This window comes from Lithobates pipiens, unplaced genomic scaffold (genome assembly GCF_037356315.1).
Source record: "Lithobates pipiens isolate NorthernLeopardFrog02 unplaced genomic scaffold, aLitPip1_a1.2 Scaffold_13, whole genome shotgun sequence".
Classification (NCBI taxonomy): Eukaryota; Metazoa; Chordata; class Amphibia; order Anura; family Ranidae; genus Lithobates; species Lithobates pipiens.
This window is the reverse complement of record NW_027507718.1, coordinates 528,138,098-528,210,186: the sequence shown is the minus strand read 5'-3', so window position 1 is coordinate 528,210,186 and position 72,089 is coordinate 528,138,098. Positions and strand designations below refer to the sequence as shown.

The 72,089-nt window shown below is 45.1% G+C and overlaps 3 protein-coding genes and 1 long non-coding RNA gene across 4 annotated transcripts; 3 read left to right on the top strand and 1 right to left on the bottom strand.

The window, feature by feature from the left end:
* Positions 1–40,079: 40,079 nt before the first annotated feature.
* Positions 40,080–44,385, top strand: LOC143975657 (gamma-crystallin-3-like). The gene is made up of 3 exons (XM_077478151.1): positions 40,080–40,217; positions 42,859–43,101; positions 44,058–44,385. The coding sequence occupies exons 1-3, from the start codon at positions 40,209–40,211 to the stop codon at positions 44,331–44,333; spliced, it is 528 nt and encodes a 175-aa protein (XP_077334277.1). The 5' UTR covers positions 40,080–40,208; the 3' UTR covers positions 44,334–44,385.
* A 388-nt stretch (positions 44,386–44,773) lies between these two features.
* Positions 44,774–45,632, bottom strand: LOC143975660 (uncharacterized). Its single transcript, XR_013272406.1, has 2 exons — positions 45,239–45,632; positions 44,774–44,957 (listed from the first exon to the last, which is right to left on the bottom strand). It is a non-coding gene; the product is annotated as an uncharacterized LOC143975660 (long non-coding RNA).
* A 9,999-nt stretch (positions 45,633–55,631) lies between these two features.
* LOC143975659 (gamma-crystallin-3-like) lies at positions 55,632–60,157 on the top strand. Its single transcript, XM_077478154.1, has 3 exons — positions 55,632–55,672; positions 58,622–58,864; positions 59,830–60,157. The coding sequence occupies exons 1-3, from the start codon at positions 55,664–55,666 to the stop codon at positions 60,103–60,105; spliced, it is 528 nt and encodes a 175-aa protein (XP_077334280.1). The 5' UTR covers positions 55,632–55,663; the 3' UTR covers positions 60,106–60,157.
* A 6,646-nt stretch (positions 60,158–66,803) lies between these two features.
* Positions 66,804–71,109, top strand: LOC143975658 (gamma-crystallin-3-like). The gene is made up of 3 exons (XM_077478152.1): positions 66,804–66,939; positions 69,489–69,731; positions 70,782–71,109. Exons 1-3 carry the CDS (start codon positions 66,931–66,933, stop codon positions 71,055–71,057), a joined length of 528 nt encoding a protein of 175 aa, XP_077334278.1. The 5' UTR covers positions 66,804–66,930; the 3' UTR covers positions 71,058–71,109.
* The last annotated feature ends 980 nt before the right edge of the window (positions 71,110–72,089 follow it).

Sequence of the window (72,089 nt, the reverse complement as noted above, 5' to 3'; positions counted from 1 at the left end):
ATCGACAACTATAAGCATTCTTTTTTTATATGGGAAATTGTTGTGACAATTCAGGACTGTGGAGCGCATGAAGGCAATGGAGGAGACGGAGGGTCAGGGACCAGGGTAGGCAAAGAAGAGGGTGCAGGAGATGATCACCAGCAGCGTGACATACAGCAATGACACCTGCACCGTGATAGAGTCATCTGACAGCAGCACCGTGATAGAGAGCACTGACATCAGCAGCGTGACATAAAGCACTCACACCAGCACCGTGATATACAGCACTGACAGCAGCACCGTGATAGAGAGTATTGACATCAGCACCGTGATATACATCACTGACACCTGCACCGTAAGCAGCCCCAGGAGGAAGTCAGCATAGCACAGGGATGGTGGGAGCCCCTCATAAGGAGCATAGCACAGGGATGGTTGGAGCCCCTCATAATGAGCATTGCACAGGGATGGTGGGAGCCCCTCATAATGAGCATAGCACAGGGATGGTGGGAGCCCCTCATAATGAGCATAGCACAGGGATGGTGTGAGGTTCTCATAATAAGCAGCCCCAGGAGGATGTCAGCACAGCACAGGGATGGTGGGAGCCCCTCATAATAAGCAGCCCCAGGAGGATGTCAGCATAGCACAGGGATGGTGTGAGCCCCTCATAATAAGCAGCCCCAATGACCCTGTGACAAAACTCTCAGTCCCTATACCGATGAAGGACTGCTGCAGTATAGGGCAGCGGTCAGCAGTAGTGCACCTCAACCCTATGTATTGTGGACCGATACCAGTCCTTATAGAATAGCAGACTGTACCTCACTCAACCCTATGTACTGTAGCACCCTAGACGGACCAAGTTACCAGTCCTGATAAAGAGCTTTGTGGAACAAGTGAGTTGTGAATGATTAGCAGACTGCAGCAGAAGGGCAGCAGTCAAGTATAATATTCTTTCTATATTTGGAAGAAAGAATATTATACGTCTACAAGCCTATTACCATACCACTGATACCAGTCCTGAAAAGAACCTTTGTGGAACTAATAGTAACAGCTACTGATTAAACTGACCCTCACTGCCTGACACACTGCTTCCTGCCTGTCCCTATATAAACTGGCAAAACAGAGGCTACTGGAACAATAACTAGTTACTGGAATAGCACTTTTGTGGACCTGATAGTAACAGCTAATGATTAAACTCACTCTCCCTGCAGCACACAGCGTCCTGTCCCTTTCTCTAAACTGACAAAAGACACTCAGACTGCTGCAACAATCACTAGCACAGCACTACCTATCCTGAACTACACCTAACACCTATACCAGTCCTGAAAAGAACTTTTGTGTACCAAATAGCTAGCGATTTGGGTTACTGTAATCTCTCCCTGCTCCACACAGCAACCTCTCCCTATAGTGACAGAAGAAAGAATGTAAAATGGCCGCCGGATCGGGTCTATTTATAAGTTAGGGGGAATGTCCAAGTGTCCATGTGCTGTAATGTCTCAATTGGCTGTCCTGTACCCCATGATGGATGTGTCATCAGGTCAAAGTTCTTTTACACAGTAAAAACACGGAAGTCCGCCGGGCGAACAGCGCCAATAGTCCGCCGAACGGGCGGACCGCGAACAGCCGAAATTCGCCACGAAACGACCGCCGGGCGAACTGTTCGGCCATCACTAGAAGGCAATGTCCATGCCTCATTGGACAAGGTGGTCAGCGGTAAGGTGCATATTACCTCTGACTCATGGTCCAGCAGGCATGGACAGGGACGTTAGCTATGTTTTATGGCGCATTGGGTGATGCAGGACAAGGTGCAGTAGTGTTGGAGGTTGTTCTGCCACCCGCCTCCAAAATGCTACTACTGGTTGTGACACACCTCTCTCCTCCCCCCTCCTCTTCCTTTTCCTCCATGGCCTCTTCTTGTGCTTTGTCCTCGTAACCAGCGGTGCTCCATAGGCGTTCAAGGGGCTATGCAAGTACGCAGGCAAAAAGATGCCATGCCGTGCTTGCGCTGGTGTTCTTGGGGGACAGGAGCCACACTGGGGTAGATATTCTGTCAGATCTGCAGGGGCAGGCTGAGAGGTGGTTGACGCCATGCCAGCTTAAGCCAGGAATGGTGGTTTGTGACAATGGCACCAACCTCCTCTCCACTCTCCGACAGGGACAACTGACCCATGTGCCCTGTGCGGCTCACATCCTTAACTTGGTGGTGTAGCGGTTCTTGGGCAAGTACCCGGGCTTACAGGATGTCCTGAGGCAGGCCAAGAAAGTCTGTGTGCATTTCTGCCGGCCATATAATACCAGTGCTCGGCTTGCTGAGCTCCAAAAGAAGTTGAACCTGTCCAAGAACCGCCTAATCTGCGACATACCCACCAGGTGGAACTCAACATTGGCTATGCTGCAGCGGCTGCACACACAGCAGAGGGCCATTAATGAGTACCTGTGTAACTACTGCACCTGGACAGGGTCAGGGGAACTTGTTTTTTTCCCCCATGCCAATGGGCCATGATCAGGGATGCATGCACAGTCCTGTCACCATTTTAGGAGGCCACGAGGATGGTGAGCAGTGACAGTGCATGCATCAGGGACACTGTACCTCTTGTCCACCTGCTGGAGCACACGCTGCATGGAATAATGGACAGGGCACTTGAGGCAGAACAGAGGCAGGAAGAGAAGGACTTCCTTGCCTCTCAAGGCCCCCTATATCCAGACAGTGTTCCTGCTGTCCTGCCGATCACACAGGAAGAGGAGGAGGAGGATTGTGTCAGCATGGAGGTGGAGCCAGGCACTCAGCATCAGCAGCAGCAGTCTTTTAGGGATGATTTAGAGTCCCAAGAAACCCGTGGACTTGTACATGGCTGGGAGGAGGTGGCTGCAGATCATGTCGTCCTTAGTGACCCAGAGGACTCCTGACCGAATGCCTCAGCTAACCTACGCCGCATGGCCTCCCTGATCCTGCAAAGCCTGCAGAAGGATCCTCGTATTCTTCGGATCAAGGAGAGGGATCATTACTGGCTGGCCACTCTCCTTGATCCACGGTACAAGGGTAAGGCTGCAGACCTTATCTTGCCATCGCAGAGGGAGCAGAGGATGAGACATCTCCAGGAGGCCTTGCAGAAAGGTCTGTGCAACGTGTTCCCAGAGACTGGGAGGTTACAAATTCCTTATCCTGGACAACGTATTGCTGAGGCTTCGGTCAGTCACAGAAGGAGCGGTGGAGAAGGTGGCCGTCTGACCGATGCGTTCAGACAATTTTTTAGTCCGCAGCCCCAAGGTATGATTGGTTCCAGCAACCATCGCCAGCGTCTGATTTACATGGTGCAGGAATGCCTAGGGGCAAGGTCAGACTTGAACACCTTTCCCACCGAGAATCCTCTGGGTTACTGGGTATTGAGGATGGATCACTGGCCAGAGCTTGCACAGTATGCAATTGAGCTACTGGCCTGTCCTGCATCCAGCGTTCTTTCGGAACGCACCTTCAGTGCTGCTGGAGGCTTTGTAACTGATCACAGGGTATGCCTATCCACCGACTCGGTTGATCGACTGATCTTCATAAAGATGAATCAGTCTTGGATCACCACCAGCTACTAAGCACCTGAAGCTGATGTAACCGAATAACTTTTTTTTTAAAATGTCACATACCTTCAAGACTGCTTATGCTGATGCTGAGTGACTGTCCTGTTATGTTGACTGACTATCCTCTTCCTCCTCAATGATCCTGTTGATAGCTTGGAAGAACATTTTTGGTTTTGGGCGCCGCCACCAGTGGCTAATAGGGGTGCAACGGAACAAAAAACTCACGGATCGGATTGTTCCTCGGATCAGAGTCACGGATCGGATAATTTTTCGGATCAGAGTCACGGATCGGATCCTTTTTCGGATCAGCCAATAATATTTGAATTTGCAAAAACCTGTGAAAATTTCACCACCATATAGTCCCATTTATAAGGAGGAGAGAAACAACAATAAAGGCGCAGCAGATGTAACAATCTCCTCACTCAGCGCAATGGTGCATATAAATTCTGAATAGAAAAACACTCATATACAAAATAATAAAAACAATGGTTCAGGTCACCCTGTAGCAGCAGCTTAATCTAATACACAATATTCTCTCTATGACAAATGCAAAGTACTGATATAAAAATCATCCAATAGCTTTTATCATTAGCGGCGCTCCTGTCAATATAAATGACCGGACTAAAAAATATATTTAAATCATAAAACAACCAAAATAATCATCCCTTAATAACGAAATCAGATGGTGTTTTTAAGAGAAAAAGGAGAGTCCAGACACAGATGGTGATATCAATAGTTGTCTGTCGGATGTGCACCCTTCCAACAGATTACTCCACCTGGGGGTCACACACCCCTCTGGGGTTCAAACTCACCACAATTCCAGATTAAATGGGCCTTAAGTAATTCCACCAGAGCTCTACTTCTTTATGCCTCCTTCTTGATGTCAGGTGGCCATTGTACCCTTAGACAAACTGAATGTGAGGATCCACCTTCTCCCTATATACATACATACCATATAGCCCCCACTGTAATATACATCTCCCCCACTGTAATATTGGCTGAGCATGGCTGGGTACGGCTGGGTATCGCTGAGTATGGCTGGGTACGGCTGGGTATCGCCAAGTATGGCTGGGTATTACCGAGTATTGCAGGGTATGGCTGGGTATGGCTAGAGTATTGGAAGAGTATTGGCAGTGTATTGGCAGGATATTGCAAAGTATTGGCAGGGTATTGCAGAGTATGGGCAGAGTATGGCAGAATACTGGCAGGGTATGGCAGAGTATTGGCAGGGTATTGCAGAGTATTGGCAGGGTATGGCAGACTATTGGCAGGGTATGGCAGAGTATTGGCAGAGTATTGGCAGGGTATTGGCGAGTATTGGCAGGGTATTGGCGAGTATTGGCAGGGTATCGCAGAGTATCACAGAGTATTGCAGAGTATTGGTAGGGTATCGAAGAGTATTGGCAGGGTATTGCAGAGTATTGCAGAGTATGACAGGGTATTGGCAAGGTATTGCAGAGTATTGGCAGCTCTACAGATGCAGCCCACAGAGCTGCTGCCATCCAATCTCTCCCCTCCACTGTACAGATCAGTACACAGAGGGGAGACAGGAACTGGCGTCATCATGACGCCGGTTTGTTTACAAGTGATCGCTCTGTCATTTGACGGACCAATCACATTGTAAATGGCGCCGGGTGCACCAAGATGGACGCCGCTTTGGAACTAGGCCGAAGCCGCGGCCTTTCCTAAGGCCAAGACTACGGAGCGCTCCACGGATCGTGGCGTGTGCCGATCCGAACGGGGTGCACCATTCAGATCACGGATAGGTGACGATCCATTGCACCCCTAATGGCCACCATAGTGCAAGCAGACAGACCACAGGCGGAGCGGTTACCAGACAGATACTCGCTAAACAGTGTTGGTCAGCATGAGGGAGCAAATACACTTAACACATCCGGGTCATCAACAGTCTCCCAAAGGGATAAGTCCGCACATCCAGCAGGGGGAGCTCTAAGTCCTTGTACACACGGTCGGAGATTCCAAGGGAATGTTTCCTATCGGAGCGTTTTGTCGGATATTCCGACTGTGTGTGGTCTGCATCGGACTGTTTCCGTCGGAATATCCAACGGACCAACTTTTCCAACTTTCCGGTAAAATTTGCCAACCAAATGCTCCGATCGGACATACTCCGATCATGTGTAGCCTACTCCGTCAGGACAAAGTGCCACGCATGCTCACAATCAAATTCCGACACGGAAGCGCTCGCTCAGGTAAAACTGATCGATATAGCACATTCGTCACGCTGCAATGTTAAAAATTCTTTCATGAAGCGCATTCTCTTGTTCTTTACAATGCTGCAAGAATGAACTTCTTTTGATGCTCATAGTCACACACACTTCTCCCGAACGCATTTCCTGACTCTTTTTTACTCACTTCAGCAATACAATTTTTTAATTCGTCACATCTAGTGATGGACGAACGGTTCGCCCGGCGGTCGTTTCGCGGCGAATTTTGGACGTTCGCGGTCCGCTCTTTCGCTCGCCTTTTTCCCGTCGTTCGCCCCGGCGGACTTCCGTGTTTAATGTGTAAAAGAACTTTGACCTTTGATGACACGTCTATCATGGGGTACAGGACAGCCAATTGAGACATGACAGCACATGGACATTTGGACATTCCCCCTAACCTATAAATACACCCGATCCGGTGGCCATTTTACATTCTTTCTTCTGTCACTATAGGGAAAGGTTGCTGTGTGGAGTAGGGACAGATAAAACGCTAGCTATTTGGTACACAAAAGTTCTTTTCAGGACTGGTATAGGTGTTAGGTGTATATAGGTTTGCTGTGCTACTGATTCTTGCAGCAGCCTGAGTGTCTTTTGTCAGTTTAGAGAAAGGGAAAGGACAGTGTGTGCTACAGGGACAGCCAGATTAGTCGTCATCATCATCATCATCATCATCATCATCATTAGCTGTTACTATCAGGTCCACAAAAGAGCTGTTCCAGTAACCACTAATCGTCCCACTCTTTTTTGCCACTTTGTATAGGGACAGGAAGGAAGCAGTGTTGTCAGGCAGTGAGGGTCAGTTTAAAGACTTGCTGTTACTATTAGTTCCACAAAGGTTCTTTTCAGGACTGGTATCAGTGGTACGGTAATAGGCTTGTACACGTATAATATTCTTTCTTCCAAATATAGAAAGAATATTATACTTGACTGCTGCCCTTCTGCTGCAGTCTGCTAAACATTCACAACTCACTTGTTCCACAAAGCTCTTTATCAGGACTGGTAACTTGGTCTGTCTAGGGTGCTATGGTACATAGGGTTGAGTGCGGTACAGTCTGCTGTTCTGTAAGGACCGCTATCGGTCCACAATAGATGGGGTTGAGGTGCACTACTGCTGACTGCTGCCCTATACTGCAGCAGTCCTTCATTGGCATAGGGACTGACGTACAGTCTGCTAAACACTAACACACAACCTGCTTGGTCCACAAAAGTTCTTATAAGGACTGGTAACTTGGTTTAGGGTGCTACGGTACATAGGGTTGAGTGCGGTACAGTCTGCTGTTCTGTAAGGACCGGTATCGGTCCACAATAGATAGGGTTGAGGTGCACCACTGCTGACCGCTGCCCTATACTGCAGCAGTCCTTCATTGGCATAGGGACTGACGTACAGTCTGCTAAACACTAACACACAACCTGCTTGGTCCACAAAAGTTCTTATAAGGACTGGTAACTTGGTTTAGGGTGCTACGGTACATAGGGTTGAGTGCGGTACAGTCTGCTGTTCTGTAAGGGCCGCTATCGGTCCACAATAGATAGGGTTGAGGTGCACCACTGCTGACCGCTGCCCTATACTGCAGCAGTCCTTCAGCGGTATAGGGACTAAGAGTTTTGTCACAGGGTGATTTAAAAAATGACAGGCAGAGGAAGAGGCAGGCCCTTCCGCAGGGGTGGTAGGGGTAGGGCAGGAGCAACAGCCTTGAGCCAAAGTGGGAAGTTGCAGAAGGTGCGTTCAATTACTTTAAAGGACGCACCAGACTTGGTTGAGTGGCTCACTCAGCCTTACTCTTCTGCACCCTCCTCATCCTCTCGATCTGCACCCTCTTCTTCACTCTCTGCTATGTGCACCCCCAAAGACACTACCACCAACAACACCACCACCACCACCACATACCTTCCGCTTGAGTCACAGGAATTATTTTCCGATCCATATCAAGAGGACATTTCTGATGCGCAGCCACTCTTGGTATTGGATCAGGAAGAGGCGGTAGCAACAACCGCTACTCAGCAGTCTGACGACAGTACCCAGATCAGCCCAAGGAGGAGGTTAGTCCCCGGTGTTGCTGCCTACTCCGAGATCTCTACTTATAGCGGTGGGGAAGGTGACGTTGATGATGACGTGTCTAGTGATGTCACGTGGGTGCCCACAAGAGAGGAAGAGGAGGGGAGTTCAGAGGGAGATATGGACCAGCAGATAGGGAGGAGAAGCAGCAATAACTTACATTGCACAGCAGGGACAAAGCAGACTGCAAATGTATCAGGAGCAAGTCATCGACCATGTACGGTCAGATCTGGCGCTCCCAGGGCACGGCACATGGCTCCGCAGTGTGGGCTTTTTTTAACGTGTCCGCTGCTGACAATAGCGTTGCCATCTGCAATCTTTGCAGTCAACGCGTTAGTTGCGGTAAGCCCAACACTCACCTAGGGACGACCGCCTTAAGAAGGCACATGAGCAGCCATCACCGAGCCCAGTGGGAGCAACGTAACACACAAAGCCACACTGCAGGCTCTCACCGTCCAGCCTCGTCTTCTACTTCTCCTTCTCCTCTCTCCTCACAATTGTCCTCCACTCCACCTTCCATCACGCCAAGCTCACGTTTTTCTGCAAAAAGGCAGGCTTCCGTGGGCCTAATGTTCGAGCGTAAAAAAATGATGACGCCGGATAACCCTCTTGCCCAACGGTTGACGGCTGGCTTGTCAGAACTGATAGCCCGCCAACTACTGCCATATAAACTGGTGGACTCGGAGGCCTTTCGCAAATTTGTGGCCATTGGAACACCACAATGGAAGGTCCCAGGAAGGAAGTATTTCTCAGAGAAGGGCATCCCAGAGCTATATGGCCATGTTCAGCGGCAAGTGAATGTATCTCTGGCACACAGTGTCGGTGCCAAGATACATCTGACCACAGACACGTGGTCTAGCAAACACGGGCAGGGAAGGTATATCAGTTTTACTGCCCACTGGGTGAACCTTCTGACCGCCGTCAAGCATGTAACCCGTGGCACCCGTGTAGATTTGGTTTTACCGCCACGGATTGCATGCAGGCCTGACTCTTCTCCTCCTCCTCTTACTCCATCCTCCTCCCTCTCCTCCTCAGCTGCCTCCTCCTTTTCCGCTGCTAGCGTCTCTTCCGCTGCACCGCCCAAGCTCCCCAGAACCTATTCCGCATGCCAGGTGAGACGTTGCCATGCCGTGCTGCGTCTGTTGTGCCTGGAAGCCAAGAGCCACACTGGCCCGACACTCCTTTCAGCTTTGCGTTCACAGGCAGAACAGTGGCTAACAGCGCTCAATTTGACAGTTGGTAAAGTGGTGTGTGACAACGGTGCCAATCTGCTTAGCGCATTGAAACAGGGCAAAATCACGCACGTGCCGTGCATGGCACACGTCTTAAACTTGGTCGTGCAGCGATTCCTTGTCAAATACCCTGGGGTCCAGGACATCTTGCGGCAGGCAACGAAAATCTCGGCCCATTTCAGAAGATCTTACACGGCCATGGCTCGCCTTGCTGACATTCAGCGGCAACACCATCTGCCGGTCAGACGTCTTATTTGCGATTGCCCGACGCGATGGAACTCAACCTTCTATATGCTTGATAGGCTGCTCCAGCAGAAACGTGCAGTTAACGTCTACCTGTATGAACTCTGCGAAAGAAACGGTTCTGGGGAGCTGGGGTTTTTTTCACCGCGCCAGTGGCTGCTCATGCGCGACGCATGCAGACTTCTGCGGCCATTTGAGGAGATCACCAAACTGGTCAGTCGCAGCCATGGCGCCATCAGTGACATGGTACCTTATGCCTTCTTTATGGAGCGTGCATTGCGTCGTGTCATTGATCAGGCTGTGGAGGAGCAGGAGCGGGAAGATGAGGAAGTCGCAATGCTGGATGAATTCCCAGGGGGGGGCTACTCTATCTGAGACAAGTCAACAACAGGAGTCTGATGAGGAGTCAGAGGAGGATGGTGCCGGGGCGGATGAGCAGGAGCAAGAAGAGCATGCTTTAAAGCTGTCAGAATGGAACACTTCCAGGCCTTGCTTCGAGTAATGTTGCATTCTGCTTTTGCGTGCGCTGGCAGAGGAGCAATTCCCACTCCCAGAGAAGGAGTTGCGGGTACCAATCCAACAGCGCCTGCAAGAAGAGGCCGGTTTGAAGATGTGTTGGTGACTTCGGATATGAGGTCATTCTTTCAGCCGACCCATCGACAGGTGTCATCCCGATCCAGCATCACGGAACGCCTAGACCGTCAGGTGTCCGACTACATGGGGTTAACGGCCAATGTGGACGCTCTGAGGAGTGATGAACCCCTGGACTACTGGGTGGGCAGGCTTGACCTCTGGCCAGAGCTTTCCCAATTTGCAATCGAACTGTTGGCTTGCCCCTCATCCAGTGTCCTGTCCGAAAGGACGTTCAGCGCAGCAGGGGGGATCGTGACCGATAAGCGTACTCGCCTAGCTCACGACAGTGTTAACTACCTCACATTTCTAAAAATGAATGAGGCATGGATCTCGGGGGAATTCAGCACATGTGACCAGTAGACCATGTATATGTCTATAAACTATTTTTTTAATAAAGCACACAGACCTTCTTTCTTCATTTGGCTCACTTCCTTGTCCCAAAAAAGCACACCGTACTATATGCCCCTACCCTCCTCTTTGAAGAGGTTGAGCGGTGTCATATTTCTACTGGGGCTGCTTATGATATCCCTGTGCTGTGCTGACTTCCTCCTGGGGGTTCTTATTATGAGGGGATCACACCATCCCTGTGCTGTGCTGACTTACTCCTGGGGCTGCTTACGGTGCTGCTGTCAGTGCTGTATATCACGGTGCTGGTGTGAGTGCTCTCTATCACGGTGCTGCTGTCAGTGCTGTATATCATGGTGCTGATGTCAGTGCTGTATGTCACGCTTCTGATGTCAGTACTCTCTATCACTGTGCTGCTGTCAGTGCTGTATATCACGGTGCTGGTGTGAGTGCTCTCTATCACGGTGCTGCTGTCAGTGCTGTATATCACGGTGCTGATGTCAGTGCTGTATGTCACGCTTCTGATGTCAGTACTCTCTATCACGGTGCTGCTGTCAGTGCTGTATATCACGGTGCTGATGTCAGTGCTTAATGTCACGCTTCTGATGTCAGTACTCTCTATCACGGTGCTGCTGTCAGTGCTGTATATCACGGTGCTGATGTCAGTGCTGTATGTCACGCTTCTGATGTCAGTGCCCTCTATCACGGTGCTGCTGTCAGTGCTGTATATCACGGTGCTGATGTCAGTGCTGTATGTCACGCTTCTGATGTCAGTGCCCTCTATCACAGTGCTGCTGTCAGTGCTGTATATCACGGTGCTGATGTCAGTGCTTAATGTCACGCTTCTGATGTCAGTACTCTCTATCACGGTGCTGCTGTCAGTGCTGTATATCACGGTGCTGATGTCAGTGTTGTATGTCATGCTTCTGATGTCAGTGCCCTCTATCACGGTGCTGCTGTCAGTGCTGTATATCACAGTGCTGATGTCAGTGCTGTATGTCACGCTTCTGATGTCAGTGCCCTCTATCACGGTGCTGCTGTCAGTGCAGAGAGGCACGGAACTAAGCCAGAGGCTGGGTGGAGGGCCGGACATGACAAAGGCTGAGGGGAAGAGCGGAAGGGGTTAATGTGAGGAGGGGAGGTAAGGAGGTGGCGTATAGAGAGGAAGAATGGAAGGGGGGCGGAGCATTATATAAAGGAAGGGGAGGAGCGGACAAGGCAGCGTGTCTCAGAAGAAAAAAGAGTTGCCAGCATGAGGACCTGCTCCGTGCGCTTTGTATTGGCGGTAGGCGCGGTGTGGACGGGGGGGTTGTGTACACGTGGCTGGACTGTTCGGGATTCGGTGGGGGGGATCCGGAACGGAGGGTGGGTTTTTTCTGGCGAGGCCTCGGCGAGGATTTTTTGATGGAGGGCCTGGACGCTTTGTTTGACCGGCTGCGGGCCGCGGCAGCGTCACGAGGGACGGACTGGCTGCAGAGTCAGGTGGCGGCCATTACGGATGCGGCGGAGGGGGGGGGGGCGGTAACGGGGGGGAGACTACTCCACGCGCTCGGCGGTCTTGGCCGCCGGAACGTTTTTCCCCTGGCCCCTCCACCAGAGCCCAGCGCCACCCTAGGAGCCCGGTGACGGACCCGCCGGCCCCCCTGGCAAAACGTTTGGGCACCTCAGTGCTAGGGGGGTCCGGGCGGAATCCTCCTCATTGGCGGGGCTCGAGGAGTGGGGCTGGAGGTTCGGAAGTGGCCAGCTCCCCGCCGGCGAGGGCAGTACAGGAGGGGATGGCGGTCTCCCAGGGAAGCGTGGCGTCTTCGCCGCATGGGGGGACTCGGCATAGGAGGAGCAGTGTCACGCCTGTGCGCCAGCTACCAGACGCTGCGGGCAGGTCCGGACGGTCGGCTGGGAGAAGAGTGGTGGCTGAAGAGAGGGGGAGAGCTGGAGGACCGGTGAGGAGACCGATGGCGGCGGCGGCGGCCACGCGGAGCGGAGCCAGGGGGAGGGCCGACGACGGCGAGCGGGCTACTACGAGCAGTGGTCGATCTGCGGCCGCCAGGGTGGAGCCGCCCGGTGGGCTGACTGTGCCTCTGCTACCTACGGCAGGTGAGCGGTCGGAAGGTGAGCTGTCAGGCTCGGAGGAGGAGTTCCGGGACGGCGTCGAGGCGGCTGGAGCATCCAGGGCGGCGGCTGACGGGAGCAGACCCAGGCAGCCAGGTAAGGTTTTCAATCTCTCTCCTATTACTGTTAATGCTGATTTGTGTGGGATTGCTGGGGGGGATGTGTGGGCTTCTGGGGGTGGTGTTGGGCTGGATACAGTGGGCCCGTTGGGGGCGGGCTGTAGGCCCGCCGCCGGCGGGTCACAGGATCCGCTACAATCCTTATTGGGGGGGCTACAGGTGCTGCTTCACCGGTTTGCGGCCGGGGCCGCGGGGGTCCACCCGGGGGCGGCTCCGTGGGTTGGGGGCCCGGGGGGCACCTGGGGCTGGGGTCCCTGACGCCGGGGGGCGGTTTTGGTAGTCCCGGGCTGCTTGGGGTGCTGGGGACTCCAGGGGTACTGGAGGCATCGGTGGGGGCGAGTGCGCGATAAGAGGCGCCGCAAACGGTGGGGACTCCGCTGGAGGAGGGCTCTACGCCTGTTGCAACGGCTCTGCCGGTGGTAGTGCCGGTGGCGCTTTCGACGACGGGGGACGCTGCGGTGAGTACTGCGGGGGGGGGGGAAAGAAGGGGGGGCGGCAGCGGCGCCCAGGGTTGATGTGGTCAGGATAGCGGACGCTGCGAAGTGCGAGGTGTATGTGTGCTATGAAGGGCCACTGGGCGCGCATCTGAAGCAGGAAGTGCGGGATAAGATCGCCAAGGGTGAGTATGTGGAGATATTTTCCTTGCTGCCCCTCGAAAAATTTAATCTGGATAGGGTCAAGCCGGATGACTCTAAGAAGGACAACGAGGAGAAGAGGCGGTATAGGCTTATACCGCGGACGTTCGCGAACTGGCTGCAGGCGTTCACCATCATGGCCAGCGTGATAGGGGAGAAATCTCCGGAACACTGCTCGGCTCTCTTTTGCTATATGGACGCCATTGGGGAGGCACATAGGGTCTATGGGGGCTCGGCGTGGCTGCGGTACGACGAGCAATTTAGGCAGAGGAGGGCGGTTCGGCCGGATATCAGGTGGGATCACAAGGATATCAGCCTGTGGATGCGGTTGATGTCGTCGGTGCGGGCTCCGTCGCAGTTTTTTCAGGGGGGGGGGCGGGCGAACCCCCGCCTCGGTACTGCAAGCCGGTAAGAAGTTCGGGGTGTGCTGGCAATTTAACGAAGGGTCTTGCAAATTTGGCGGGTCCTGTCGTTTCCGGCATGAGTGTTCCGGCTGTGGGGGGAGCCACGCCCTGTCCCGTTGCTTTAAACGGGGTAAGCGCGGCGCTGACGCTGCGTTTAAGAGGGACAACGCCGGTGAGGGTGGAAAGGATGCAACCTTTCCTAAATAGGTACCCGAATAGGGAGGCGGCGAGAGTGTTGGGGGAGGGTTTTTCTGGGGGTTTCAAAATTCCGTGTTCCATGGCTGGGGTGCCGCCGATGGCTCGGAACTTGCGTTCCGCGCTGTTGCATCCGGGGGTGGTTTCCGAAAAATTGGCCAAGGAGGTTGCGCTGGGGAGGATGAGTGGCCCTTTCTCGGATCGACCGTTGGCGGATCTGGTGGTGTCCCCGTTGGGGGTGGTGCCTTAGAAGGAACCCAACAAGTTTCGGCTTATTCACCACCTTTCATTCCCAAGAGGCGGCTCCGTGAATGACGCAATTGACCCGGAGGCTTGCACGGTGTCTTATACTTCTTTTGATGCGGCGGTGGGTTGGGTGCGTCATTTTGGGAGGGGGGCACTCATGGCCAAATCGGACGTTGAGTCAACCTTTCGGTTGCTGCCGGTGCTTGCCAATGGGCTGCTCCATTTCCTGCGCCCTGTTTGAGCTTTTTAGCTCTTTCCTGGAATGGGTAGTGCGCGATTTATCCGGCTGGGGTTCAGTTATCCATTATTTGGATGACTTCCTGGTGGTGGGTCCTCCGGCTTCCAATGTGTGTGCGATCCTTTTGGCCACGTTGCAGCACGTTGCGGAGAAGTTTGGGGTCCCTCTAGCGCCGGACAAGACGGAAGGGCCGGTGACTGTGTTGAGTTTTTTGGGCATCGAGCTGGATACGGTCGCCATGGAGTGCCGGCTACCGAGAGCCAAGGTGGAGGGACTCCGACTGGAGATTAGAGAGCTGCTGGGGATGCGGAAGGTGCAGCTCCGGAGGCTGCGGTCGGTTTTGGGTAAGCTCAACTTTGCTTGCCGCATCATCCCCATGGGGAGGTTTTTTTGCCGACGGCTGTCGGCGGCCACGGCGGGAGTCTCAGTTCCGACTCATTTTGTGCGGTTGACGGGGGAACATAGGGAAGATTTGCGGGTCTGGCACACGTTTTTGGAGGACTACAATGGACGTTCCGTGTGGATGGATGGGCCGGTGAGTAATTTCGACCTGGAGCTGGTGACGGATGCGGCGGGGTCGACGGGCTATGGGGCGTATTTTCAGGGTCAGTGGAGTGCTGCGGCCTGGCCACAGACTTGGGTTGAGGACGGGTTGACTAAGAACCTGGTGCTGCTGGAACTGTTTCCGGTGGTAGTGGCATTGGAATTGTGGGGTGCGTCCTGCCGGGATCTTAAGATTAGGTTGAGTTGCGATAATATGGGAGTGGTGCAGGTGGTTAACCGGATGTCGGGTTCTTCTCTTTCGGTGACTAGGCTGCTGCGCCATCTGGGGCTGCGGTGCCTGCAGATGAACATATTTTTGTATGCCGTACACGTTCCTGGAGTGGACAATAACCTGGCCGATGCCTTGTCTCGCTTTCAGTGGCAGAGCTTTCGGGACTTAGCGCCGGGGGCGGCGGAAGAGGGGGTCCCCTGCCCGGAGCGGCTTTGGACCATTGCTTTGGGATTGCCGCGGGATGGATCCGGAGGTCGGTGAGCGAGTCGACTTGGTCAGCATATAGTCGAGTTTGGGGTGAGTGGCTGGAATTTTTACGGCTGGCGGATGCCGAGCTGGGGGACATGAGGGCGGACAGTGGTTTGTTGGTTTTGTACTTTGTGGTCAGGCAGATGGAAGGGTTGGGGTCGGTTTCTGGGATCGAACGGAAGCTGGCGGCTCTGGCTTTCTGGTTTAAGTTGCGGGGCGAAATGGATGCGACGAAAGGTTTTTGGGTGCGTCAGGCGCTGAAGGGGTACCGGAAGGATAATCAGAAGAAGGACGGGAGGCGGCCGGTGACTTTTGCGATTTTGGGTGTGATTAGCCGGCAGTTGGGGGGTCTGTGTACGTCAGGTTATGAAGCGCACCTGTTTCGTACGGCTTTTTCCTTGGCCTTTTTCGGGGCCTTCCCGGTGGGTGAGTTAGTCAGTCTGGCAAAGACCGTTGGGGGGGGTTTGTTGGGACAGGATGTTACATTGGGGGATGGTTACGTGTGTTTGAAACTGCGCAGGTCTAAAACGGACCAGACGGGTAAGGGGGTGGACGTTGGGTTATATGCATTGCCGGGTTCGGAGATCTGTCCAGTGAAGGCGGTGACGGAGTTCGTGAAACTGCGACCGCGGGGGGAGGGCCCGCTGCTGGTGCATCGGGATGGGAGTTTCCTGTCCAAATTTCAATTTATTACAGTGTTTCGAAGATGTTTGAAGGCGGGGGGGTTTGACGGGGCGCAGTTTGCTTCGCACTCCTTCCGCATCGGGGCAGCCACGGAGGCTGCCAGATGCGGGTTGGACGAGGCTGTGGTAAAACGGATAGGGCGATGGGAGTACAGACGTTTTAGGTCCTATGTGCAGCCGCACTTGGTGTAGGCTGTTTCTTCTGGGTCGGGGGGTGCTTCGGGCTGGTGTGATGGGGTGTTGATTTTTGTCTGTGTCTTTTCAGATGGAGGTTTACCACGCCTCGTCTGGATTCTCGGACACTCATATGTTTTTTGGGGGGCCCGGCGCGCAGATGTCAGACCGGAAGGAAGACAGCTGGGGATCCCACGTAGAGAGGCTTGCATCAGGTGGTTGAGTATCCCGGGGATGAAGTGGGGTAGGGTCATTCCTGAAGTTCATCGGTACGCCAGACTTGGTAGGCCCCCGGATGTCCTGGTACTCCATGTTTGGGGGGAATGATTTGGGTCTTAGGTCTACTCGGGATATCATTGCGGATGTAAAATGCGATTTTTTGACGCTTCGGAGGGATTTCCCAGATATGGTCATAGTCTGGTCGGACATTGTAGCACGTACGGCATGGCGGATGGCACGGTCTGTAGTCAGACTCAATAAAGCCAGAATTAAAGTTAACAAGGTTTTGGGGAGGTTTGTAAAGCGGAATGGGGGTTTAGTGGCGCGCCACATGGAGTTGGAGATTAACGTTGGTATGTACCTTCGTGGGGATGGGGTCCATTTGACGGCAGTGGGCATTGACCTATGGGCGTTGGGATTGCAAGATGGGATTGAACGGGCCCTGCGGGTGTGGAGGTGCCCTTAAGGATAAGGGGGGTCATCCTTGCGGGCTGTGGCGGTGTCTTTTGGTCTTTGATGGGGCAAAAGGAAACAGATGATGGAAATGTGGGGGGGAGCTCATAGGGATATGGGCCCTCCCCTTTTTGGTGTATCCCAGCGGAAGGGTAGGCTGGATACGGGATTTGGTGGCATTGCAGGAAGGTGGTTGTCTCCAGGCTTATAAACGGCCGGAGGCCTGGTATGGTAAAAGGTGGTCCCGCAGTGTAATGGTAAAAAAGGTTATGTTTAAAAGGTGGAACGTGGTACCGTCAAAGACCAAATGACTGGGAGTTCGTTAAAATTGCCGTTACCAAAAAGTTGTTATATATATATTTAATAAAGTTATTTAAGTTATTGGTTTGAAGAGTGTTAATAAAAGGCTGCTATGGCCAGTTATACTCCAAACTCCTGTGTGGCATGTTTATTGGGTTGAAGGGTTAAAATGTATAGAATAACGGTATTAGGATTATATAAAAGTAAAAGAAGGGTAATTACCAGGGGTAGAAAGTATGGAGAGGTATGTCCCTAATGCATTGGTCATGTATATCACGGTGCTGATGTCAGTGCTGTATGTCACGCTTCTGATGTCAGTGCCCTCTATCATGGTGCTGCTGTCAGTGCTGTATATCACGGTGCTGATGTCAGTGCTTAATGTCACGCTTCTGATGTCAGTGCTCTCTATCACGGTGTTGCTGTGAATGCTGTATGTCACGGTGCTGGTGTTAATGCTTTATGTCATGCTACTGATGTCAGTGCTCTCTATCACGGTGCTGTTGTCAGATGCCTCTATCACGGTGCAGGTGTCATTGCTGTATGTCACGCTGCTGGTGATCATCTCCTGCACCCTCTTCTTTGCCTACCCTGGTCCCTGACCTTCCGTCTCCTCCATTGCCTTCATGCGCTCCACAGCCCTGAATTGTCAGAACAATTTCCCAAATAAAAAAAGAATGCTTGTAGTTATCAATCCCAAATTCACCTCATACATGTATTATGTCATTGGCCATGTGGTGGGACTATGTTTGCCCAGCTAATAATTATCTCGTGGCTGCAAATTCGACATGAAGGTTTGAAACGTTCGCCTCCCATTGAAGTCAATGGGGCCCGCGGCGAACGTTCGGTTTCGCGAACGGTTGGCCCCGTTCGCGTTTCGCGTTCGTGCAACGTCCCGTCGGAAGTTCGTCCATCACTAGTCACATCTACACAATTTTATTTTTGGTTTATTGTTTTTTTCGGTGAATTTTGTGTTTGTTTTTTTTTCATAAACATCTCATTTTTTGACAGTTTGCGCATCTTTCCATTTTTTGGGGTGCGTTTTGTGTGTAAACTTACCACAACAACATTATTATATTTTTTCTATTTTGTTTTTCTTTTTTAATCTACAGGAGGTTGTTTAGTGTTGGTACCCCTTGTTATTCATTTCATTTTTTATTTTTGAAATGTACCTGCCTGCTCACAAATAAACTGGCCTTTTTGAAACACGTCAAACACATACGCAAGTATTTCTTCAAACAAAAAAAAACTTTATTTAGGTGTCAGTAACAGATAAAGAGGGAGGCAGCAATGGAGAAACTGGGGAGATTAGCGAAGCCTTTGGCCCCCAGGGCACACATCAACTATTTAAACGCAAAACTTGGTGGCCTGAGGAGTACATATGTGAGGGAGAGAAGTCTGGTCCTGAAGTCCAAGAAACCCAGAACAGCAGCAGATGACATCTATGTTCCCAGGCTGTGGTCCTACAAGAGGCTGCATCTTCTGTCAGACCAGACTGAACCCAGGTCATCACTCTCTGGTCTTCCTTCCACGCTTCCTTCCAGGCTGTGGCTGTGGTGCTGGAGGTGTGGCAGAAGGAGGAGGAGGAGGAGGAGGAGGGGCATGGGCCAAATCACACAAGTGTGTTGTTTGTGTCATTTGGCCCAACAGACCCTTGTTGAGGGTGTGTATAATTACCTCCTCACACAAGAGCTGTTGCCCCTCCTCCATTTTCTCCAGTTTGCATGCAGCCAAGGCGACAAAGGCCTCTTGGTAGGTGGGTTTGACTTGGAGGGCCGCTGATGCCTCCCTAATCAGCCTCAGAGCCGACTCCTCCACATTCCCCCCCTTTCTCGCCCTTTTGCGTGGAAGGCGGAGGGGAGGGACCTGGCATTCTGTCAGGCTCCTTTGCCCGCCCACCGCCTGGCTGCCGCTTACCCCCGCCTCCTTCTGGCTGCCACTTTCCACAGCCACCTCCTGGCTGCTGCGTTCCACACCCTCCTGTTCCTGGCTGAGGTCTTCCTGTGTATGAAAAATGGACATAGTTTTAGTTTTTGGTTCAACAAACACGCACAATTTTTACATCAAGACTGTTGCAAATTGTTAACCAATAGAAAAGACTATCATTCTGAGCCCAGCATTTTTCTTTCTTGTCCCAAAGTTTTGGTCACTACTGTCTATTGATATGTGAAACACTTTCTAAAATCAGCAATTAGTGAGCAAAAATCAAGTTAACATCATTCATTTATACTCCCAAAACATATGTACAACAATACTATACCTGTCTCAAGCTGGGCTCCCCCAGTTCTTCCTGAGTGGAAGGCCCTGGTTGGGTGTCGGAAGACTCAGTAGGTGTGGAATGGAGCATAGGACGCGTGGAAGGAAGAGTAGAGAGGGATTCTCTGACCTCAGCCTTGTCTGACAGAAACTGCATCCTGTTATAATACCACAGCATGGGGACATAAACGTCATCTGCTGAAGCTCCAGATTGCATGGAATTCAGCACCTTCTTCCTCCTCTTCAGATAAGTACTCCTCAGGCCACCGATTTTCACTTTTAAATAGTTGACGTCTGCCTTGGGGACCACCGGCTTCACAATCTCAACCAGTTTCTCCATTGCTGCCTGCCTCTTTTGTCTGTTACTATACTGGGGGTGTGTCACTTGCCACAGGCAGGGCATCTCCCTGTATTTATCGATGAACAGAGGGAGGAAGCTATGATCATTGAACCCGTCCATAATGTCTGCAAGACACAACACAAGACAAACCCTAATGTCAGGCTAAACTCCACTAATGCAGGCCCAAAATCTAGAAGCAGTATAGCCTAGTGACGTACCAAGTTCAAAATTTTACCTTTGTTTGCACGATCATCGCGTCAGCTTCTCCATCTGTTCACAGATCGTACGGACGACACACACGTGTTGCGTTTCATATACAGTGCGCATGCGTGAAACTCCACCAGCCCCTGATGTTCTTTCTAGACTATTCCCCGCCCCTTTGCTTTCGGCGCAGTGGGGAGAGCACATGGCGGAGAGAACGCAGGTGCGCAATCAGAGTTCCACTAACGAGGAGGAGGGTGAGGAAAGGCCGGAGCCTGAAATGTCCCGATCCAGGAAGAGAATATTTAAGGCCTCAAATATGTCTTTTGTAGAGATGTTGGAGATGGTGGACATATTTAACAGGACCGACTATGATAGGAAGTATGGACCTTACCCAAACCCAAATATCAGAAAGGCCAAGATCATGAATAAAGTTGTGAAGATTCTTGAGAAGAATTTTGGGGTACGCCGATCCATGGATCAACTGAGAAAACGCTGGTCAGACCTGAAACTGAGGGAGCACGAGCAGTACAGAAGGATCAAGCGTGTTCTTGAAAAAAGTAAGTAGTTGTGTGTTCATATGCTTATTCTTGCTTGCATACATGCTCCATGTGCTTTGATTTCATGCTGTGCATTTTAAAATTGCCACTTTCAAGTTCATGGTTTCATTCGTTCGTAAGAAACATCGTTCTGCAGGTAAGTATTCTAGCTTAACAAAGTGTCCACAATAATGTTCTCACCTTTCAACTCGGACAAAAAACACAATTGTACAACGCTTCCAAGCAATGTTTCATATTCCTATTTCTGCCCTCTGTGTGCTAATTATTCTTTTTTAACATTCTCATAGGGGAGAGAAGACTCGGCAAGTATGAGGACACCAGGGACCCCACCCCTCCCAAAGAAGGCAAAATTCCAAAACCAGAAGCAGAGGAGCAGGAGGAGGAAGGAGAGATAGTTGAAGTTGGATATATTGTCACCACAACAGGTGAGTGTCAGAGGCCACAGCTTCCGGTAAGCTCATCAATGTATGTCACCATATTTATAATACATGGTGTGTTTTTTTTGCTTTGTTTTGTAGGTGATGTGGAAGAAGAATCCAATTTTTCCAGTAAAAGTGCCCACATCCTGATTGGGGAGATAATGGGGTGCAATCGGGATTTAGAAAATATACAGCAAAAAATCAATGATGTTAAAAATAAAATGAAGAACGTCATTGATGTTTTGGGGGGAGTGTGCAACAGCACAAACTAGCTAGGGTTTTATTTTTTGGCTTTTAAACCACAACTTTTATATTTTTATAAAAATCCAAATTTGGAAGATGCACACAGTGTGTCAACATGCGCTATCTCCCATCATGGGGGATCAATGTACGTGTTTTGTGGAAAGTGGCTGAGATGAAGGGGTTGCAGCTCAGACATTGTCTGGCATATCAATGGACCCCCCTACCCACAAAGTAGTCCATGTATTGGGTTCTGACCTCACGGGCGCTTTGGGGGGGCAAGCTAGGACAAGCAGCTTCAAGGCCCGTGAGGTTCTCATTTTCCAGCAAGTCTGCTTCTTGGCCAAGTGAGACCGCATAGTTTGCAGAATGTCTTTTTAGGAAATTGTGAAGAACACAGCAGGCCAGCACAATGTGATTGATTTTGTATTCCGCCATGTGGATAGGCATTAAAAAAAGGAGGAACCAGCTGGCCAGTATTCCAAAGGTGTTCTCCACCACTCTTCGGGCTCTGGACAGGCAGAAATTAAAAATCCTCTGGTCCGGGGTGAGCGTCCCCATCGGGAAAGGCCGCATTAGATGGTTTGCCAGGGCAAACGCCTCATCCGTGACGAAGACGAACAGGAGTCCTTCCTGATTCTCTTCTGGGGGTGGCAAGCCCAGACTGCCACTCTGGAGACGCCAGTAGAACTCCGTCCGTGTGAACACTACACCATCCGAAATCCGTCCATTTTGCCCCATGTCCACATACAAGAATTCATAGGTCGCAGACACTACCGCCAAAATCACAATACTATGAAACCCCTTGTAGTTAAAATAGTACGACCCCGAGTGAGGTGGTGGGACGATGCGGACGTGTTTCCCATCAATTACACCTCCACGATTGGGAAAGTCCCAATGACTGGCAAAGTGGGAGGCCACAGTCTGCCATTCCTGTGGCGTTGAAGGACACTGTGGTGTGAAACAAGACCAAAAATTAGTAATTTTGCACATCAACATTGCAAGCAGATTAGACACAAACACTTTAGGCCAAGATCAGTATAACATTTTGGGAACTGAGTATTTAAAGCATAAAGTATAAGGTCCCCTTATCAGAGTCATCACCCTTTCATCCCTCCCCAATCCCCCCCCCCCATCTGATGGGCCCTTGATAAAAAATGAGGGGGGGATGTTTAGGACAGGTAACCCTCTCCACTTGATTGAGAGCTGAATGCCTAAATAATGTGTGATACTTGGGGAAGCCCCTCCTTACTTACACTATTGGCAGCCCACTGGACAGGTAAGAAGTGTCATAATACCAAAAAGAAAACAAAATGGAAGCACATTTTGACATTCTGCAATCACATATCAAGATAATTAATAGGGGGAAAAAAAAAAAAAAAACATTTGAAAGTATTGAGGCAGGCCCTTGCACTACATGCTTTGGTGAACTCATCCATAAATGTGACCATCAAAAAGGTAGATAGAGTGTGTATTGGGTTTGGTAAAGTCATCAGATAGAGGATTGCTATCAGCTGAGCTAGCAGTTGGGGGGAGGGGGGTTCCTAATGAGTTTGACACAACCAAAAAAAAAAAAATTCACTCTGCATGAATTGAAGCACACATCACATTTGTAGACATTTTAGGGGGTGTTTAGGGGAAAGCAATACTATGGAGCTGACAAAAACATTGGTAAGTGACTAGACTATAGTTTTATGGGCCAAGAAGAGCATGGTGGGGAAGTTAGTGAGGCAAATATGCATTAGGACAAAGGGGCAGAGCATATGAATTAGAGCATATTGGAATGATGGTAATTAGGGAATGAGGAAAGAAATGCAAGACATTCGCAATCATTAAATACATAGAATGTGATGTTAAAGCGGAGGTCTACCCTAAAGTGGACCTTCCGCTCATTGGAATCCTCTCCCCCTCCAGCGCCACAATTGGCACCTTTCAGGGGGGAGGGGGGTGCAGGTACCTGTACAGTACAGGTATCTGCACCCACTTCCGGGATAGCTATCTGTGGAAAGGGGCGTAGATTCTGCAGAATCTGCACCCCTTTCCGAAAGTCCCCCGCTGCCTGCTGGGAAACACACAGATCCCAGAGGCAGCGGGTCCATCCTTATTGCGCAGCGCGACTCGCGCATGCGCAGTAGGGAACCGGGAAATTAAGCCGAAAGGCTCCACTTCCTGATTCCCATACCCAAGATGGCGGTGGCAGCACCCGAGAGACGATCGAGAGATCGGCTTCGGGTGCCGACATCGCGGGCGCGCTGGGCGGGTAAGTGTCCTTATTTTAAAAGTCAGCAGCTGCAGTATTTGTAGCTGCTGGCTTATAAAAAAAATAAATAAATAAACGGCGGAACTCCCGGCGGACTCCCACTTTAAAGGAGAAAACTTACCTTCATATAGTCCTTCTGCAGGACCTGAATGATGGCAGAACAGGTCTCTGGAATAATGATCCCCAGAGCCTGGGGGGAGATGCCTGTGGAGAACTTGAGGTCCTGAAGGCTTCTCCCTGTCGCCAAGTAGCGCAACGTGGTGATGAGCCTCTGCTCTGGAGTGATGGCTTGCCACATGCAGGTATCCTGCCTGGTGATATAAGGGGTCAGCAAAGCCAGCAGACCGTGAAAAACGGGGTCCGTCATCCGGAGCTAATTCCTGAAATCATCAGGATTATTCTCCCGGATCTCACGGAGCAAAGGCATGTGCGAGAACTGGTCACGCTGGCGCAACCAATTCTTGGTCCACAAACGCCTCCCCCTCCCTGTTCATGGACCGGGCTTGTGTCAAAGTAAGAACCCTAACACGAAGGCCCTGCACAGCACAAACTCTACGACGAGTACGTAGATGAAACATGGTTTGAAAACGGTCGGCTGGTCAGAACGGACAACAGAAAGCACCGATAAACAGCAATACCTGAAAGAACGACCTGAATAGCAGAAGCAAGCAGGCAATAAGAAATGCGAATCAAAGCGTACTATACCAAGATATAGTCGCGGCTTACATCACCGCGTTCTTGGCAACTGGAAATTCCGACAACTTGGTCTGACCATGTGTATGCAACATCACTTCCGGACCTCATCTGGAATTAATCCGTCGGAATAACTCCGACGGATTTGGTTGTCGGAATCTCCAACCGTGTGTACAAGGGCTTAGTGGAAAATTCACCAGTATAGTTGTGTCAAAAGAAAAAAGTCAATGCAATAACCCAAAACTCCCATCAAAGTGTAGAGTCACAGTTTAATAACAGTGTAATACCCCTCAAACAATATAGATAATGGAGAATCTATGTTGCATGGTGTAAGTCCAAGGATCTTGTCTTATCTGAAGATACACACTGGCTATATGGTCATATAAATGAATAGAGTCTTTGAATATACCGGTAACATACTGATCATGTCACTCAGCTGTCCTTGTGATCACCGCAATCATGCCATCAGGAAGTGTCCAAGGGGAATTAATCCACAGTGTAAAAGATGGCCACCATAGTGCAAACGGAAAGATTACAGGCGGAGCGGTTACCAGGATGGCCACCATAGTGCAGGATGGCCACCATAGTGCAAATGGACAGACTACAGGCGGAGCGGTTACCAGGCAGATAATCACTAGACATCGTTGGTCAGCGTGAGGGAGCAAAAACTCTTAGCACATGCGGGTCATCAATAGTCTCCAAAGGGATAAGGCCGCAGAAAAAAGTCTATGCAATAAGCCAAAACGGCTATCAAAGTGTAGAGTCACTCAAGGAGTGTAGTGGGGGGCCGTCAGCAGCATTATGACAACGCTAGGTTGACGCGTCTCGTGCCTATATACAGGCACTTCATCTGGACAATTTGCAGGGATAAATGGTTAGTTTATATAGGGCAACCTAGCCAATCAAAAAGATAACCGCGTATCAATGATTTTTGTTGCTGCGCCATCTTGTGGATGGATTCGCACCCTACAGCTAAATTTACACATTGAGGCCCTTAGGCTGCAAAGTCTGGAGCTTGAAAATCCACCGTTTTTCATGTCTCAACAGAATCATGTTGAAATCCCCCCTACGTTGAGATACATTAAGGGCGAAGAAGCCCTTTACACTTAATCCCTGTGTACTTCCCTGATGGAATTCAATAAAGTGCTGTGCTATTGGGGTTTCCTCTTTCAACTGAATGCTTTTAAGATGTTCAGCAAATCTGATCCTTAATTGGCGGTTAGTTTTTCCCACATAGAGTTTATGACAAGGGCATTCCAATATGTAAAGCACCCGTGTTACAACACAAAATGGTTAATAAAAGTTTAATAAAGGTTTAATAAAGGTTTTAATTGCATACTCATTAGCAGAGTCTGAGTCACGGAAAGTAGTGGTCCTATTAACAAATTTACAAGTAATGCAAAAAGTATCGCCTCAATAAATAAACATTGAAAGAGGTACCATCATCCCTAAATAGCACGTGAAAGCAAAAGGCTCAAAAAAAGGGGGATACTACTCGAAAAGGTACCCTTAGAGCATAAAGGACAATGAGGACTATTATGGTACCAATATATAATGTACAAAAATCTTTAAAAATTTCATTTACATTTATTGAATAAAGTTACAACACAAAATAATTAACAGTTCAATGGAAATATAATAATAGACGTCAGTCTGTACATTAATAATATAGTTTGACAGCCATTACTGGAAACCCCATAGAGAGAGGTTTTTTACATTAATGTAGAGTGACCGTGTAGCTCGACCGGGGTCACCCCGTTTGAGGGTGTCTCTAATTTCACCTCCTCTGTGGCTAAGGGTCGGACGTTCTGGGTGAGTCATGGGGACTGTATATTTAATACTCCAGTTATAATCTAATAATTTTTTGCTGTATCATGTTCAATAATGCTTATATCGTTTTTTTTCCAAAAAATAATGGAAGTGGCTTTTTGCTGCGAAACCAGTCGAGCTACACGGTCACTCTACATTAATGTAAAAAATCTCTCTCTATGGTGTTTCCAGTAATGGCTGTCAAACTCAATTATTAATGTACAGACTGACATCTATTATTATATTTCCATTGAACTGTTAATTGTTTTGTGTTGTAACTAGGGATGAGCCGAACACCCCCCGGTTTGGTTCGCACCAGAACTTTCGAACGGACCCCGCGTTCGTAACGAACGTTAGAACCCCATTGAAGTCTATGGGACTCGAACGTTCGAAATGGAAAGTGCTAATTTTAACAGCTGATATGCAAGATACTGTCCTAAAAAGGGTTTGGGGACCTGACTCCTGTCTCAGGGGACATGGGTCAATGCAAAAAAAAGTTTTAAAAGCGGCCGTTTTGGCGGGAGCACTGATTTTAATGACGATTAAAGTGAAAAAAAAATGAAATATTCCTTTAAATATGGTGCCTGTGGGGTGTCTGTAGTATGCTTGTGAAGTGCCACGTGTTTCCCGTGTTTAGAACAGTCCCTGCACAAAATGACATTTAACGGAAATAACGTCATTTAAAGCTGCTTGCGGTTTTAATGTTATATCTGGTTCCTGCAATATGGTTGAAAATCATTCAGAAAAATGGCATGGGTAGCCCTCCCTGCCCATTACCAGCCCCTTTGGGTTTCGTACGCATATTAAGGGGAACCCCGTACCCATATTAAAAAAAGGAAATGCGTGTGGCCCCCAGGCCCTATATACTCAGAACAGCAGTATACAGGCGGTGCAAACAAGACAGGGACTGTGTAGGTTTGTTGTGTTAAGTTGAATCTGTTTGTAATTTTCAACTGGTACATTTTTAAAGTGTAGCTCCAGTCAAAAAAACTATTTTTAAGCTTTTTGGAAAACACAGGGAAGGGTTATCACCCCTGTATAATTTGTTTTGTCGTCCATCTTTTTTCATCTCACTTGCTGTTGTCTCCTTCCGTTTGCAAGTAGGAGATGATTGTAAATTGGATGTTTGAAAGTAGCGGCCTGCCCTATATGCTCTGCAGAAATGGCGGAACAAGGTGTTGGTTTTGCCACAACATTGTAAGCCCTCAAAGTGACTCTTGGTGGGCGCTGAAGCGCCCTGCTGTGAACGATTATATCAAGAATTGTAATTACATGCCATTGTTGAACAGTGGTAGAAAAATTGACCTTTGGTGGTTGTGGTGCTGGTGCCACAACACTATAAGTCCTCACCGTTACTCTGGGTGGGCACAGGAAGGGGCCCTCCTGTGAAATATTATATCAAGAATTGTAATTACATGTCCCTGTTAAACAGGGGCAGAAAAATTGGGCCTTAGGCACTGGTGCCATCACACTGCAACCTCTGCCATATACTCTAGTTTTATTGCAGGAATTAGCCCTGCTGCAAAGCATTGCATCGAAAATTGTACTTAAACGCCCCTGTTAAACAGGGGCAGAAAAATTGGGCCTTAGGCACTGGTGCCATCACACTGCAACCTCTGCCATATACTCTAGTTTTATTGCAGGAATTAGCCCTGCTGCAAAGCATTGCATCAAAAATTGTACTTAAACGCCCCTGTTAAACAGGGGCAGAAAAATTGGGCCTTAGGCACTGGTGCCATCACACTGCAACCTCTGCCATATACTCTAGTTTTATTGCAGGAATTAGCCCTGCTGCAAAGCATTGCATCAAAAATTGTACTTAAACGCCCCTGTTAAACAGGGGCAGAAAAATTGGGCTGCTGGCATCACCCAGAATCAAAAATGTTCTTCCAACATATCAGCGGAGGAGGAAGAGGATAGACAATCAACATAACAGGACAGTCACTCAGCATCAGCATAGGCAGTCTTGAAGGGATGTGGTATTTCAAAAAAAATTATTCGGTTACATCAGCTTCAGGTGCTTGGTAGCTGTGGGTGATCCAAGACTGATTCATCTTGATGAAGGTCAGTCGATCAACTGATTCGGTGGACAGGCACACCCTGTGATCGGTAACGAAGCCACCAGCAGCACTGAAGGTGCGTTCTGAAAGAACGCTGGATGCAGGACAGGCCAGTAGCTCAATTGCATACTGTGCAAGCTCTGGCCAGTGATCCATCCTCAAGACCCAGTAAGCCAGAGGATTTTCAGTGGGAAAGGTGTCCGAGTCTGACCTTGCCCCTAGGTATTCCTGCACCATGTAAATTAGACGCTGGCGATGGGTGCTGGAACCAATCATACCTTGGGGCTGCGGACTAAAATATTGTCTGAAAGCATCAGTCAGACGGCCACCTTCTCCACCGCTCCTTCTGACTGATGCCTCAGCAACACGTTGTCCAGGACCAGGAGTTTGTGACCTCCCAGTCTCTGGGAACGCGTTGCACAGAGCTTTCTGCAAGGCCTCCCGGAGATGTCTCATCCTCTGCTCCCTCTGCGATGGCAAGATAAGGTCGGCAACCTTGCCCTTGTACCGTGGATCAAGGAGAGTGGCCAGCCAGTAATGGTCCCTCTCCTTGATCCGAAGAATATGAGGATCCTTCCGCAGGCTTTGCAGGATCAGGGAGGCCATGCAGCGTAGGTTAGCTGAGGCATTCGGTCCGGAGTCCTCTGGGTCACTAAGGACAACATGATCCGCAGCTACCTCCTCCCAGCCACGTACAAGTCCACGTGTTTCTTGGGACTGTAAATCATCCCTATAAGACTGCTGCTGCTGATGCTGATGCTGAGTGCCAGCCTCCACCTCCATGCTGACACAATCATCCTCCTCCTCCTCTTCCTCCTCCTCACCCTCTTCCTGTGTGATGGGTGGCACAGCAGGAACACTGTCTGAATAAAGGGGGCCTTGAGAGGCAAGGAAGTCCTCCTCTTCCTGCCTCTGTTCTGCCTCAAGTGCCCTGTCCATTATTCCACGCAACGTATGCTCCAAGAGGTGGACAAGAGGTACAGTGTCACTGATGCATGCACTGTCACTGCTCACCATCCTTGTGGCCTCCTCAAACGGTGACAGGACAGTGCATGCATCCCTGATCATGCTCCACTGGCGTGGTGAGAAAAAACCAAGCTCCCCTGACCCTGTCCTGGTGCCGTAGTCGCACAGGTACTCATTGATGGCCCTCTGCTGCGTGTGCAGCCGCTGCAGCATGGCCAATGTTGAGTTCCATCTGGTGGGCATGTCACATATAAGGCGGTTCTTGGGCAGGTTCAACTCCTTTTGGAGCTCAGCCAGCCGAGCACAGGCATTAAATGATCGGCGGAAATGCACACAGACTCTCCTGGCCTGTTTCAGGACATCCTGTAAGCCGGGGTACCTGCCCAAGAACCGCTGCACCACCAGGTTAAAGACGTGAGCTACACAGGGCACATGGGTCAGTTGTCCCTGTCGGAGGGCGGAGAGGAGGTTGGTGCCATTGTCGCAAACCACCATTCCTGGCTTAAGCTGGCGTGGCGTCAACCACCTCTCGGCCTGCCCCTGCAGAGCTGACAAAACATCCGCCCCAGTGTGGCTCCTGTCCCCCAAACAAACCAGCGCAAGCACGGCATGGCATCGTTTTGCCTGCGTACTTGCGTAGCCCCTGCAACGCCTACGGAGCACCGCTGGTTCTGAGGACAGAGCACTGGAAGAGGCCATGGAGGAAGAAGAAGAGGAGGGGGTGGAGGAGAGAGGTGTGTCACAACCAATAGTAGCATTTTGGAGGCGTGGTGGCGGAACAACCTCCAACACTACTGCACCTTGTCCTGCATCCTTCCCAGCAGCCAGAAGAGTGACCCAATGGGCCGTGAAAGACAGGTAACGTCCCTGTCCATGCCTGCTGGACCATGAGTCAGCGGTAATATGCACCTTACCGCTGACCGCCCTGTCCAGCGAGGCAAGGACATTGCCCTCCACATGCCGGTAGAGAGCCGGAAGGGGGCCGAGTCTACCAACTGAAAAGGCAGCAGTTGAAGTGCTAGCAATTTAGCCAAGCTAGCATTCAACCGCTGGGCATGTGGATGGCTGGGAGTAAATTTCTTCCGCCGGTCCAGCAGCTGGGGCAGGGACATTTGCCTGCTATAATCAGACGTGGATGTACCACTAGCAGAGTTCCCGGAAGCACTTGGCTGTGACACACCTAATTCTACACCTTCATTCCTCTCAGAGCAGGTTTCAGAGAGGACTGAAGGTCTAGTGGGGTTGGAGATGCCAGCTGATGATGAGCAAGGAGAGGTCCGCTTTGTTCTTTGGTGTGGGTCTTTGAGGTATGCTTGCCAACGAGCTGCATGGCAGGTCAACATATGTCTGGTCAAGCATGTGGTGCCCAAGCGGCTGATGTTTTGGCCACGTGAGATACGCTTGAGACATATGTTGCAAATAGCAGCGGTGCGATCTGATGCACTCGTCTCAAAAAAGGCCCACACCAAAGAACTTTTAGAATAACGCGCAGAGGAAGCGCTCTGCGCAGGCGGAGCTCTGCGGTGTGATTCAGTCGGTGTGCTGCACCTAAGCTGGCCCCCGGAGGGCATCCTGCCTCGTTGGACATGTGCCTCCTCCTCCTCCTTCCTCCTTCCAGGCACCCACGTGGAGTCAGTGCCCTCATCATCCCCTCCCTCTTCATCGCTGTAGCAAACCTGGCAGTATGCTGCAGCTTGTGGAACATGACTGCCAGATTGCTGTGCTTCTTGAGCATCCTCTCTCTCTGCGCTCACGCTACTGCCTTCCTCTAGCTGAGTGTCATCATCAGAGCCCACCAAACACTGGGCATCCTCCTGGAGCATGTACCCAACACTGTGCTCAAAGAGTTCAGGAGACTCCTCAGGAGGACGTGGTGGGTCTAGGGAAGGAGTCACTGATGATGACATTGAGAGGAGGGACGATGATGTGTTGGCAGCTGCTTTTCTACTACCCTGAGACTGGGTGAGAGAGGATGAGGAGGATGAAGAGGGCTTGGTCATCCACTCTACCAAGTCGTTGGCATGTTGCGGTTCAACATGTCCAGCTGCAGAAAAGAAGGACAAGCATGTCCCATGGCCACGTGCTGATGACAATGCACCGCGTCCACGACCAGCACTGTTGTCTCTAGACACAGAGCCTGCTTGCCCTCTTTTATCGGCTCGCGCCTGTCTGCCTCTCCTTGCTGGCCTTCCAGACATGGTAATGGCCTGAAGGGAGTTGGGTAAAACAGTAGTTGGGTAGTTTATATTGTGCTGGTGGCACACAACACCCACTAACTCCTGCAGATGCCTTTTTTATAGAACAGCAGAGTTAAAGGGGTATATACAGATGTATACTGTGCTGTGCTGGAAGCACACACAACTTCCAATAACTCCTGCAGATGACAATCGGGCCCAAATAGAGAACAGCTATGTAGGTGGATTATAGCGGTATGTACTGGGTACAGAGCACGCACACAGCACGCACTATCTCCTGAGTGACACTACTGACTGCAAGCTCTATTGTTAAAGATGGACCACTAGCTATATAGGTGAGGTGAATATCACGGTGTATACTGTGGTCAGGGCACACAGACAATAACCAGAAAACAGCAGAGTTAAAGGGGTATATACAGATGTATACTGTGCTGTGCTGGAAGCACACACAACTTCCAATAACTCCTGCAGATGACAATCGGGCCCAAATAGAGAACAGCTATGTAGGTGGATTATAGCGGTATGTACTGGGTACAGAGCACGCACACAGCACGCACTATCTCCTGAGTGACACTACTGACTGCAAGCTCTATTGTTAAAGATGGACCACTAGCTATATAGGTGAGGTGAATATCACGGTGTATACTGCGGTCAGGGCACGCAGACAATAACCAGAAAACAGCAGAGTTAAAGGGGTATATACAGATGTATACTGTGCTGTGCTGGAAGCACACACAACTTCCAATAACTCCTGCAGATGACAATCGGGCCCAAATAGAGAACAGCTATGTAGGTGGATTATAGCGGTATGTACTGGGTACAGAGCACGCACACAGCACGCACTATCTCCTGAGTGACACTACTGACTGCAAGCTCTATTGTTAAAGATGGACTACTAGCTATATAGGTGAGGTGAATATCACGGTGTATACTGCGGTCAGGGCACGCAGACAATAACCAGAAAACAGCAGAGTTAAAGGGGTATATACAGATGTATACTGTGCTGTGCTGGAAGCACACACAACTTCCAATAACTCCTGCAGATGACAATCGGGCTCAAATAGAGAACAGCTATGTAGGTGTATATAGTGGTATGTACTGGGTACAGAGCACGCAGACAGCACGCACTAACACTACTGACTGCAAGCTCTATTATTAAAGCTAGATCACTAGCTATATAGGTGAGGTGAATATAGTGGTGTATACTGCAGTCAGGGCACAGACAGTAACCACTACACAAGAGCAAGATAGTAAATCAGCCAAAAACGATTGGTGTGTAACTGTGTTGAAGGTACACAGAACACCCACTGCTTCAGATGCTAACAAACACTACACGAGGCCGCCTGAAAGGCGGCTTTATATAGTGTGGGGCGTGCACTACACAGCCTGAGCTATGATTGGCCACAGGCATTCTGCCTGTGGCCAAACATGGCTCTCCTCGTTGCTGGCGCTGTGATTGGCCAAGCATACGGGGTCACAGTGCATGCTTGGCCAATCGTGAAACAGCAATGCATTGCGCCATCGCAGTGCATTGTGGGCCACACGAATTTTGCCGTGAACGGCCCAAACGTTTGGAATTCGGCGAACGCACGAACGACCGATGTTCGAGTCGAACACAAAGCTCATCCCTAGTTGTAACTTTATTCAATAAATGTAAATGACATTTTTAAAGATTTTTGTACAAATTTCCAAGTTCCACAATGTCCACATGGGAACATACCTTTAACCCTAGGCAAATCCGTGAGCTAGATTCTACTGATGGGACATTTAAACTCAGATTCTTACCAACAATCATCTTTGCCCTTTTCAATGTCCGGTGGGAGTACCCCCATTCTCGGAATCGCTGATATAATGATTCCGATTCACAGTGGTAGTTCTACTGGAGGAGCAATTTCTCTGAATTCTGAGAAATTGACCTACTGGGATCCCTCGTATCCAAGACCATGGGTGGTGGCTATTGGCTGATAGCATGGTATTGGCAGCAGTCTGTTTACGGGAAGTTTGGGTAACCAAATTTACCATCATCTATTCTAATAGATCCAAAAATGAAATTTCAACAGAATCTGCAATAAAGGTCAACTTAATGTTACGCGTATTGGTACCTAGTTGTTCCATGAATTCCAATAGCTCCTGATGGGTACCAGTCCACACCATAAAAACATCATTGATATACCGCAGCCAAATATGAACATGGCTACGGTACAGTGACGAGGCATATACTGTGTCATCTTCCCCCCACCCCAGGTGGAGACAGGCATACGAGGGCGCCCACAAAGCCCCCATAGCTGCCCCCTTACTAAAATAATTATGCTTGAGGGCCACCTCCAGAAGATCCAGAATTAATTCATTCTGTGCCCCCATCATGGGGAATTGTTGCTCAAGAAAATGATGTACAGCCAGGATGCCCCATTTGTGGGGGATAGACGTGTAGAGTGACTCCACGTCCACCCCAACCAGCAGGGCTCCTGTAGGAACATCTAGATCCAGAATCTTGTTCAATACATCCCCTGTATCATGGACATATGAAGGGAGGACTTCAACCAGTTCTTTGATTAGGGAGTCAATGTATTTGCCAGTGCTTTCTAAAGGCCCCTTAATGGCAGACACAATCGGTCTGCCAGGGGGGTTTTTCATTTGTTTGTGAATTTTTGGTATGATATAAAACACTGGCAAATTAAAATCATTGACCCTCAAATAGCCATACTCTCTCCTAGTGACAAGGGAGGATTCAAAGGCCCACAATAATTTCTCATTGATGAGTGCCACTAAATTCCCAAAAGGATTGTGGTCCAGATGTTTATATGTTGAAGGATCAGAAAGCGGTTGACATACTTCAGTCTCATACATGTCTGTGGATAGTAGCACCACATTCCCTCCCTTGTCACTAGGTTTGATAACGACCTGATCCAATTGAGGAAGTTCCTTAAGAGTGCAATGTTCATCCCGGGGGAGATTGCCCGGAGTATTAACTTCCCAGTCTATTTTGGCAAGATCCTCCTGTACAAGATCAAGGAAAATGCCAAGTCTTTTATTTTTTCTAAACTGGGGCATGGTGGTTGACTGAGTTTGCAAATGTGGATTTCTTCTCCATTCAGAGGTCCTAGATGTATCTTCATCACTGGAGGAGAGATCCCCCTCCTCCTGTAATGATTCAAGCTCATCAAGGGCCACTTTTTCATTAGCATTGAATCCCAAAGTGGCATCTAGTGTGGTTGACTCATACTGTACATATATAGAGATCTAAAATAGACCTTTCTAAGGAACAGATTGAGATAATTGTAGATCTCAAACTGGTCCATATTGGCTGAGTGGGAGAAAGAGAGACCTCTACTCAGAAGTGCCAGGTGTCTATTCTTCAGCTGACAGCTGGATAAATTTACAATTTTAAGATCTTTATTCACGGGATCTGCAGATTCATAAGTGCCTAATGGCGCTGTCTCTGACTCCTGGTTGTTGTGTAGTCCCGTTTCTTTATCTCGCCTCCTGTCTTTTTCTTTTTGTCTTTTCCTTTTGCCATCCTTAATTTGGTGATGCCGTGGTTCTTTTGCAGGTACCTGGGCTTACAGGATCTCCTGAGGCAGGCCAGGAAAGTCTGTGGGCATTTCCGCCGGTCATATAATGCCAGTGCTCGGCTGGCTGACCTTCAAAAGGAATGCAACCTGCCCAAGAACCGCTTAATTTGTGACATGCCTACCAGGTGGAACTCAGTGTTGGCAATTCTGCAGTGGCTGCAGAGGGCCATCAATGAGTACCTGTGTGAGTATGTCACCAGGACAGGATCAGGGGAGCTTGGCTTTTTTTCCCATGCCAGTGGCTACTGATCAAGGATGCATGCACTGTCCTGTTACCATTAGAGGAGGCCACAAGGATGGGGAGCAGTGACAGTGCATGCATCAGTGATACTGTCCCTCTTGTCTTCCTGTTGAAGCACACGCTTCATGGAGTAATGGACAGGGCACTTGAGGCAGAACAGAGGGCGGAAGAGGAGGACTTTATAACCTCTCAAGGCCCCCTTTATCCAGACAGAATTCCTGCAGGCCCACCAATGACACAGGAAGAAGAAGAGGAGGATGAGGATTTTGTCAGCATGGAGATGGAGCCTGGCACTCCTCATCAGCAGCAGTCTTCAAGGGATCATTTTCAGTCCCCAGAAACCCATGGACTTGTACGAGGCTGGGAGGAGGTGGCTGTGGATCATGTCATCCTTAGTGACCCAGAGGACTCCGGATCGAATGCCTCAGAAAACCTTCACTGCATGGTCTTTCTGATCCTGCAAAGCCTGCGAAAGGACCCTCGGATTCTTGGTATCAAGAAAAGGGATCATTACTGGCTGGCAACCCTTCTTGATCCACGTTACAAGGGTAAGATTTTGGAAATTATCCTGGCTTCACAGAGGGAGCAGAGTATGAAGCATCTTCAGGAGGCCTTGCAGAAAGGTTTGTGCAATGTGTTTCCAGAGCCTGGGAGGTTACAATTTCCTGGTCCTCCTGGACAACATGTTGCTTCGGTAAGTCACAAAAGGAGTGGTAGGGAAGGTGGCCATCTCACCAATGCGTTCAGACAATTCTTTAGTCCACAGCCCCAAGGTCTGATCGGTTCCAGCAACCATCGCCAGTGTCTGATTTACATGGTGCAGGAATACCTTGGGGCAAGATCAGACTTGGAGACCTTTCCAACCAAAAATCCACTGGGTTACTGGGTCTTGAGGTTGGATCACTGGCCAGAGCTTGCACAATATGTAATTGAGCTACTGGCCTGTCCTGCATCCGGCGTTCTTTCTGAACACACATTCAGTGCTGCTGGAGGCATCCCGATCACTAGGGATGAGCCGAATACCCCCCGTTCGGTTCGCACCAGAACATACGAACAGGCAAAAAATTTGTTCGAACATGCGAACACTGTTAAAGTCTATGGGACACGAACATGAATAATCAAAAGTGCTAATTTTAAAGGCTTATATGCATGGTATTTTCATAAAAAGTGTTTGAGGACCTGGGTCCTAAAAATGGCAGTTTTTTCGGGAGCAGTGATTTTAATAATGCTTAAAGTGAAACAATAAAAGTGTAATATTTCTTAAAGTTTCGTAACTGGGGGGTGTCTATAGTATGCCTCTAAAGGGGCACATGTTTCCCGTGTTTGGAACAGTCTGACAGCACAATGTCATTTAATACTACTCGTGGCTATAATGAATTGTCGGTCCGCAATACACATAAAAGTTCATTGATAAAAACGGCATGGGGATTTCCCTACAGGGGACCCCGAACCATAATTAAAAAAAAAATGCATGGGGGTCCCCCTAAATTCCATACAGGGCCCTTTACGCCAAAACCGTTTACACCAAACCCCGCCATGTTCGCCATGTTCGAGTCGAACATGAGTTTGACTCGAACATAAAGCTCATCCCTGCCGATCACAGAGTGCACCTGTCCACAGACTCAGATTGGCTCACCTTCATAAAAATGAATCAATGTTGGATCACCAGCCACCAAGCACCTGATACTGATTTAACCGATGAATTTTTCAATTAATGTGAGATCCCTTGAAGACTGCCTATGCTGAGTGACTATCATGTTATGCTGAGTGACTATCCTATTCCTCCTCAATGTTCATGTTGATAGCTTCTAAGAACATTTTTGTTTCAGGGCACCACCACCAGTGCCTAAGGCCCAATTTATCTGCCCCTGTTTAACAGGTGCGTATAATTATAATTTTTGCTGTAATATTTAGCATCAAGGCTCGTTCTTGTGCTCAATTAGAGTATCTGTGAGGGGATGCAGTGTTGTAGTATCAGGGCTGGCTTAGCCTTTCCTTCTCTGGGCTGGATGCTCAGCTGTCGGCTAATTGCCAGCTCTCATCTCGCTCTATAGTTACTCAGCTGTTGGTTCTGTTTAAGGCCGGGTTCACACCGCTGCGATGCGGGAACGCCGCGAATCCGCGGCGTTTTCCCGCATCGCACGACTCCCGCCGGCAGTTCACACTGCCCTATGCGAACGGCTGGGAGTGTCAATGATATGTTAATGACACCCCCAGATCCGATCGCATATCGCAGTGCGATCTGCCGACTCGCACAAGAATCGGATCGCATGGTGTGAACGCCCATGCGATCCGATTCTGTTGCGGACGAAAAAAAGGGTCCCGTGCGAGTTTGCTGCGGGACCGCTGCGAGTTCAGCCATACTATCTGTATGGCTAAACTCGCAGCGCTACGGAGATCGGATGTGATTTGCGGTGCGAATCACATCCGGATCTCCCCCCGCAGCAGTGTGAACCCAGCCTAAAGACTGGCTTGCTGACATCCCTCCTGGCTCCTTACCCTGTACTTCTGTCTTGGTCTGGTTTATGGTTTCTGACATGTGGCACCACCACCAGTGCCTAAGGCCCAATTTTTCTGCCCCTGTTTAACAGGGGCATGTAATTACAATTTTTGTTGTAATATTTCACAGCAGGGCTTGATCTCGCATTCAACTAAAGTATCTGTGAGGGGCTAGAGTGTTGTGGCACCACCACCACTGCCTAGGGCCCAATTTTTCTGCCCTTGTTTAACAGGGGCGTGTAATTACAATTTTTGATCAAATATTTCACAGCAGGGTCCGTTCCTGCACCCACCTTTCCAGCACCAAGGAATGGAGAAATTTGACTATTTTAGCAATATCATTAGCGCTAACTACAGATAGGATCTGTCTGAATTGACCTCCTAATTTCTCAGTTAACTACCTCATCCCCACTCCCTCTCCCTTCCCCCACTCAATATTGATTTAGTCCATTGATTAACCATCTAGTTATTGGAAGAAATTGGGAATTTTTGAACCTGCAATATTCGATAGGTAAACTAACTTTTGGGTTGTAATGGACTAAATGCAATTTGTCTAGTCTTGAATAGTGTTTTGTGTTGTTTCATGTGTGTCCTATTTGTCTTACTGTCTGTGAGTACACAATTAACCACTTAAGCCCCGGACCAATTTGCAGCCAAAGGACCAGGCCCCTTTTTTGCGATTCGGCACTGCGTCGCTTTAACTGACAATTGCGCGGTCATGTAACGTGGCTCTGAAACAAAATTGGCGTCCTTTTTTTCCCACAAATAGAGCTTTCTTTTGGTGGTATTTGATCACCTCTGCGTTTTTTATTTTTTACGCTATAAACAAAAATAGAGCGACAATTTTGAAAAAATTCAATTATTTTTACTTTTTGCTATAATAAATATCCCTAAAAAATATATTAACATTTTTTTTTCCTCAGTTTAGGCCGATACATATTCTTCTACATATTTCTACATATATACGCAATTAGCGATTATTGATTGGTTTGTGCAAAAGTTCTAGCGTTTACAAAATAGGGGATAGTTTTATAGCATTTTTATTAATATATTTTTTTTAATAGTAATGGCGGCGATCAGTGATTTTTATTGTGACGGCTACATTATGGCAGACACATTAGACATTTTTGACACATTTTTGGGACCATTGTCATTTATACAGCAATCAGTGCTATTTAAATGCACTGATTCCTGTGTAAATGACACTGGCAGTGAAGGAGTTAACCACTAGTGGGCGGAGAGGGGTTAAGTGTGTGTGTGTGTTTTTTTTAACTGTAGAGGTTCGTGGCTTGGCGTCTGATGTCACTGATCGTCTTTCCCGATAACAGGGAACAGACGATCCGTGACAGGCTCAGTAGGAAGCACGAGGAGAGGTTTTTTTACACTTACCTCTCCTCGTTCTTCAGCTCTGTGACCCGATCACCAGCGATCGGGTCCGCTGGTCCCACGGCCACGGTCACGGAGCTCAGGACCGGGTCCCGAGCACGGCGGCGGCGGCGAGCTCGCAACCCACGGCTGGGCACTTAAAGAACAAAGTACCTGTACGTGCTTGTGGCCAGCCGTGCCATTCTGCTGACGTAAATGTGCAGGAGGCGGTCCTTAAGTGGTTAATTATATTAGATTGAAAACCATTATTTTTATGAACTGCACATTTTTTTCTACTTTTGATACTTTAATAAAATTGGTTAAGTTATTTAAACTGGAATCGATTAACTTAGATCTATTTATTGTTGCCAATAGTAACCCCTTGTCCTTTCTTTTTTTCTATATATGCTTATGGTTACTGCCACAATGCCCTGATTTTGTGAATGATCTAATTTTGGTCATAATTAAAGTGGTTGTATACCCACTTTTTTAACTTTTACCTACAGGAAAGCCTATAATAAGGCTTACCTGTAGGTAAAAAAAAGATATTCCCCTCGGTATGCGCCGCTGACTGCAGCGGCGCATGCGCACAAGGGGGTTCTCTCCGTGAAAATCCGGCAGCGCTCGTCCGGCCGGATTTAAATCTCCCGCGCGCATGCGCGGGAGTGACGATATCGCGGCTCCGGCCACTCACAGCGCCGGAGCCGCGATACCCGGAAGAGACGCCGAGGGAGCATGTCGGCTCCCTCGGCGTGGATCGGGCGAGATGTCGGGGCCTCGTTCTAAGGTAAGTATTTCATAATGAGCTAGTATGCGGTGCATACTAGCTCATTATGCCTTTTGCTTTGCAGGTTTTAAAAAAAATAAAAATAAATTGCGGGTTTACTACCGCTTTAAATTTATGACCTTGTATAAATAGTAACTTGCTTTCCCCTTCCCTTTTCCTAATATTTTCTATAACTATGAGACACCACCACCACACCACCACCAAAGGCCCAATTTTTCTGCCCCTGTTCAACACTTTAAGTGTTGAAGTGGAATGAGTAATTGTTGAATAAACAGGCCCATAGCAGAAATGCTTAAGTTGCTCTGATCCATGAGGGTGATTAGGTGAGGTCTAAAATGGTTAACATAATGCTATCACATACAGTACACAAAATTATATATATATATACATACATATATACATTGTAGACCCTTCACGTGTGTGTATAGCTTGTCTCTGTTCAGGTGTGGTACATATGAATGCTGATGCACCCAGAAAGATCCAAACAATAGTTATAGAAAGAAACCAAGCAAAGTTCAACACAGTAAAGGGAAAAGGCCATTCATACTCCACACAAAGCACAATGTCAGCATGTGAGTGTGTAAGCAGTAAAGGACGTATATAAGGGCCATAGACATCCCAGCAGTTACTGGTGCAAACTAATAGCAGCACAGTGACAACTAAGGCAAAATGGGAAAGGTGAGTTTATAAAAAACAATTCTTTTTTGGACTAAAAATTAAATTCCGACTTTTTCCAATACTTTTTTTTATTTTTATTTAAATTGTTTTTGTAATGAATGTCATTTTTATAGCTTTGGGGAAATTATCCATCCTTTCCTGTCTATTTTACAAGCATCTGACAGAAAAAGTGATGGAAAATCTACCAAACAAAGACATTGATTGCAATATAAACAATCCTTCTAACAGAGTATGGAAAGGTTAGCGCCTCTGCCAGGATTTTATTGCTTTTTGTGGTATGGGAGTGCTGAACTTGTGGTGATTTGTTGTAATGTTACATGTGGTATGAGGTCCCAGAGGTTGCTTCTCCAACATCCGGGACCCTCAGAGGAATTAAAAAAAAAATTAATGCAAAAGTTGGGAGCACCGCATTAGTACTGTAGTACCCCCCCTTGTGTACATAGTTGGTTAATGTAGGTAAATTTAGTTGTGCTTCACTATAGCCTGTGAATCCATGTTATTTAGGGTCAGGTAACAGTCTCTGTCGCCTCCCGCTGGCTTCAGGAAGCTTCTAGAAGGTCCCAGAACTTATGGGCGGAGGGGTGGGGAGTTCAGCCTGAATGTTCATGGGGACTCTACTAATCCCTGGGGGTGGGGGGAAACCACCCAGTAGGTGGAGAGTGTCTAATAAGTATTCGGGGAGCCTGGGCATGTGGGAATAGAGTCCGGGATCCACGGTCCTGGAGGGGACCTCGGTGCTGGGGGGGCTCTGCCTCCAGGCATAAGTGTGCTGCAGAGAGAGAGCGATAGGGGGAAGAAAATGAGCCAGAGACTTCCCCACCCCCTGCATTCTCAGTCAGGCTTGGCTGTGACAACATGCTAGCAAGAAGGTCCTGTACAGAAGAAGGCCTGGACAGGAGTTGCCATTTTTGCTGCAGGAATTACCAGGGACTGAGTGAGTGATCTCTATTTTTTTACCCCCCCCAAGCCTACAAGGGAGAAAACAGCCAGGTGCAAGACTTAGCTAGTTTTCAGGAGGGACAGAGCTTAGCCTACCTACACCTTACCTGCTGGGAACATTTCAAGTATTGAGCTGCATGCTTTAAGGTTTCTTTTAGTGGGAAATGATCAAGATTCCCACAGTTAGTTTGGATGTTTTTTAAAGAAGTACAGCCTGGGAATTTCCGCTGGGAGTCAACAGTTGTTCTCCAGTTTGTCCTAACGGTTTGTGCTTTGAAGTCCGTTCTGGGCACCCCATACTTCCCTAAACCTGTCCAAGTTACATCCCCTAAAAAAAAAAAAAAAAATATATATATATATATATATATATATATATATATATATATATATATATATATATATATATATATCAAAACCAAGCCAAGGGACTGAATTATTGACTAATGAGTGCTTGCCAAAAATGTGTGTTGCCTGGCTGTGCAGGAGAAGGGGGACCCAACGGCCCATTAGGGGGTAGGGCTACAGTTCACACATTCCAAAAAAATACTTTTTTTCTTCATCAAAAACAAATGATGAACTGTTTGGGGACTGTCAGGGCTAGAATCAAAGAAAAAAACCTATATGTATAGACGGGTATAATTACCCAAATGTACTCTCATTGAAACTAAAAGCTCAATGCTCCCTGACTCGTTGACTGAGGTTTTTTTCGTTTTAGCTTCAAAGAGAAAATTCGAAAAAATCACAAAATTAGATGAATAATGAATAATTGCCAGGGGAGAAACACTGGCAATGAAAATTGTAGTGCCCATTGGTGTTGAGTTGAAGAATGCTCCTTATGTTGGTTGTGAGTGGAAAAGTGTCTCCTTAAATTGGTGGTCAGCATAGTGTTCCCTTTACTGTAATGGTCAGTGTGACTCCTTATTTTAATGGTCAGTGGGTCACCTTTACAATACTGTTATAAATTAAAAAGTGCCCCCCTTACCAATAGCTAAAAAAGATCACTGATGTCAATAATAACTGAGGGACAGATATTGCTCATTGTTCAAGGAAACACTGGCAACCTCTGAAGAAACCCTAAATGAGAAAGATTGACATGAGATCGAACCAATAATGGACTTTCCATCAGAAAAGGTCAGACGAAATCATTTCATCGTATATTCCGATCGTGTGTGGGCTTCATCTGACTTTTTTTTTTTAAATTCTGACAGACCTAGAAATAGAACATGTTTTAAATCTTTCCGACTGAATCAATTCCTATCGGGAAAACCGTTCGTCTGTATGCTATTCCGACGGACCAAAAAGGACGCAAGGGCAGCTATTGGCTACTGACTATTGAACTTCCTTTTTTTAGTCTCGTCTAAACGAACAAACTTTGGTGTGATCATGTGTAGGCAAGTCCGTTTCAGCCTGAAACTCCGTCAGAAAGACCGTCAGAGTTTATTCTGATGGAAAAAACGGTCGTGTGTACGCAGCATCAGGCTTTAAACAAAGATCAAAGTTTAAAAGAGTTTTGAATTCTTCCCCACCCAGATAAAGAATAAAAATGTTTTGTCTTATGTTAACTGTGATCTTGTGTGTGCCCAGCTGAGTTTTTAGGTTTATATATTGAGTGTGGAACATTCCTTCTCTTTATTTGGCAATTAAGAAGTAAAATTAATTTCACAGTTTATATGAATAAATGTCGACCTTTTTATTCCATTAGATCATCTTTTACGAAGACAAGAACTTCCAGGGTCGCTCTTACGAGTGTAACTCTGAATGTTCTGACCTGTCCTCATACTTCAGACGCTGCAACTCCATCCGTGTGGAAAGTGGGAACTGGATCCTGTATGAGCAACCCAACTACAGAGGACACCAGTACTTCCTCCATAGAGGAGAGTATCCTGACTTCCAGCAATGGATGGGCTACAATGACTCCATTAAGTCTGTGCGTCTGAGCCCCCAGGTAATACAATGTAGTACAACGTGAATTAAAGCATACCGCTGATCCTAGCCACGAGACAAATCTCTTGTGTAGCCAGCTTAGGATCTTGATGCCTGTAATCCATCTTATACTGTTATGCTGCGTACACACGATTGGATTTTCCAACGGGAAATTTTAGATGTGAGCTTGTTGGCAGTCCGTGTGTACGCTCCATCGGACAATTGTTTCCCCCAACAAATGTCGGATAGCATGCTCTCAAATTTTTCACCAACAAATGTGTGTTGTCTGACTTTCTGATCGTGTGTACACAAGTCCCTTGGAGAAAAGTCCAAAGTACAAACACGCATGCATCGGAATCAAGGACAAGCCGGAAACCGCTCGGTCTTGTAAAACTAGCGTTCCTAATGAAGATACCACATGACTATTGAACTTCCTTTTCAATCAGCTCACCATACATCTTGTACGTCACTATGTCCGTAATTGTTGGCCAACATTAGCATGTATACAAGACAAGTTTGAGCCAACACCCTTATTCCATGGTTTTGTTGTCGGAAAGTCCGATCATGTGTATACGAGGCATAAGTCTTAAGATATGTCAAAACAACACAGACCAAAAATGCCTAACAAAATACATAAATAATACATATGAGAGGTCTTCAAAATGTTTCCACACTTTTACATTTCGGTTGGAAACAGTGAGGGCGCTGAGTTTTTCTGATGGCATTAAAAAATTAAAAAAAAAGTACGAGGCTAGGAAAAATGCATCGCAAAGGAATGTGACTATGCAGAAAAGTGATATATTTTTTTCATGAAATTCTTAATAAAGAGAGTTAAAAAAAAGTGTAGAACATTATATATATATATATCTATCTCGGCACTGGAGGTGAGAGAATAAAACTCCCAAGTGAGAAAATTGGTAGTGTTGATGTTACAGGTTTGACTGCTTGGTTAATTTCAAGTTTTGTTTCCTTCTTTAGCACCATGGTTCCTTTAGAATCAGGATTTATGAGAGAGAAGACTTCAAAGGTCAGATGATGGAGTTCACCGAGGATTGTCCTCATGTCAATGAGAGATTCCGCTACAATGACATCCACTCTGTCCATGTCCAAGATGGCTACTGGATGTTCTACGAGGAGCCCAACTACAGGGGACGCCAGTATTACCTGAGACCTGGAGAGTACAGGAGATACACCGACTGGGGAGCCACAAGCCCCAGAATTGGGTCCTTCAGACGTCTCCATCATTCCTATTAAATGTTTAAAAATATTTTAAGTTTTCTGCTTGACAATAAACTTGATAAAGAAATTTTTCCTGTTTGTTTTTCTATGCAATGTGGATTTTCGATGAGAATTTGTAAAGTGCAGCAACCTCTACCACCGGTCAAAAGCCACCCTTAGTCAGAGACACAATCATCTAAAGTATGACAATGTATTGTACACTGGATGAAAGTCACCCTCCATCATAAAATCACATATTTATTTATGTAATGCAGAATAAGTTGGTTGTTTATATACATACTGGAGGGGATTTACTAAAATTGGAGCTTGCAAAATCTGGTGCAGCTCGGCAGAGAAAGCAATCAGCTTTCAGGTTTTATTGTCAAACCTTAAAGTGGTTGTAACAAGTGTATAGGAAAAGAGGAGTGGGATTTTCAGGGTTCAATTTGATTTGAAAAATAGTAGTAACAACTATATTATATAAGAATTTTTATTTTTTTATTATTTTAGAAAAAAATAATAAAATTTGATAAAAAGTACAGCAGTTTGGCAAGTACAATAGGTATTTACGCAAATAAACAGATAATGTTTCCAACATGTTTCACCTATATATCGAGCTTCTTCAGGGGATGCTTTCAGTAAGTAAACAGTACAAGCCTTCTATTAAAGAAACACATACATAAAATGATTATAGTTATTGATCGATATTACAACCATAATATATATATAATATTTTAATTTAGAAAATTTTACAAGTTTTGACAAATATAAACTATATATAAAGGTATCCATATGCGTCCAAAGAACCATATGCTAGGGGTGACCATAGGGGGCATTCAAGGGCCAACTAAAAAACAAATTGAATCAAATTTAGTTTAAATATAGACACTAAACCGATCTCACACACAAAGGAGCCAAGTATATAAAAGAAATCAACTTACAGAAATTAAATTCTGCGGTAGACTCAGAATCAGGGGACAAATGCTGTCAAAGAATGCCAAGGTCTATTGAAAAAACTATCCAGAAAAATGAATACAGAAAGAAAAGACTAATTAGAGAACACGTAACTTATGAAGCACTTGCAGTTTATAAAGGCAAACAGGTTGAGTATTTCATCAACAGAAGCATAGTTTTGAAAATATAAAGATAAAGATTTTTTCAAGTCTGAAAATAGTAAATGATTACCTGGCATTCAATAGCAGCATGCATGTGTCCCTGGGTTAAAGCAGCATCTAATAGCTGGAACCAGTGGCCTTAAATAACCGCTACCTGGCCTATATTGGCAGCGGACATGAGGACCGTACCATGTATGCGCAAGCCGCGTCAGGTCCGCTCCTTTGCTCGTCGGCGCTGAGTCCTAACCATCGGCTCCAGAGGTGATCAGCACACAGACTAACGGTTTTACCGATTTTAGTCCGTCGGAATTGAGTCTGTCGGATAGATTCGAAACATGTTCTATTTCTAGGTCTGTCTGTTTTTTTTTTTAAACGATCGGACTAGCCCACACACGATCGGATTGTTAGCCCCTGTACACACGGTCGGAGATTTCCACAACCAAATCCGTCGGATCTTGTCCGAAACTGTTGCATACACACGGTCGGACAAAGTTGGCGAAAAAATCCGATCTTTCTAAGCCCACGTACACACGGTCGGAGATTTTGCCAACCAAATCCATCGGATTTTGTCCATCGGATTTAGTCTGACGGATTGTGTCCCAAACTGTTGCATACACTAAGGACTAAGTTGTCGAAAAATCAGATCTTTCAGAACGTGATGATGTAATTTCGTTACGATGGGACTACATTCAGGCTAGTAGCCAATAGCTTTGATGTAGGAATTTGATCTGAGCATGCGTGGCACTTGTTCCGATCAAAATTCGCTACACATGATCGGAGTATGTCCGATCGAACCAGTTGGTCGGGAAATATTTCCAACATGTTGGAAAATTGGGTCCGACGGATATTCGGACGGAATCAGTCCGATGCATATCACACACAGTCGGATTATCCGACGACACGGTCCGATAGGACACATTCCGATGGATTCTCTGACCGTGTGTACAAGGGCTTAGACGGATTGATCCCATCAGACCTAGTCTGCCGGAAAGTCCGGTCATGTGTACGCAGCATAATTGTAAAATTATTGCCCAAATTGCCTTCCTTAACCCCCCCCCACTGAACTCTGGGTAAGGTGTATTTTTTGTCATGCATCCCTCCCAGTCCTCCCCACAGAACCTGGCCATGGTAAGATCTTTTAAATAGTTTTGTCTATAATCATAAACAATTTTAACCACTTACCAACTGACCGAATGACGGCAACAGGGCGGTCAGATAACTCTGTTAGGGCGTACTATGATGTCCTTCCAGAATCGCGCTCCCCTGGGGGAGAGGGGAGAAAACAGTTGCAGCAGTGGGCTTGATGTGTAGTGCCCACAGCGCTGCTCAGTGACAAATCCAGCATCCATCCATCCACCCATCCCTTTGTATAAGCCATCCACACTCAGCCATCCCACCATCCACACTCAGCCATCCCACCATCCACGCTCATCCATCCCACCATCCACGCTCATCCATCCCACCATCCACGCTCATCCATCCCGCCATCCACGCTCAGCCACCCCGCTATCCACGCGCATACATCCTGCCATCCATGCTCATCCATCCCTCCTTCCAAACTCAGCTATCCTGCCGACCACAATCATCCATCCCGCTATCCACGCTCATACATCCTGCCATCCACACTCAGCCATCCCCCATCCACACTCAGCCATCCTGCCATCCACGCTCATCTATCCACGCTCAGCCATCCCGACATCCACACTCAGACATCCCACCATCCACACTCAGCCATCCACTCTCGGCCACCCCGCCATCCACGCTCATCCATCCCAACATCCACGCTCATCCATCCCACCATCCACGCTCAGCCATCCTGCCATTCATACTCATTCATCCATACTCAGCCATCCCTCTGTCATACTTATCCACCCATCCATGCTCAGCAATACTCATCCATCCATCCATGCTCAGCCATCCCATCCACCCCCAGCCATACTCAGTCATACTCAGCCATACCCAGCCGTACCCAGCCATACTCAGCCGTACCCAGGCATACTCAGCCATACCCAGCCATACCCAGCCATACTCAGCCATACTCAGCCATACCCAGCCAAACTCAGCCATACATTGTGATACCCAGCCATACTCAGCCATACCCAGCCATACTCAGCCGTACTCAGCCATACTAAGCCGTACTCAGCCATACCGAGCTGTACCCAGCCATGCTCAGCCATACTCAGCCATACCTATCCATACTCAGCCGTGCTCAAACACACCCAGCCGTACTCGGCCTCTGTATGTGGCCAGGCTGTGGAAGTCTCACACATGTGGTATGGCCGTACTCAAGAGGAGTAGGAGAATGTATTTTGGGGTGTCATTTTTGGTATGTACATGCTATGTGTTAAAAATATTGTATAAATGGAAAACTGTGTGTTAAAAAACGCGTTTTCATTTTGTTTCCACATTTTCCAAAAATTTGTAGAAATAAAAATGACATGTTCAAAAGACTCACTATGCCTCAAAGAATATATACGTTGGGGTGTTTACTTTCCAAAATGGGGTAATTTCCGAGGCGTGTCCATTGTCCTGGTGCTCCAGGGCCTTCAAAATTGTAAGAGGTAGTCAGGAAATTAGATGTGTAATTTATGCTCCAGAACACCTGATGGCGCCCCCTGCATGTTGGGCCTCTGTATGTGGCCATTCTCTGTAAAAGTCTCACACACGTGGTGTCGCCATACTCAGGGGAATAGCAGAATGTGTTTTGGGGTGTAATTTGTGGCATGCATATGCTGTGTGTGAGAAATAACCTGATAATATGACAATTTTGTGAAAAAAAAATTAAAATAATCTTGATCTTGCAAAAAATTGTGGGGAAAAAATAACAACTTCAAAAAACTCACCATGCCTCTTACTAAATACCTTGGAATGTCTACTTTCCAAAAAGGGGTCATTTGGGGAGATAGGCCGTCAGTACTTCAAGTGTGATCAATTTTTAGAGATTGGCACCATAGCTTGTGGACTCTAAAACTTTTTACAAAGACCAAATAATATCCACCAATTTGGGTTATTTTTTACTAAAGATATGTAGCAGTATATATTGTGGCCAAAATTTATGAAGAAAAATTACTAATTTGCAAAAAATGCAAAAACAGAAACAGAGAAAAATGTATTTTTTTTTTTTTTTACAGAATTCTCTGTCTTTTTTTCTTTTATAGCGCAAAAAATAAAAAACCCAGCAGTGATTAAATACCACCAAAAGAAATCTCTATTTGTGTGAAAAAAAGGACAAAAATTTCATATGGATGCAGTTTTGCATGACTGAGTAATTGTCATTCAAAATGTGAGAGCACCGAAAGCTGAAAATTGGTCTGGTTAGGAAGGGGGTTTAAGTTCCCAGTGGGTAAGTGGTTAATATAAAGCAATCTTCTAGAAAAAGATTATTTATAAAATACAGTCTATAAAATGTGCATATGCATAATATAGAAGTTTATAAAAGATTTTGAACTTTTTCACTTTCCTATATGGATAATTATATGACCTAACAATACAATATATATATATATATATATATATATATATATATATATATATATATATATATATATATATATATATATATATATATATATATATATCAAATAACCTTCAAAATAGGAAGGATAATAATAAGTTGATTATTCTTTCAGAGTTGAAGGTCAGTGATCAATCATTGGTGTAATATGACACTTTAATCTTAGTAATAGCACCTCATCCCTTAAAAGATTGTATATAGGAAAAGAGGAAAAAAAGGAAAAAAGTGTTTTTTCAGATAAAAAGGGCAAAAAAGCCTAAAACACAAAGTCTTTAGTATGTGATATCTTGATGTGATCCGAAACCATTAGAAGATTGCACCTCCTTTCTAAGAATCATATATTATTCGTGTACATTTCTCATCGACAAACGGATTGGAGGCTTACCAGAGATGTTGGATCCTCTCAAATTTACATTTGGGGGATCATACAAGCCTTTGCAATTACATGCAAGTCACCACAGCGGCAGTTCACCTAGGAAGGCCCCAAGTAGGGATGAGCTTGTCACGAGTTATAGGATGTTTTAACTCCAACGAGGTGTATCCAAAATACGGTTTAAGAACATAAGGAAAAGAAGCAGGGACCAAACATAGCGTAATTCCGTTTATATAGAAAAAGATAAAAAACAAAAGTATACAACTCACATGTATAAGGTAATTTGAGCGCTTGACAGGGTAAAACAAAGTTGCAGCAAAGTCCCGACGCGTTTCGTCGTATAAGACGTCATCTGGGGTACTACTCGGCTGCAGCTTACACACTTAAATACTAAACCTCTGATTAGGCACGAATACGTTCAGCCCGTGTCACCGGGAATCACTTCCGATGTAAGACGGCCATCAACGTGCGTATTCACGCCTCGTTGTGAACCCGTTCGGATAAAAACGTATATTAAATTAAATTATCCAGAGGTCTACCAATGATGTTTATAGTGGACCTCATATAAAAAATGAACATTGAAGTAAAAACAATGACAAAAGACTATAAAACAAATCTTATTTTACCGGAAAGACGTATAAATGTTTCCGGGTTTGATGTATATTTAAGCCAATCACAGCAATGGCAGTAAAAAGGCGCGAACGTAAAAACATTGATCACGATCGTCATTCAGCCAATCAAACCATCGACCGAAAAGAAATGACCCTCGTGACCGGACGTATAAATACGAACGTCCCACTTCCGGCATGCGTGGTGCGCAAGCATTTATGAAGTGGAACGCATCTTATAGTATGAACGTCTTACAGTGAGGGAAATAAATAAAACATAATCTCATCATCACCGACGCATATAGAACATAAATAAATGGAAAATTATATGTAAAGGGATTATATATATAAAAGGGTTATATAAAAAAGAAAAAAAAAAAAAAACGGGCGGAACGTAGTGCCCATCAGAGTTAGAGTAACTATACATATACTATGTTACCACATTAAAAATAACATGACATATATAGCAACAAAAGCTTCTACAAAGATACAAAACTCATCTATAGGAACAAACAATTATCTGGTATCAAAAATAAATATTGATATATAATAATTATACTGAGATATAGTTGTTAGTATAAAGCTCAGTTATCTTAATATCTGTTTTCAGGCTGTATATTACAAGGCGTACATATTGACACCCGACATCATATTGACACACAACATCAAATATCTGTCACGTAACGGTGTTTAAATAATACAAATAAAGGGATAAATATAAGGACCCTACAAAAGCAGCAACTAGAAGGTATTAGGGTATATCCCTCCAGTATATAAATACTACTATCTCAACCCTCATTGATGAATGAATTAATATCCCACTCCACATTGAGTCCAAAAGGAAAGTAAGATTTAATTATGTATATCCAGTAAGTCTCCAATCTGGACACACCCCTGGTCATAGCTCCTCCCCTCCAAGGTGGTGTATATTTATCTATGACCAGGAATTGTGTTCCAGTTGGGTCACTATTGTGATGCTCCTTGAAGTGCCTCGGAACAGTATGTTTAGAATCCCTACTCTTTATGAGGGCTATATGTTCCCCCACTCTGATGGCAAAGGTTCTGGTTGTTCTTCCTATATACTGTTTACCGCATGGGCACGTGATTAAGTAAACTACATATCTAGTATTACAAGTACAGAATGGCTTGATGGTATATATTTTATTAGTCGTGGATGATGTAAACTCAGTTGTCTTAGATCTCCCAGATGTATTGTGTCTACATACAACACACCTCTTGCACGGAAAAAACATGACGGGGTTTTTTCCGTGCAAGAGGTGTGTTTTACTAGATATGTAGTTTACTTAATCACGTGCCCATGCGGTAAACAGTATATAGGAAGAACAACCAGAACCTTTGCCATCAGAGTGGGGGAACATATAGCCCTCATAAAGAGTAGGGATTCTAAACATACTGTTCCGAGGCACTTCAAGGAGCATCACAATAGTGACCCAACTGGAACACAATTCCTGGTCATAGATAAATATACACCACCTTGGAGGGGAGGAGCTATGACCAGGGGTGTGTCCAGATTGGAGACTTACTGGATATACATAATTAAATCTTACTTTCCTTTTGGACTCAATGTGGAGTGGGATATTAATTCATTCATCAATGAGGGTTGAGATAGTAGTATTTATATACTGGAGGGATATACCCTAATACCTTCTAGTTGCTGCTTTTGTAGGGTCCTTATATTTATCCCTTTATTTGTATTATTTAAACACCGTTACGTGACAGATATTTGATGTTGTGTGTCAATATGATGTCGGGTGTCAATATGTACGCCTTGTAATATACAGCCTGAAAACAGATATTAAGATAACTGAGCTTTATACTAACAACTATATCTCAGTATAATTATTATATATCAATATTTATTTTTGATACCAGATAATTGTTTGTTCCTATAGATGAGTTTTGTATCTTTGTAGAAGCTTTTGTTGCTATATATGTCATGTTATTTTTAATGTGGTAACATAGTATATGTATAGTTACTCTAACTCTGATGGGCACTACGTTCCGCCCGTTTTTTTCTTTTTTATATAACCCTTTTATATATATAATCCCTTTACATATAATTTTCCATTTATTTATGTTCTATATGCGTCGGTGATGATGAGATTATGTTTTATTTATTTCCCTCACTGTAAGACGTTCATACTATAAGATGCGTTCCACTTCATAAATGCTTGCGCACCACGCATGCCGGAAGTGGGACGTTCGTATTTATACGTCCGGTCACGAGGGTCATTTCTTTTCGGTCGATGGTTTGATTGGCTGAATGACGATCGTGATCAATGTTTTTACGTTCGCGCCTTTTTACTGCCATTGCTGTGATTGGCTTAAATATACATCAAACCCGGAAACATTTATACGTCTTTCCGGTAAAATAAGATTTGTTTTATAGTCTTTTGTCATTGTTTTTACTTCAATGTTCATTTTTTATATGAGGTCCACTATAAACATCATTGGTAGACCTCTGGATAATTTAATTTAATATACGTTTTTATCCGAACGGGTTCACAACGAGGCGTGAATACGCACGTTGATGGCCGTCTTACATCGGAAGTGATTCCCGGTGACACGGGCTGAACGTATTCGTGCCTAATCAGAGGTTTAGTATTTAAGTGTGTAAGCTGCAGCCGAGTAGTACCCCAGATGACGTCTTATACGACGAAACGCGTCGGGACTTTGCTGCAACTTTGTTTTACCCTGTCAAGCGCTCAAATTACCTTATACATGTGAGTTGTATACTTTTGTTTTTTATCTTTTTCTATATAAACGGAATTACGCTATGTTTGGTCCCTGCTTCTTTTCCTTATGTTCTTAAACCGTATTTTGGATACACCTCGTTGGAGTTAAAACATCCTATAACTCGTGACAAGCTCATCCCTACTTGGGGCCTTCCTAGGTGAACTGCCGCTGTGGTGACTTGCATGTAATTGCAAAGGCTTGTATGATCCCCCAAATGTAAATTTGAGAGGATCCAACATCTCTGGTAAGCCTCCAATCCGTTTGTCGATGAGAAATGTACACGAATAATATATGATTCTTAGAAAGGAGGTGCAATCTTCTAATGGTTTCGGATCACATCAAGATATCACATACTAAAGACTTTGTGTTTTAGGCTTTTTTGCCCTTTTTATCTGAAAAAACACTTTTTTCCTTTTTTTTTTTTTTTTTTTTTTTTTTTTCTTTTTGCTTTGATATTTTTTGTGCCTTTTATATACACTTTATGTTTATATTCATATATTTTGAGCACTACTCAAACATAGATTGATGTTAGGAGAAGCGCTACACTTTTTTACAATATTGTTTACTTCACACTTTATACCACGGTGATGTGTTAGCAGCCTCTTCGTTTTGTGTTTGTATTTCTTAAGATTAGCGCAGTGTTTTGTTACAAATTTATAGGAAAAGAGGAGTTGAATTTTCAGAGTGCAATTTTATTTGAAAAATAGTAGTACCCACTATATTATATAAGAAAGTTTTTTTATTATTTTAGAAAAAAATAATAAAATTTGATAAAAAGTACAGCAGTTTGGCAAATACAATCAATAGGTACAGCATAAACAGAGTTCTCAACATGTTTCACCCATATATCAGGCTTCTTCAGGGGATGCTGTCCAAGTAAACGGTACAAGCCTTCTATTAAAGAAGCACATACATACAATGATTATAGCTAACGATAGATATTACAGCCATAATATATGTAGCACTGACCCCCGAAGGAGCTGTTGGTTTGATTGGGATTACCGTTACCTTCTCCTCCTCGATCTGTGTCTAGGGGTTCCCGTGATAGATGGCCCAGTGAACTCAGAGACTGATGACAGATCCGCATAAAGGGATTTTTATTTGCAAAACGTAGACAACGAACAGTCTCTTAAAATAGGATCAGTGGGTTAGGAAGGAAGTTCAGCTACTTTTAGTGTCAAAGTCCATAATGAAGAACTTGCTTACTTTGACTAAATCCAGAGAATAGCCATTCACAACTGGATGTTCACTCAAGTTGGATAAGTACCCTCTCCCAGAAAGCACAGCAAGAGTGACACTCCCACTGGGCGGGCTCAGAGAGAGAGTAAACTTAAAACACCCAACTAGACAGTGGTTCTATGCCTGTCAGAGGAGACAGTGCCCCTTGTGGTCAGGCTGAACATCCTATAGTCCAGTCAGACTAATGCCAAGGTCCAAATTTAGAACAATTGTACCCAAACCAACCTGCAGTTCAAATGTCACCTTAACTTTCAAAAAGCATAGTGCGTGCTCTTCAGGAGCCGCCGCTACATATACATATAATATTTTAATTTAGAAAATTTTACAAGTTTAAAAAAATATAAAACTATACTTGCACGTGTCTGCAGTCCGGACAACACTCCTTACCTTGGTCTCTGGAAAGAATAAAATAAACCACTTATGGGTCAAGGTATCCATATGCATCCAAAGAACCATATGCTATGGGTGACCCTGGTTGTAACAAGTGTTTGAAAGAACTTTCCTGTGCAATGTGATAAAAAAATCATCTGTCCACTCCTCCTACTGCACAATGCCTATTGGGATTTGAAGTGTAAAGAGTCCATTCACCCCATTATATGGCTGCCAGTGATGTCCCGTCTACTAGGGGAGCCCAGGGGCTGCCCCTTTATCCATGCGTCTAGCTTCATGATCTACATACAGGGTGTCGGAATCATGGATTCCAATGATGGGTGGGGGGGTTTGAAGCACGTGATTAGAGCCAGAGGCTCTATTGGGCTTCAAATTAGGGTGGGCTCGGGGCTCAGACTAAGAATGGAATGCCATTAAAGTTCATGTGTGTGTAGAGGCAGGGGTCCCAATACTTCTGACAATATAATATACAGTATATACATAGTATTTTTTTTCTCTGATGGTCCCCAAAACAAATTTGCTTTAGTTGCAGAATAAAATCTTTTATTGACTGTATGAACGAATGTGGTGCCCCCGTCTTTTCAATTTTCTCTTATTAATCTTCTCCGGCGGTCGCACTTACTCTTAAAGAGGAAGTAAACCCTGACAAACGAAGCCCGCTGGTGGAAGCATCCATCTTCACCCCTCTTCCTTCTGGGGCCGCAGACTCCAGCTCTGTGACTGGCCGGAGCCGCGTGTTGTCACACGTGTTGTCACCTCCACACATGTGCGAGCAGTCGCGGCACACGCTGGGGGAAGAAGCGGCCCGGAGCATTTGCCGATTACATCATCATCGCATTGTACATGAAATATCTCCTGAAGGGGGCATGTTCAGGAGATATTTTCAGAACATATGGGTAAGCCTTATTATAAGCCTACCTATAGGTAAATATGTCTCAGGGGGGTTGAAAACCACTTTAAGGAAAGAGTAATTGTTGACTAAACAGGCCCATAAAAGAAATGCTTACATTTCTCTGATCCATGGGGGTGATCAGATTTGAGATCTGAAGTGGTTAACATAATGCTATTACATAGAGTATATAAATATATATCTGTATAAAATATACATTGTAGACCCTTCACGTGTGTGTATAGCTCATCTCTGTCCATCTCTCGTCTCTGTTCAGGTGTGGTACATATGAATGCTGATGCACTCAGAAAGATCCAAACAATAGCTATAGAAAGAAACCAAGCAAAGTTCAACACAGTAAAGGGAAAAGGCCATTCATACTCCACACAAAGCACAATGTCAGCATGTGAGTGTGTATGCAGTAAAGGACGTATATAAGGGCCATAGACATCCCAGCAGTTACTGGTGCAAACCAAGCAAAATGGGAAAGGTGAGTTTATAAAAACAATTATTTTTTGGACTAAAAATTAAAGGCCGACTTTTTCCAATCCTTTTTTTTTTTTTTTTATTTAAATTGTTTTTGTAATTAATGTCTTTTTATTGCCGTCTTTGGGAAATGTTCCATCCTTTCCTGTCTATTTGACAAGTGAAGGAAAATCTACCTAACAAGGACATTGATGGCAATATAAACAATCCTTCTAACAGAGTATGGAAAGGTTAGAGTCTCTATCAGGATTTTATTGCTTTTGTGGTATGGGACTTTGTGGTGATTTGTTGTAATGTTACAAGTGGTATGAGGTCCCGGAGGTTGCTTCTCCAACAACTGCGACCCTCAGAGGAACTTACAAAAAAAAAATGTAAAAGATGGGAGCACCACATTAGTTTTGTAGTACCCCTTTTGTGTACATAGTTGGTTAATGTAGGTAAATTTAGTTGGGCTTCACTATAGCCTGTGAAGCTAGGTTATTTAAGGTCAGGTAAAGGTCTCAGTCACCTCCCCCTGGCTTCAGGAAGCTTCTAGAAGGTCCCAGAACTTAGTGGGCGGAGGGGTGGGAAGTTTAGCCTGAATGTTCATGGGGTCTCTATTAATTCCTGGGGAGGAAGGACCACCCAGTAGGCTGAGAGTGCCCTATAAGTATTCGGGAGCCAGACCATGTGGGGAGAGAGTCCAGGATCCAGAGTCCTGGGGGGGGCGGGGCTCTGCCTCCAGGCTTAAGTGTTCTGCTGAGAGAGAGAGAGAGGGAGAAGAAAACGAGCCAGAGACTTCCCCACCCCCTGCATTCTCGTTTGGGCTTGGCTGTGACAACATGCTAGCATGAGAGACCTGTACAGAAGAAGGCCTGGAAAGAAGTTGCCATCTTTGCTCCAGGAATTACCGGGGACTGAGTGAGTGATCTCTATTTGTTAACCCCCCAAGCCTACAAGGGAGAAAACAGCCGGGTGCAAGACTTAGCTAGTTTTCAGGAGGGACAGAGCTTAGTCTACCTTCATACCTGCTGAGAAGATTTCAAGTGTTGAGCTGCATGCTTTAAGATTTCTTTCATTGGGAAAAGATCAAGATTTCCAAAGTCAGTTTGAAAGATATCTTAAAGGAGTAGACATGGGCGCCGTCAATAAATTTGTTTCATTCTGTTCCGTTACGGTTCGTAATAAGATTAATTCATACTTCGTATTTCATGTCCGAAATTCAATTTCAATTCGTACGAAATACGAATTGTCGTTAGGTTTGTTAACTTGTACGAACGTTCGTTACGATGAATTTAAAGGCAAAAATATACCTCAATATGACAGTCGATGCTGATGGAAGTTTGGTTTTTATCTGAAATACGAAATTCCGTTGAAGAATTTCCTATCCGAAATACGAATTTTCGTTAGATGAGGGGCCTCCACCATCCCTGTGCTGTGCTGAATTCCTCCTGGGGATTCGTAAATAAAAGTTTGTATTTTGTACAAAATTCGGATGCATGGCAATTCATATTTCGGATCCTCCCGAACGTACGAATTTGAGATTCGTACGAAACGAATCGCACATGTATATAAAGGAGTACAGCCTGGGAATTTGTGCTGGGGGTCAGCAATTGTTATTCAGTTTGTCCTCACGGTTTGTGCTTTGAAGTCAGTTCTGAGCACCCCATACTTCCCTAAACCTGTCCAAGTTACATCCCCTAAAAAAAATAAATATAAGAACCAAGCCAAGGGACTGAATTTTTGACTAATGAGTGCTTGCCAAAAATGTGTGTTGCCTGGCTGTGCAAGAGAAGGGGGACCCAACAGCCCTTTATGGGGTAGGGCTACAGTTCACACATTCCAAAAAATACTTTTTTTCTTCATCAAAAACAAATGTGTTTTGGGGACTTTTCCAGGGCTAGAATCAAGAAAAAAAAAAACTATATGTATATACAGGTATAATTACCCCAATGTACTCTCATTGAAACTAAAAGCTCAATGCTCCTTGATTCTTTGACTGAGGTTTTTTTTTTAGCTTCAAAGAGAAATTTAGAAATAATCACAAAATTATATGAAAGATGAATAATTGTCAGGGGAGAAACACGGACGATGAAAATTGTAGTGCCCATTGGTGTTGAGTTGAAGAATGCTCCTTATGTTGGTGGTCATTGGAAAAGTGCCTCCTTAAATTAGTGGTCAGCATAGTGTTCCCTTTACTGTAATGGTCAGTGTGACTCCTTATTTTAATGGTCAGTGGGTCACCATTACAATACTGTTATAAATTAAAAAGTGCCCCCCTTACCAATAGCTAAAAAAGATCCCTGATGTCAATAATGACTGAGGGACAGATATTGCTCATTGTTCAAGGAAACACTGGCAACCTCTGAAGAAACCCTAAGTGAGAAAGATTGACATGAAATCGAACCAATAATGGGCTTTCCGGCAGAAAAGGTCATCGTATATTCCGATCGCGTGTGGGCTTCATCTGACTTTAAAAAAAAAAAATTCTGACGGACCTAGAAATAGAACATGTTTTAAATCTTTCCGACTGAATCAAGTCCTATCAGGAAAACCATTCGTCTGTATGCTATTGCGACGGACCAAAAAGGACGCAGGGGCAGCTATTGGCTACTGGCTATTGAACTTCCTTTTTGTAGTCCCGTCTAAACGAACAGACTTTGGTGTGATCGTGTGTAGGCAAGTCCGATTCAACAGAATTCCGTCTGAAAGATCGTCAGAGTTTAAACCGGTCGTGTGTACGCGGCATCAGGCTTTAAACACAGATCAAAGTTTAACAGAGTTTTGAACTCTTCCCCACCCTGATAAAAAATAATAATAATTTTGTCTTATGTTAACGGCAATCTTGTGTGTGCCCAGCTGACTTTTTAGGTTTATATATTGAGTGTGGAACATTCCTTCCTATTTGGCAATCAAGAAGTAAAATTAATTTCACAGTTTATATGAATAAATGTCGACCTTTTTATTCCATTAGATCATCTTTTACGAAGACAAGAACTTCCAGGGTCGCTCTTACGAGTGTAACTCTGAATGTTCTGACTTGTCCTCATACTTCAGACGCTGCAACTCCATCCGTGTAGAAAGTGGGAACTGGATCCTGTATGAGCTCCCCAACTACAGAGGACACCAGTACTTCCTCCATAGAGGAGAGTATCCTGACTTCCAGCAGTGGATGGGCTACAATGACTCCATTAAGTCTGTGCGTCTGAGCCCCCAGGTAATACAATGTAGTACAACGTGAAATAAAGCATACCACTGACCCTAGCCACGAGACAAATCTCTTGTGTAGCCAGCTTAGGATCTTGATGCCTGTAATCCATCTTATACTGTTATGCTGCGTACACACGATTGGATTTCCCAACGGGAAATGTTAGATGTGAGCTTGTTGGCAGTCCATGTGTACGCTCCATCGGACAATTGTTGTCAGACTTTCCCCCAACAAATGTCGGCTAGCATGCTCTCAAATTTTTCACCAACAAATGTGTGTTGTCTGACTTTCCGATCGTGTGTACACAAGTCCATTGGACAAAAGTCCAAAGTACAAACTCGCATGCTCGTAATCAAGGACGAGACGGAAGCGCTCGGTCTTGTAAAACTAGCGTTCCTAATGGAGATACCACATGACTATTGAACTTCCTTTTTAATCGGCTCACCATACATCTTGTACGTCACTACGTCCGTAATTGTTGGCCAACATTTGTGTGACCGTGTGTATACAAGACAAGTTTGAGCCAACACCCTTCGAACAAAATTCCATGGTTTTGTTGTCGGAAAGTCCGATCATGTGTATACGAGGCATAAGTCTTAAGATATGTCAAAACAACACAGACCAAAAATGCCTAACAAAATAAATAAATAATGCATATGAGAGATCTTCAAAATGTTTCCACACTTTTACATTTCGGTTGGAAACAGTGAGGGCGCTGAGTTTTTCTGATGGCATTAAAAAAAAGGTACGAGGCTAGGAAAAATGCATCGCAAAGGAAGGTGACTATGCAGAAAAGTGATATATTTTTTTCATGAAATTCTTAATAAAGAGAGTTAAAAAAAAGTGTAGAACATTTTATATATATATATTGGCACTGGAAGTGAGAGAGTAAAACTCCCAGGTGAGAAAATTGGTAGTGTTGATGTTACAGGTTTGACTGCTTGGTTAATTTCAAGTTTTGTTTCCTTCTTTAGCACCATGGTTCCTTTAGAATCAGGATTTATGAGAGAGAAGACTTCAAAGGTCAGATGATGGAGTTCACTGAGGATTGTCCTCATGTCTATGAGAGATTCCGCTACAACGACATTAATTCTTGCCATGTCCATGATGGCTACTGGATGTTCTATGAGGAGCCCAACTACAGGGGACATCAGTATTACCTGAGACCTGGAGAGTACAGGAGATACACCAACTGGGGAGCCACAAGCCCCAGAATTGGGTCCTTCAGACGTCTCCATCATTCCTATTAAATGTTTAAAAATATTTTACGTGTTCTGCTTGACAATAAACTCGATAAAGACATTTTTCCTGTTTGTTTTTCTATGCAATGTGGATTTTCGATGAGAATTTGTAAAGTGCAGCAACCTCTACAACTGGTCAAAAGCCACCCTTAGTCAGAGACACAATCATCTACAGTATATGACAATGTATTGTACACTGGATGAAAGTCGCCCTCCATCATAAAATCACATATTTATTTATTCCATGCAGAATAAGTTGGTTGTTTATATACATACTGGAGGGGATTTACTAAAATCGGAGCTTGGAAAAGCTGGTGCCACTCGGCAGAGAAACCAAGCAGCTTCCAGGTTTTATTGTCAAAGCTTAAAGTGGTTGTAACAAGTGTATAGGAAAAGAGGAGTGGGATTTTCAGGGTTCAATTTGATTTGAAAAATAGCAGTAACAACTATATTATATAAGAATTTTTTTATTATTATTATTTATATTTTAGAAATGTATTATTTTATTATTATTTATTATTTTAGAAAAAAATACAATTTGATAAAAAGTACAGCAGTTTGGCAAGTACAATAGGTATTTACGCATACAGCATAAACAGATAATGTTTCCAACATGTTTCACCCATATATCGAGCTTCTTCAGGGGATGCTTTCCAAGTAAACGGTACAAGCCTTCTATTAAAGAAACACATACATACAATGATTATAGTTATTGATAGATATTACAACCATAATATACATATAATATTTTAATTTAGAAAATTTTACACGTTTTGACAAATATAAACTATACTATGCACGTGTCTGCAGTCCGGACAAAACTCCTTACCTTGGTCTCTTGAAAGAATCAAATATTATTATGGGTCAAGGTATCCATATGCGTCAAAAGAACCATATGCTAGGGGTGACCATAGGGGGCATTCAAGGGCCAACTAAAAAAACGAATTGAATCAAATTTAGTTTAAATATAGACATTAAACCGATCTCCACACAAAGGAGCCAAGTATATAAAAACAATCAACTTACAGAATTAAAATTCTAGACTCAGAATCAGGGGACAAATGCTGTCAAAGTGTGCCAAGGTCTATTGAAAAAACTATCCAGAAAAATGAACACAGAAAGAAAAGACTAATTAGAGAACAAGTAATTTTATGAAGCACTTGCAGTTTATAAAGGCAAACAGATTGAGTATTTCATCAACAGAAGCATCGTTTTGAAAATATAAAGATAAAGATTTTTAAAAAATCTGAAAATAGGAAATGATTTCCTGGCATTCAATAGCAGCGTGCATGTGTGCATGGGTTAAAGCAGCGTCTAATAGCTGGAACCAGTGGCCTTAAATAACCCCTATCCGGCCTATATTGGAAGCGTGAGGACTGTACCACGCATGCGAGAGCCGCGTCACGTCCGCTCCTTCGCTCCTCGCTGTTGGGTCCTAACCATCGGCTCCAGAGGTGAGAGGTGTCACTCCCTCTGGTGGATGGAGGGAAAATTGAATCGCATCTCAAAGGAATGCGAAGAGATCATGTGAAAAGGAGAAAAAAGAAGCGAGGCGGCAGCACGCATGTGGGACTATAAAAGGGGCGTGTGGCCAATTATAGCACAGGCGCCCTGAGCGTCCATATGGTCATCCCAATGCCAGGAAACAAGGTCACAAAAGATAAACCAGGCACTCAATAGCGCTTAAAGATGTAATGGATTCTTGAGGAGGATGGATTTCAACAGGATCAGACAGTTTGGTCAGGTGCAGACACGCACATATATTTACAAATAGCTGCCCTTGCGTCATATTTGGTCCATCGGACTAGCACACAGACGAACGGTTTTCCCGATTTTAGTCCGTCGGAATTGAGTCTGTTGGATAGATTTGAAACATGTTCTATTTCTAGGTCTGTCTGATTTTATTTTATTTTTTAAACGATCGGACTAGCCCACACACGAGCGGATTGTTAGACGAATTGATCCCATCAGACCTAGTCTGCTGGAAAGTCCGGTCATGTGTACGCAGCATAATTGTTAAATTATTGTCCAAATTGCCTTCCTTAACCCCCCCCCACTGAACTCTGGGTAAGGTGTATTTTTTGTCATGCATCCCTCCCAGTCCTCCCCACAGAACCTGGCCATGGTAAGATCTTTTAAATTGTTTTGTCTATAATCATAAACAATTTTAACCACTTACCAACTGACCCATAGCCGAATGACGGCTACAGGGCGGTCAGATAACTCTGTTAGGGCGTACTATGATGTCCTTCCAGAATTGCGCTCCCCTGGGGGAGAGGGGAGAAAAGAGTTGCAGCAGCGCTGTGGGCTTGATGTGTAGTGCCCGCAGCGCTGCTCAGTGACAAATCCAGCATCCATCCATCAACCCATCCCTTTGTATAAGCCATCCACACTCAGCCATCCCGCCATCCACACTCAGCTATCCCGCCATCCACGCTCATCCATCCACGCTCAGCCATCCCGACATCCACACTCAGACATCCCCTCATCCACATTCAGCCATCCACTCTCAGCCACCCCACCATCCATGCTCATCCATCCCAACATCCACGCTCATCCATCCCACCATCCACGCTCAGCCATCCTGCCATTCATACTCATTCATCCATACTCAGCCATCCCTCTGTCATACTTATCCACCCATCCATGCTCAGCAATACTCATCCATCCATCCATGCTCAGCCATCCCATCCACCCCCAGCCATACTCAGTCATACTCAGCCATACCCAGCCGTACCCAGCCATACTCAGCCGTACCCAGGCATACTCAGCCATACCCAGCCGTACCCAGCCATACTCAGCCATACTCAGCCATACCCAGCCAAACTCAGCCATATCAAGCCATACCCAGCCATGCTCAGCCATACCCAGCCATACTAAGCCATACCCAGCCATACTGAGCTGTACTCAGCCATGCTCAGCCATACATTGTGATACCCAGCCATACTCAGCCATACCCAGCCATACTCAGCCGTACTCAGCCATACCGAGCTGTACCCAGCCATGCTCAGCCATACTCAGCCATACCCAGCCATACTCAGCCGTACCCAGCCATACTCAGCTGTACTCAGCCATACCGAGCTATACCCAGACATGCTCAGCCATACTCAGCCATACCCATCCATACTCAGCCGTGCTCAAACACACCCAGCCGTACTCGGCCTCTGTATGTGGCCAGGCTGTGGAAGTCTCACACATGTGGTATGGCCGTACTCCAGAGGAGTAGGAGAATGTATTTTGGGGTGTCATTTTTGGTATGTACATGCTATGTGTTAAAAATATTGTATAAATGGAAAACGTTGTGTTAAAAAAACGCGTTTTCATTTTGTTTCCACATTTTCCCAAAATTTGTAGAAAAAAAATGACATGTTCAAAAGACTCACTATGCCTCATAGATTATACGTTAGGGTGTTTACTTTCCAAAATGGGGTAATTTTTGAGGCGTTTCCATTGTCCTGGTGCTACAGGGCCTTCAAAATTGTAAGAGGTAGTCAGGAAATTAGATGTGTAATTTATGCTCCAGAACACCTGATGGCGCCCCCTGCATGTTGGGCCTCTGTCTGTGGCCATTCTCTGTAAAAGTCTCACACATGTGGTATCGCCATACTCAGGAGGAATGGCAGAATGTGTTTTGGGGTGTAATTTGTGGCATGCATATGCTGTGTGTGAGAAATAACCTGATAATATGACAATTTTGTGAACAAAAAGAAAAAATAATCTTGATATTGCAAAAAATTGTGGGGAAAAAATGACAACTTCAAAAAACTCACCATGCCTCTTACTAAATACCTTGGAATGTCTACTTTCCAAAAAGGGGTAATTTGGGGAGTATTTGTACTTTCCTGGCATGTTATGGTCTCAAGAAATGAGATAGGCCGTCAGTCCTTCGGGTGTGATCAATTTTCAGAGATTGGCACCATAGCTTGTGGACGCTATAACTTTCACAAAGACCAAATAATTTCCACCAATTTGGGTTATTTTTTACTAAAGATATGTAGTAGTATAAATTGTGGCCAACATTTCTGAAGAAAAATTACTAACTTGCAAAAAATGCAAAAACAGAAACAAAGAAAAATGCATTTTTTTTACAGAATTTCAGTCTTTTTTTCTTTTATAGCACAAAAAATAAAAAACCCAGCGGTGATTAAATACCACCAAAAGAAAGCTCTAATTGTGTGAAAAAAGGACAAAAATTTCATATGGATGCAGTGTTGCATGACTGAGTAATTGTCATTCAAAATGTGAGAGCACCTAAAGCTGAAAATTGGTCTGGTTAGGAAGGGTGTTTAAGTTCCCAGTGGTTAATATAAAGCAATCTAGAAAAAGATTATTTATAAAATACAGTCTAATATAATTATATGACCTAACAAAAAAGATGGTCACAAAAAAAGAAAGAATGTAATGAGATATATATATATATATATATATATATATATATATATATATATATATATATATATATATATATATATATATATATATATATATATATATATATATATATATATATATAGCAACTATATTATATAAGAAAGTTTTTTTATTATTTTAGAAAAAAAAAAAAAATTTGAAAAAAAGTACAGCAGTTTGGCAAATACAATCAATAGGTACAGCATAAACAGAGTTCTCAACATGTTTCACCCATATATCAGGCTTCTTCAGGGGATGCTGTCCAAGTAAACGGTACAAGCCTTCTATTAAAGAAACACATACATACAATGATTATAGCTAACGATAGATATTACAGCCATAATATATGTAGCACTGACCCCCGAAGGAGCTGTTGGTTTGATTGGGCTTACCGTTACCTTCTCCTCCACGATCTGTGTCTAGGGGTTCCCATGATAGATGGCCCAGTAAACTCAGAGACTGACGACAGATCCGCATAAAGGGAGTTTTATTTGCAAAACGTAGACAACGAACAGTCTCCTAAAATAGGATCAGTGGGTTAGGAAGGAAGTTCAGGTACTCTTAGTGTCAAAGTCCATAATGAAGAACTTGCTTACTTTGACTAAATCAAGAGAATAGCCATTCACAACTGGATGTTCACTCAAATTGGATAAGTACCCTCTCCGAGAAAGCACAGCAAGAGTGACACTCCCACTGGGCGGGCTCTGAGAGAGAGAAACTTAAAACACCCAACTAGACTTGGGTTCTATGCCTGCCAGAAGAGACAGTGCCCCTTGTGGCCAGGCTGAACATCCTATAGTCCAGTCAGACTGATGCTGAGGTCCAAATTTAGAACAATTGTACCCAAACCAAACTGCAGTTCAGGTGTAATCTTAACTTTCAAAAAGCATAGTGCGTGCTCTTCAGGAGCCGCCGCTACATATACATATAATATTTCAATTTAGAAAATTTTACAAGTTTTGAAAAATATAAAACTATACTTGCACGTGTCTGCAGTTTGGACAACACTCCTTACCTTGGTCTCTGGAAAGAATCAAATAAACCACTTATGGGTCAAGGTATCCATATGCATCCAAAGAACCATATGCTATGGGTGACCCTGGTTGTAACAAGTGTTTGGTGACAAGAGAAAGAACTTTCCTGTGCAATGTGATAAAAAATCATCTGTCCACTCCTCCTACTGCACAATGCCTATTGGGATTTGAAGTGTAAAGAGTCCATTCACCCTATTATATGGCTGCCAGTGATGGCCCGTCTACTAGGGGAGCCCAGGGGCTGCCCCTTTATCCATGCGTCTAGCTTCATGATCTACAGACAGGGTGTCGGAATCATGGATTCCAATGATGGGTGGGGGGGTTTGAAGCACGTGATTAGAGCCAGAGGCTCTATTGGGCTTCAAATTAGGGTGGCCTCGGGGCTCAGACTAAGAATGGAATGCCATTAAAGTTCATGTGTGTGTAGAGGCAGGGGTCCCAATACTTCTGACAATATAATATACAGTATATACATAGTATTTTTTTTCTCTGATAGTCCCCAAAACAAATTTGCTTTAGTTGCAGAATAAAATCTTTTATTGACTGTATGAACGAATGTGGTGCCCCCGTCTTTTCAATTTTCTCTTATTAATCTTCTCCGGCGGTCGCACTTACTCTTAAAGAGGAAGTAAACCCTGACAAACGAAGCCCGCTGGTGGAAGCATCCATCTTCACCCCTCTTCCTTCTGGGGCCGCAGACTCCAGCTCTGTGACTGGCCGGAGCCGCGTGTTGTCGCGCGTGTTGTCACCTCCGCGCATGTGTGAGCAGTCGCGGCACACGCTGGGGGAAGAAGCGGCCCGGAGCATTTGCCGATTACATCATCATCGCATTGTACATGAAATATCTCCTGAAGGGGGCACGTACAGGAGATATTTTCAGAACATATGGGTAAGCCTTATTATAAGCCTACCTATAGGTAAATATGTCTCAGGGGGGTTGACAACCACTTTAAGGAAAGAGTAATTGTTGACTAAACAGGCCCATAAAAGAAATGCTTACATTTCTCTGATCCATGGGGGGTGATCAGATTTGAGATCTGAAGTGGTTAACATAATGCTATTACATACAGTATATAAATATATATCTATATAAAATATACATTATAGACCCTTCACGTGTGTGTATAGCTCATCTCTGTTCATCTCTCGTCTCTGTTCAGGTGTGGTACATATGAATGCTGATGCACTCAGAAAGATCCAAACAATAGTTATAGAAAGAAACCAAGCAAAGTTCAACACAGTAAAGGGAAAAGGCCATTCATACTCCACACAAAGCACAACGTCAGCATGTGAGTGTGTAAGCAGTAAAGGACGTTTATAAGGGCCATAGACATCCCAGCAGTTACTGGTGTAAACTAATAGCAGCACGGTCGGTGACAAACCAAGCAAAATGGGAAAGGTGAGTTTATAAAAACAATTATTTTTTGGACTAAAAATTAAATTCCGACTTTTTCTAATACTTTTTTTTTTATTTAAATTGTTTTTGTAATTAATGTCTTTTTATTGCCGTCTTTGGGAAATGTTCCATCCTTTCCTGTCTATTTGACAAGTGAAGGAAAATCTACCTAACAAGGACATTGATGGCCATATAAACAATCCTTCTAACAGAGTATGGAAAGGTTAGAGCCTCTGTCAGGATTTTATTGCTTTTGTGGTATGGGACTTTGTGGTGATTTGTTGTAATGTTACAAGTGGTATGAGGTCCCGGAGGTTGCTTCTCCAACAACTGCAACCCTCAGAGGAACTTACAAAAAAAAAATGTAAAAGATGGGAGCACCACATTAGTTTTGTAGTACCCCTTTTGTGTACATAGTTAGTTAATGTAGGTAAATTTAGTTGGGCTTCACTATAGCCTGTGAAGCTAGGTTATTTAAGGTCAGGTAAAGGTCTCAGTCACCTCCCCCTGGCTTCAGGAAGCTTCTAAAAGGTCCCAGAACTTAGTGGGCGGAGGGGTGGGGAGTTCAGCCTGAATGTTCATGGGGGTCTCTATTAATCCCTGGGGGGGAAGGACCACCCAGTAGGCTGAGAGTGCCCTATAAGTATTCGGGAGCCTGACCATGTGGGGAGATAGTCCAGGATCCAGAGTCCTGGAGGGGACCCTGGTGCTGGGGGGGGGGGGGGAGAAGAGGCTTTGGCTCCAGGTATAAGTGTGCTGCTAAGGGAGAGAGAGAGAGGGAGAAGAAAACGAGCCAGAGACTTCACCACCCCCTGCATTCTCAGTCAGGCTTGGCTGTGACAACATTCTAGCAAGAGGGACCTGTACAGAGAAGGCCTGGACAGAAGTTGCCATCTTTGCTCCAGGAATTAACAGGGACTAAGTGAGTGATCTCTATTTGTTAACCCCCCAAGCCTAAAAGGGAGAAACAGCCAGGTGCAAGACTTAGCTAGTATTCAGGAGGGACAGAGCTTAGCCTACCTTCACCTTACCTGCTGGGAACATTTCAAGTGTTGAGCTGCATGTTTTAAGATTTCTTTCATTGGGAAAAGATCTAGATTCCCACAGTCAGTTTAGAAGTTTTCTTAAAGGAGTACAGTCTGGGAATTTGTGCTGGGGGTCAGCAATTGTTATCCAGTTTGTCCTCACGGTTTGTGCTTTGAAGTCAGTTCTGGGCACCCCATACTTCCCTAAACCTGTCCAAGTTACATCCCCTAAAAAAAACAAAAAATATATCAAAACCAAGCCAAGGGACTGAATTATTGACTAATGAGTGCTTGCCAAAAATGTGTGTTGCCTGGCTGTGCAAGAGAAGGGGGACCCAACGGCCCTTTAGGGGGTAGGGCTACAGTTCACACATTCCAAAAAATACTTTTTTTCTTCATCAAAAACGTTTTGGCGACTTTTCCAGGGCTAGAATCAAGAAAAAACAAAAAAAAACTATATGTATATACAAGTATAATTACCCCAATGTACTCTCATTGAAACTAAAAGCTCAATGCTCCTTGATTCTTTGACTGAGGTTTTTTTTTTTAGCTTCAAAGAGAAATTTAGAAATAATCACAAAATTATATGAATGATGAATAATTGCCAGGGGAGAAACACGGACGATGAAAATTGTAGTGCCTATTGGTGTTGAGTTGAAGAATGCTCCCTATGTTGGTGGTCAGTGGAAAAGTGCCTCCTTATATTGGTGGTCAGCATAGTGTTCCCTTACTGTAATGGTCAGTGTGACTCCTTATTTTAATGGTCAGTGGGTCACCATTACAATACTGTTATAAAATAAAAAGTGCCCCCCTTACCAATAGCTAAAAAAGATCACTGATGTCAATAATGACTGAGGGACAGATATTGCTCATTGTTCAAGGAAACACTGGCAACCTCTGAAGAAACCCTAAGTGAGAAAGATTGACATTGAGTGACATGAAATCAAACCAATAATGGACTTTCCGTCAGAAAAGGTCAGACGGAATCATTTCATCGTATATTCCGATCGCGTGTGGGCTTCATCTGACTTTTTTTTTTTTATTCTGACGGACCTAGAAATAGAACATGTTTTAAAACTTTCCGACTGAATCAATTCTTATCGGGAAAACCGTTCATCTGTATGCTATTCAGACGGACCAAAAAGGACGCAAGGGCAGCTATTGGCTACTGGCTATTGAACTTCCTTTTTGTAGTCCCGTCTAAACGAACAGACTTTGGTGTGATCGTGTGTAGGCAAGTCCGTTTCAGCAGAACTCCGTCGGAAAGACCGTCAGAGTTTAAACCGGTCCTGTGTACGCGGCATCAGGCTTTAAACAAAGATCAAAGTTTAACAGAGTTTTGAACTCTTCCCCACCCTGATAAAAAATAAATAATTTTGTCTGATGTTAACGGCGATCTTGTGTGTGCCCAGCTGAGTTTTTAGGTTTATATATTGAGTGTGGAACATTCCTTCCTATTTGACAATCAAGAAGTAAAATTAATTTCACAGTTTATATGAATAAATGTCGACCTTTTTATTCCATTAGATCATCTTTTACGAAGACAAGAACTTCCAGGGTCGCTCTTACGAGTGCAACTCTGAAGGTTCTGACCTGTCCTCATACTTCAGACGCTGCAACTCCATCCGTGTAGAAAGTGGGAACTGGATCCTGTATGAGCTCCCCAACTACAGAGGACACCAGTACTTCCTCCATAGAGGAGAGTATCCTGACTTCCAGCAATGGATGGGCTACAATGACTCCATTAAGTCTGTGCGTCTGAGCCCCCAGGTAATACAATGTAATACAACGTGAATTAAAGCATACCGCTGATCCTAGCCACGAGACAAATCTCTTGTGTAGCCAGCTTAGGATCTTGATGCCTGTAATCCATCTTATACTGTTATGCTGCGTACACACGATTGGATTTCCCAACGGGAAATGTTAGATGTGAGCTTGTTGGCAGTCCATGTGTACGCTCCATCGGACAATTGTTGTCAGACTTTCCCCCAACAAATGTCGGCTAGCATGCTCTCAAATTTTTCACCAACAAATGTGTGTTGTCTGACTTTCCGATCGTGTGTACACAAGTCCTTTGGACAAAAGTCCAAGGTACAAACACGCATGCTCGGAATCAAGGACAAGCCGGAAACCGCTCGGTCTTGTAAAACTAGCGTTCCTAATGAAGATACCACATGACTATTGAACTTCCTTTTTAATCAGCTCACCATACATCTTGTACGTCACTACGTCCGTAATTGTTGGCCAACATTTGTGTGTATACAAGACAAGTTTGAGCCAACACCCTTATTCCATGGTTTAGTTGTCGGAAAGTCCGATCATGTGTATACGAGGCATAAGTCTTAAGATATATCAAAACAACACAGACCAAAAATGCCTAACAAAATAAATAAATAATATGAGGGGTCTTCAAAATGTTTCCACACTTTTACATTTCGGTTGGAAACAGTGAGGGCGCTAAGTTTTTCTGATGGCATTAAAAAAAAGGTACGAGGCTAGGAAAAATGCATCGCAAAGGAAGGTGACTATGCAGAAAAGTGATATATTTTTTTCATGAAATTCTTAATAAAGAGAGTTAAAAAAAAGTGTAGAACATTTTATATCTATCTATCTATCTATCTATCTATCTATCTATCTATCTATCTATCTATCTATCTATCTATCTATCTATCTATCTATCTATCTATCTATCTATCTATCTATATATATATATATTGGCACTGGAAGTGAGAGAATAAAACTCCCAGGTGAGAAAATTGGTAGTGTTGAAGTTACAGGTTTGACTGCTTGGTTAATTTCAAGTTTTGTTTCCTTCTTTAGCACCAAGGTTCCTTTAGAATCAGGATTTATGAGAGAGAAGACTTCAAAGGTCAGATGATGGAGTTCACTGAGGATTGCCCTCATGTCTATGAGACATTCCGCTACAATGACATTAATTCTTGCCATGTACATGATGGCTACTGGATGTTCTATGAGGAGCCCAACTACAAGGGACGTCAGTATTACCTGAGACCTGGAGAGTACAGGAGATACACCAACTGGGGAGCCACAAGCCCCAGAATTGGGTCCTTCAGACGTCTCCATCATTCCTATTAAATGTTTAAAAATATTTTAAGTTTTCTGCTTGACAATAAACTTGATAAAGAAATTTTTCCTGTTTTTGTTTTTTTATGCAATGTGGATTTTCGATGAGAATTTGTAAAGTGCAGCAACCTATACAACTGGTCAAAAGCCACCCTTAGTCAGAGACACAATCATCTACAGTATATGACAATGTATTGTACATTGGATGAGAGTCGCCCTCCATCATAAAACCACATATTTATTTATGTAATGCAGAATAAGTTGGTTGTTTATATACATACTGGAGGGGATTTACTAAAATCGAAGCTTGCAAAATCTGGTGCAGCTCGGCAGAGAAACCAATCAGCTTCCAGGTTTTATTGTCAAACCTTAAAGCGGTTGTAACAAGTGTATAGGAAAAGAGGAGTGGGATTTTCAGGGCTCAATTTGATTTGAAAAATAATAGTAACAACTATATTATATAAGAATTTTTATTTTTTTGTTATTTTAGAAAAAAATAATAAAATTTGATAAAAAGTACAGCAGTTTGGCAAGTACAATAGGTATTTACGCAAATAAACAGATAATGTTTCCAACATGTTTCACCCATATATATCAAGCTTCTTCAGGGGATGCTTTCAGTAAGTAAACAGTACAAGCCTTCTATTAAAGAAACACATACATACAATGATTATAGTTATTGATCGATATTACAACCATAATATATATATAATATTTTAATTTAGAAAATTTTACAAGTTTTGACAAATATAAACTATATATAAAGGTATCCATATGCGTCCAAAGAACCATATGCTAGGGGTGACCATAGGGAGCATTTAAGGGCCAATTAAAAAACAAATTGAATCAAATTTAGTTTAAATATAGACATTAAACCGATCTCCACACAAAGGAGCCAAGTATATAAAAGAAATCAACTTACAGAAATAAAATTCTGCGGTAGACTCAGAATCAGGGGACAAATGCTGTCAAAGAGTGCCAAGGTCTATTGAAAAAACTATCCAGAAAAATGAACACAGAAAGAAAAGACTAATTAGAGAACAC

Coding starts and splice junctions, on each gene's coding strand:
- LOC143975657 (XM_077478151.1), top strand. Junction 43,102..44,057: donor CTGTGCGTCTGAGCCCCCAG/GTAATACAATGT, acceptor TTCCTTCTTTAG/CACCATGGTTCCTTTAGAAT.
- LOC143975659 (XM_077478154.1), top strand. Junction 58,865..59,829: donor CTGTGCGTCTGAGCCCCCAG/GTAATACAATGT, acceptor TTCCTTCTTTAG/CACCATGGTTCCTTTAGAAT.
- LOC143975658 (XM_077478152.1), top strand. Junction 69,732..70,781: donor CTGTGCGTCTGAGCCCCCAG/GTAATACAATGT, acceptor TTCCTTCTTTAG/CACCAAGGTTCCTTTAGAAT.